At 38.8% G+C, this 59,453-nt stretch overlaps 1 protein-coding gene across 1 annotated transcript; it reads left to right on the plus strand.

The window, feature by feature from the left end:
• Positions 1-1,814: 1,814 nt before the first annotated feature.
• Positions 1,815-51,085, plus strand: LOC139737987 (polypeptide N-acetylgalactosaminyltransferase 1-like). The gene is made up of 9 exons (XM_071648653.1): positions 1,815-2,532; positions 29,683-29,860; positions 39,069-39,235; positions 39,978-40,185; positions 41,851-42,142; positions 43,110-43,427; positions 47,634-47,735; positions 49,614-49,742; positions 50,290-51,085. Exons 1-9 carry the CDS (start codon positions 1,815-1,817, stop codon positions 50,473-50,475), a joined length of 2,298 nt encoding a protein of 765 aa, XP_071504754.1. The 3' UTR covers positions 50,476-51,085.
• Positions 51,086-59,453: the final 8,368 nt, after the last annotated feature.

Consider the following 59,453-nt stretch of genomic DNA (forward strand, 5'->3'; position numbering starts at 1 on the left):
ATAACGAGTTAAGACCGCATCCATGATTTAGATGACTGCAAGCATGGTATTTACGTGTCTAGTGGTATCGTAATTATTCAACATGAACAGAAGTGAATGTCAACAAGTCTGGCATTCCATACTTACAGGGCGTTCCAGTACTTATGTGCCTAATCAAATGTTTATCATTCAGAAGTTTCATCGACTGGCATAATGAGCAGTGAGACAGAGTGGCATTGTTTGCTATTCTCTTAAAGGCTTTATTTACCATTTGCAGATGAAACGAAATCCCAGCTTTAGTGCTTCAAAATAGATCAGTATAATCAATGTTAAGTATTGTTAAATATACAAAATGGGAACAATAGTTATAATAGAACTGTTTCTAGACTAAGCCGTCTACAGTTAGGGTTTATTGAGAAAAATAGTGATATCTCCTTATATTTAAGGTATTATTGCATTATTGATTTTTAACATGGTATGATGTTATGTGATACAACTGACCTACACATATGCATCATTTAATTTCCTTTTATTTCATTTCCGACAAAAGTATACAATACAATATGACATTTGCATAAAAACAAAATAGATTACATTTTGACTTTTGCATATTCAAGTGTCAAATGTGATATCTCGAAAATTCTTAGATCACTGCTCCCAATGGTAAACAGTACCTTTAACGGTATATGCCACATATTCAACCGAAACACCCGGGATATTAAAAGAGTCACTCTTATTCCCGTGTTTACCCTGGCACCGTTTTGAGCAGCAGGTGATGCAGTCACATCAAACAGGGTCGATAAACGTGCAACAAATCTATACCCAAATACTGCGTAATCGTTTGCGGCGATCAATATTTCTTAAGCCAACATTCGTGTACTCATTATTATGAAGATTAAACGCATACTGCACCCCGCAACCCACCCCCTTTTTTGTGTGTCTTTTTATTGCAAGCACAATTGCATGGGATTCAGTGTGCGAGACGAATTCTTGAGGAAGCAAGAGTTCCATCCGCACTGCGCATGTCATACACACTGGCGGTGATTGGTGAAAAGCGAGGATGACGTCACATAAGTAGAGGAAAGCGGGGAGGGGGCAGACGGGAGAGGGAAACGCAAGTTACAACGCGTGTTTGGTAGCGGCATCTAAACTCAGTTCTCTCCACGAGATAAATTTTTGTCACAGTTTGGTTCACCTTTCTCACAAGACCTATCGCGGGCACGTGGCATTCGACCGCACTGTCATGTTTTTATCCTGCTTGTATGCTGGGACTATGAGTGATGGCGCGGTGCCAGTGGCTTGGCCTGTAAGCAAAGGGTTCGCGACAAGGGATGCGTTGCTTCACGTTTTACAAATGTGAAAGGCAATCTGGGGGCGATCTAAGGATAATCATTACAGTTGGATGATAAAGTGTGCGAAATCTATTCCCAAGCCACTAGAGTTTGTTCTCATCACAGACGTATGAGGGATCCGGTGATTCTTAGCACCTCCGGCGCTGTGTGGACGACATTGTGCCAAACACTTAGGATGACTCCACTGAGCAGAGAGATGTCGTCATGATCATGTGTATCGGTGTATTATAATGTGAGTTATCTTCCTTCGTGAACCATCTCCGAGAAGAACAGTACTATCATCAAGGAAGACTGGCCCGTGACGTCATTACCTAACCCGTGACGTCATCCGCTTCCCTGGTCAAAACATTCATAGAAGTGAACCTGCCAATTATTCCCTCCGTACTATTTTTGTGTGATTTCTTCTGAATCTCCAACAGGACTTTGTTCACTATGAGAATACTGTCGCCAAAACGAGTCCTGAAAACAGGCCTCTTCGTAACCATGGTGACGATGGTTGCCATAAGTCTCCGTGGACATGGAGAATGGCGGGAGGAAAGAGATGGGGCAGGAAAGGCAGGAGGAGCAGGAGGTAGGGAAGATAAGGGACCCAGAGATATAAACCAAATCATCCCAAATGAAGTTCAAGAACGTATAGGTGTCAGGCTAGAACCCAAAGTACTCGATTCTCCCGCAGACTCGTTAGCCAAGGCTGGCCGGAGGCGACAGAAGAAAGATGCTGCCGTGGTCGGGATGCAGCGAAAACTCGAGCAGCAGGAGAGTCTGTCGGACCTCTCTCTCAGTAGCCATCGGGACAAGAACGGCAGTGATGGTGCGGAGGAGGAGGGAGTGGACAGAGGAGGGGAGGTGGGTGGAGCTAGAATGGAGAACTTGATGAGGAAGAGTCTGGAGGAGGAGGCGGAGAGGAAGGTATCGACGAAGGTCGCCGATTCTCCGAGACTGGAGAACAATGTCAGGGATTTCGGGCAGGGTGTCGAGGGTGACGAATTTGACGATCTCGCCGACAAGAGGGAGATGGAGGCAAGGATGGAACAGAAGCGAGAGCGGATGAAGAAGAGAAGGAAAAACAGAAATGAAACGAAGGAAGTGGAACAAACTAAGAAGCAGGATGAGAAAAGAGTGGACAGACTTGACGTGCGGGATCCAGAGGCAGCTAGGGGCAGAGGAGGAGATGCTGAGCCTTTGCCACAGCAACAAGTAGGTAAGGAGAAACTTGCTCTAACTCCCGAAAAAAAAAAAAACCATGGCAGCGTGTTGGTATTACCTTATAGGGGGAAAGGGGTCGCCCAATTTTGACCAAGTGTATTCCTCTCTTGCATTGTGTAGAATAGTTTAGTAAAGTACCACATTGTAACTGTGTCGCCCATTTATATTTATCATGACGTTTCGATGGCTAAGCCATTGCTTCCCAGAAATTGATGTACCTTGTATGAACTCTACGGGAAATTACAAAGGGGAGGCAATGAGTTAACTACCCTAAGCCCAGACAGGGGAGAGAGGCGCAAACGTGCCTTATCAATCTATCGAGGGAACATTACGGTAAAATAGCTCGCAGTGGTTTGTGCAACATTTTTTTTTTGTACGGCTAATTTGATAGTTCGCACGTTTACTACAGACAAAAGCTCATCTTCAATTTTGTTCTCCTTGCAAGGTTTTCGTGTCCTTCTAGAGAATAAGCCCGAGAAGCTGTTAATCGTTTAGAGGTTAGGGGATGGAAAAATGTCTACAGGAGAGTGAATTAACTACAGGATTAATCGTGGGAAGTCACACTACCACCCTCGTATCAATAGTAGGCATGAGACACACGACAGAGCACGTACCCTAATATCCATCCTTTCGTTAGTCGGGCTGATAACTTCCTTAGGACATGATACTGTGTGATTGAAACTCCGTCTTGCCTGGATTTGAGAAAAGGGGAGAGGCTAATGCTATACGTAAAAAGGGAAAAGAAAGAAAAGTAAGGAAAAACAATTGAGGAAAACTATTAGGGCGGAAATATGTAGCGGTTAATTTGCACTTGAATAATCTCTTTACCCGTTATGCAATCATTTAATGTACATGTACATTACATTTAATGTAACTTGACATCATAAGCCCAGACGGGGGAGTGGGAAGCAACGTGCCTTATCAATCAATCTATCGAGGGAACATTGCGGTAGTATAGCTCGCAGTGGTTTGTGCAACATTTTTGTCCGGCTAATTTGATAGTTACCACGTTTGCTGCAGACAAAGGCTCATCCTCAATTTTGTTCTCCTTGTGAGGTTTTCGTGTCCTTCTGGAGAATAAGCCCGAGAAGCTGTTAATCGTTTAGAGGTAAGGGGATGGAAAAATGTCTACAGGAGAGTGAATTAACTACAGGATTAATCGTGGGAAGCCACACTACCACCCTCGTATCAATAGTAGGTATGAGACACACGACAGAGCACGTACCCTATAAGAGAATAAATATCCATCCTTTCGTTAGTCGGGCTGATAACTTCCTTAAGACATGATACTGTGTGATTGAAACTCCGACTCGCCCGGGTTTGAGGAAAAAATGGGGACTACTTGCTATACGTAAAAGGAAAAAGGAAGAAAAGTAAGGAAAAACAATTTAAGAAAACTTCTTGGGGGAAATATGTAGCAGTTAATTTACACTTGAATAATCCCCTTATTCGTAAAGCAATTATTTAATGTACGTTATCAGGGAATAACCCTGTGAACACAGTGTCCAACAGTGTGTTAACAATGTGTTCTCATAGTCGACTGTGTGAAAACGCTCGCATTTAACAGTGTGAAGATAATTCCACACTGTGGCGTGGTTTCTTACAGAGTGTTCATAAAGTATTGTTCTTTTTCACAGTGTAAATTGATGATTCATAAATGTGTTCACGTTGTTAACGCGCTCCAATTTAACAGTGTGAAGAGATTTCACACTGTGTTCACAGTTTGTTCACAGTGTGTTCACATGGTAATGTTCTGTGTCACACTGGTGAATTGATGATTCATAATATGTTCACAATGTTAAAATGCTTGAAATCAACAGTGTGAAGAGATTTCACACTGTGTTCACAATGAGTCCACACTGTGTTTCACACTGCTTTTCACACTGTGGGACACCGTGTTCTTTCCAGCAGGGATATTACAATTAAATCCATGTACTGGCCATCCAGCGCAGTGTTCCACAGTGTGTAGAATGTCATTGATTCTTGAACAAGAGATCGTGAAAGCCAAGCCTTCTCGGTAAACGCAAGACCTCGGAAAAGTGAAAAATAGTGAAAGAAATAGTGCAAGATAGTGAAGATGAAAGTGAATCTTGAACGCTTTGAAAGCTACCAGTATGCATTTTACCCATTCTGTCCCTCTTGACTCAGCAGTAAAACTTGCGTACCGGTGCCTGGCGAGGCGGGGGTACCGGTGAAGATAGGCCCCTGGAAATAAAACAAAAACACGATTTTACACTGATGAGGTCATCCTGCATATTACTGTACACATATCCTACACTTTTGCAACGTTTGAGTACCGTTACCAAAATGAGAAAAATCAGATGAGCCGTCATATGTATAGTAAGAGTTTTCGATTGGAAGTTAAGTTTGCAAAAACCCAAACCTTGACAGCAACACGTCACAAAGTTTCATTCATGGTGAAAATGCACCCATAAATTTAGACATTAGAAATCTTACATTAATGGGCTATCAGAGGGTGCCTTTCAAATACTTACTTCTAATAAACTTGGCTAGACAATTCAAGGACCTCATCTATCCGGTACGGCTATAGAAACACGCAGAAAGAGCGCATTCTTTTCTAAACATAATCTTTGCCATATATTCAAAAATTAAGAATGCTTACTGTAACTGTTCCACACAGGGGAATATTTTCTTGGGTGATAAGAACGTAATAACGGAGAAATGTGTGTTGTGTGTTTGTGATGTTTGTGATGTGTACGTGTGTATTATGTAGGGTTTTTGTGCGCGTGTGCGTGTGTCCAGCATTTTTGACTGTCGTAGTGATGATTTTACGGTAGAGTTCCTGTCATTCAAAAAGACTGATTTTTTTTTTTTTTTTTTTTTTTTTTTACGAAGAGTTGACTCCAGAAGCGAGATAGGTCTTGCCGAGTTCACGCTCTTCGAAACTTTCACTTGCCACCTACACTTCCATTAATTTATCACCTTCAGTGCCGTTGTAACAGCCGGATTAAATGACTTCTCGTTTCTCTGAAGTCTCTTTAAAAGGAAAACAATGTTATCCTCTAATCGATTCAGGAACCATGATTCACGCTGTAGCCAAGGCAGACGTCGTACAGTGCGCCTCTGTGTCCCCGGGCCTTCTTCAAAGGGAATTCTCTCCTCTACCAATCACCTTTCTGCTATTCCTATATGTAGCGAATTTTAGAAACGTGGTGGATAGAACTCGAACGCATTTCTGTTGACATTACCCCTTTAGGTGCTGGGAGCTTCAAATGAAAATATATTTTCTACCCGCTTTCGAGAGTTTCCTTTTTTTTACATGTTTTATTTTCCCCTCCGTTATTTGCGACTGAATATATTTCCCATAGCAGTACAACTAAAGGGGAACAATACATTTACCATTTTTCACTCTTAAAACGTTTGTGATGAAAGGGTCATAAGCCGTCCGATAAGGATGATCTAACAACACATTTTTGTGTATTTCCTTGCTGTTCTCCGAAAACTTCTCGAGATATTCCCTGTTTGTATACGCTGAATGCAGGAAACAGACTGACACCTCCTAGGCAGTTGTCATCTGCAGCGTAATATTCGGATTGTGAATAGATACATAGATACATGATTTAGGGATAGGAAGTATATCAACAATTAAGAAGATTAAAAAAATGTTTTGTACTCAAGCGCAGATACTTTGAAATACATTTATAAGAAAGTGAATCAGAAGAGAGAGACATACAGAGAGAGAATGGTCAGATAGAAAGATAGATGGATAGATAGATAGATAGATAGGTAGAAAGATAGATAGATAGATAGATAGATAGACAGACAGATAGACAGATAGATAGATAGACAGATACATGTAGATAGATAGATAGATAGATAGATAGATAGATAGATAGATAGATAGGCAGATAGATAGACAGATAGATAGATAGCTGGAAAGATAGATATATAGATAGAGAGATAGATAGACAGATAGATAGATATAGAGAGATATAAAGATATATATATATATATATATAGAGAGAGAGAGAGAGAGAGAGAGATATAGAGAAATTAGAGAGAGATGCAGAGGCAGAGATAAGACTATGAATTACACCGCATATTATCGACACTCAGACAAATACTTTTAAGAAGAGAAAAGGCCACGCCATTTCAAGGTAAATTGGGTAAAAAGGGAAGTATGAAATACAATGATGAAACTTTCATTGAAATCAGACGTAAAAATTATTTGATTTCATTTGTTCATATGTTTTCCTTAAAAGAATTAAGTGTGGTTGCTTACTGCTATGTGAAATACAGCACTACAGTAATCTACTGAAGATTTGCTTGAAGATCACTGGGAGGGTCACACGACATTTACTCCTGCGACAATTGCTTCGGTCTTATTTTCTCCAAGGACTTAAGGCTTAGTGTTAGAGGTGTGATAGGGTTTTAGGCTTAGTTTGATGTGAAGATTAGGATTATAGGGTCTAGGTTATGTTTGAGGATAGAATTTATGTTTGGCTTTATAGCGTGCAGATATTTCATGTTAGCAGTTGTCGCAGGAGCAAGTGTAATGTCATGGTACCCACTGGGAGACATTGTCACCTCATTTCGACCATGAGGAGTAACATTGTTTCGTGGAAACATCAAAAGAAGTAAATCTGGAATTCCCAAACCCTCTCATTTCATGTCCGATTTTGATTTAGAAGAAATTGTCATCATTGTGCATGTGTGTGCCTGCGCGCGTGTGTGTGCATTTGTGTGTGTGTGTGTGTGTGTGTGTGTGTGTGTGTGTGTGTGTGATTTTAACATTGAAATAATTTGTATATCTCAACTTCAGCATTGAGACACGTTTCACTTTAAGAGTTCCTCTAAATATGCGGAGGTACTTTAAGAGTCCCTCTAAAATATGCTAGGGTACTTTAAGAGTACAGCGGCGTGCAGATCGAGTACCCTTCTGCAGAGTATGTCTTCTAAATTTATCGCTCAGTCTGAAAGAGGTTCTCGACCTTCTCTCTTGATTCTGTTAATCTTACCTTCAATCGGCAAAGTCAATATCACTCTCGGCATAAAAGAGCCTTATCTTGACATTGACTTATTCTGAACAATCAATATAATCTGCTTAATCGGTGCTATCAATGGGAAGTCATTAATACCTGGAAAAATATTTTAGGCAGAATCATTTCAAAATAACTCACGACGTCGTCGTCGTTGTTGTTGTTTTTTGTTTTTTGCATTGCGCCATGACAAATGTAGGACAAAATCTAATCAGCTTTGATCACTAACGGTCGTTGCTATAATAAAAAAAAAAAAATGTGCTCAGATGCTTGCGTCAATATTATTGTATAGGCCTTATAGTTTGCAATATATATGATGATATTGCATATCTCTCTATTGGAAGGTTGCCAAAAATGGCAATGAACACAAACAAAGAAATAAGATAAAGAGGAAAATAACAATGGAATTCTTGCAATCCGAAATGTGCACATCTTTACAACATATGCGTATATACAAGAGAAACATATTTCCTTGAGTTCATGATCATCTGCCATGAAACATCGTCTCTTATATTTGTCAATTTACCGTTGTTGTTATCATCATTGGTATATCATTACAACAAAAATTTGTATTGCATTCATTATCATAATCATAATAATCATCATCATTGTAGTGACCATTTGTATTATCGTAACAATTGATATCACTACGGTTACAGGTGACATTGATAAGTTGACTTTTAATCACTCTCATGAACAAATAAACCTGTTTGAGGATGATAGATCTTCGACAGAAAAGGAAAGTGCATTTATGAACATGTAATCAATTAATGAAATGATAGACGCAAAATTTAGGGGAATTACTTTATAGTTACTTAATATGCATGGAAGAGAAACAGAAAGGAAATATCAATTAAGGATCACAATAATATGATTGATTACGTCATCTCTAAGAGTGAGAGAAGGGTTCTTTAAACGTACGTAGGTTTTATCAGAGCAGGGAAGTCGAACCTCCCTGATCAGAGCTATGAACCGTTTACAGGTAATCACGACTACCTGACATCCTCTCAAGAAGTCACCATTTGTGAAAGCCTTCTCAAAACAAGTAACTAGGTTTACATTATAGGTCTCCCAAACTTTGCCATGCGTTGGTATGAGTTTACAAAATCACAGAACTTATCATATTTGGTGTAGACTTGACCATTATACTTCATTAGAATGCGATCTTTATCCAAACGCCATTTATGATCTGTTCTGAGTTATGCTAACCATTGCAGGACAGCCATAAGTGGGGTGTATTAAATTCAAGTGCAAACACGGTAGCAGTTTCGGCAAATCTGCTTCACTGAACAAACGATTCCCTCAAAGTAGAAATCACACTTCAAACTTCAAACATTATATTTAAAAATTACTCTTCGAGTTTTGAATGATAGCATTGTATATTTGCTATGAGCTGGCTTGAAATATTAAAAAAAAAAGATCAAAGTACAAAAGCGGACAATCATATCCCCATGCGCAGTTTTGATTCCGACGATCGATTATATTTTGAGAGGGGAGAGAAAGGAAGGAGAAAGAGTGTGTGTGTGTTTGTGTGTGTGTGTGTGTGTGTGTGTGTCTGTCTGTCTGTCTGTCTGTCTGTGAGAGAGAGAGAGAGGGGGGGGGTGAGAAAAAGAAGATGGAAGGGGGAAGGAGAAGGAAAGTATATTTTAACTTTTATTCCGGCGAAGACCGATCCTCGGAACTTTTGAATGGGATCCGCTTGACGAGCTATTAATATGGGTGACGTATTTTAAAAGCGCTGGAGACCACGTTCACAGTAAAGCTTCATGGATTTGGGTATGTCGGGCCACGTATTGTGGATGCGAAAGGTGATACTTCCCAGTTTAATCTATTTGCATACTAGAATTTTGTCTCCCTAGGATTTCTGTTACCACATTAATCTTCATCCGTCACTTTTGAAATGTTACTTCCTTTCTTCTTTCGATCATTGTCAAATTAAAGGATATATGTGCTTATGTATTATTATCATCAATAGGAGAACAGAAATCTAGTGATTTATCATGTTGTCATGCTGTTATTTACAAAGCGCAGAATTTCTGGCACCCTGCCCTATGTCAAGTGATTTTTATTCAAGTGATTTTGATTTTTGAATCAAAACTATGATGCATTTCTGCAGTTCTGTGCTCCTACTGTTGATGATACTATTTGACTAACACATGGATTACGAACTACTTTACACACACACGCCCACACACGCCCACATACACACATATTCAATATATATTATATAATGTATAATATATATAATACATAATGTATGATATATAATATATGATATATGATATATGATATATATATATATATATATATATATATATATATATATATATATATATAATGATAAAAATTGTAAAAAGATAGGCATGCTTGTAGATAAAATTACGGATCAGCAAGTTGTCACTCTTTTGCTGTATCATTACATGATTCATTGAACAGGAACCTTGTAGGGCAATGTTAACCCTTACTCTGAGAAACAGGCGTTATCCCCTGATGCAGCCTGTTAATTTTATTCATTTTTCTGTCTATTACATTTCTCTTTCTAAGTCTTTGAGTAAGAGGCGTAGCAGATTATATGGCCGAGGCGCAAAGTACATTGTAAGGTCCAGACAGCTGTCAAACCCCAAACCATGTTTTTCGTCTCGCTGTCCACGAACACCGATTGAGGATGTGAAGACCAGTTGACGAGTAGGGGCGCTAATTTAGTGTCGATGCGTCACACAGGGCACATGTCACGTGATTAAGCACTCCCGACCCCCTGGATGCTCGGATTTGACTGGTCAATGAAAGGCCACTTTGTGTGCGGACATGAACCATTTCGTCAGTTGAACTCGAAAGAGATATAGATAGATAGATAGAGATACACTTAGATACGGGAAGGGGGGGGGGCAGATGGAAAAATAAAAAATGAAACAAATTAACAAACAAACAGGACAACACAAAACGTAACAAAACAAAACTAAACAAAAATAAACACATAAAAAAAAGAATGGCAACAAATATATCGCAAGGGGACATTTCATGAAGCGTTTTGTCAGATACTTTTTTGTGACCAACTATTCTAAACTACTGAACTCCTTGCATCTGTTTGTCTGACAGCGAATTGTCCGACAAATTTGTCGAACAAAACGCTTCATGAAATGCACCCCTAAATATGCATACAATTTGAGAGCAAAAAAAGAGCAAAAACAAACAAATGCAACAACAACAATTTGCACGACAAGCAATTGTAAGCTATTGTGTGTGTGTGTGTGTGTGTGTGTGACAGAGATATATGTATATATATATATATATATATATATATATATATATAGGTATATATATATATATATATATATATATAGATAGATAGATAGAGTCATACGTACATACCTACATACATACATACGTACATATAGAGGAATAACGTGTCCATGGAATTGCTATTATAGATTGTGTTTATGGGAGACATCTAGTGAAAGAGAAGAGAGAGGGAGAGAGAGATTAAAAAAAAAAACAAGGGTGGTTTTTCGTCTACTTATAACCCACCCTTTCCTCCCTCTGTTGCCATGGCAACTCATCACGTTTCATTCCTGTCTCGATTCGATGCGAGAGAAACGAATGAGGAGAGAGACAATGGAATCAACAAGACAGATAATTTCTGTCTTCCGTGGGCGCACTGCACTCTATTGCATTGATATTTGACAAGATTATGACCCCCTTTAGCAATATAGTTGGCTAAGTTCAGGAGCTAAAAACGACCATCAGCGACAGGGGAATGTTGTCGAAAAGCAATACTTAGTAGGGTGGGAGAGCCGCTCGCATGGGGGGAAAGGAAAGCCCCGTTTAAAAATAGGACAATCTCTTTCCATCCGTAGGCGGTGGGTTTCGTGCGTATTCTTCAAAGTCCTGCTCTTTTTGCGATGGCTTGCTTCGTGAAGCTTGGTGACGAAGAAATCACGTTCTGCTTTTATCCCTTCGACTGATTTCTTAATCGGATGATGTTCGAAGTAAGGACTTAACAGATTCTGAATGAGATTCGATGCAGCAAAATGCGATCCTTTTTTAAAATCGAGATAAACGTCTATCTCAGACTAGGCTTCTTCACTTCGTAAATGTAACTGTCTAACTGTAACAATAAAGAAGAATAGAAATTTATTAAACCAGTTGAACCATTTAATTCAATCAATCAATGTTTTGGTGTATATCAGGAAGATGAAACAATTTTTTAAAGATAATGATAAAAAAGTATTCTATTCACAAATTTTTATAAAAAAGAATCATGTCAGAGTATAATGAAATCAAGTAATTCTTAAATGTCACGAATAACCGTCCGGGGCAAATTTCACACCCAAGTAATTTGGGGAAAAGCTCAATGAAAAGCCTTGGGCAGCTTGGGAAAAAGAAATTAAAGTTCACTTCCGCTATTTATATACAGCAACAACAAAAAAGCAAATGTTAAACCTTCAATCCCATTATGTTCAATGTCATTAAATATATGGCTGTTACGTTTCATTTTAGAGGCCGTTATGAGAATTTTCAAGAAATATGGAAAATAATACATGAAACACGCAGAGAGATGTCGCCTATATGCCTGTACAGTCGTGCCTAAAGTTAGATAACTGATGGCGAAGTGACATAAACGATCAAGACATCCAACATGATTTATTTTTAGTGTTTTTATTTGATGAGATCCAAATCAGTGCTTGCAACGATATAAGCTTTAACCGCTTTCATGGTAGTTGCAAATGTCCACAGTAGGTGTTTACCTTCATCGCCTATTCTCTTTCCTTGCTTGCCTCTTGATAACGGAAATTGAAAATAGTGCGGATGTGACAACTGTTCGATAAAAGGAGGGTAATCAATTTAAGATGTGTTTTCATGACGGTCCTTAAATAGCAAATTCAACTTGGATTGTCAACACAAAAACATTCCAGAGAAATTTATAGTCCGGGTAGGAGCGTTGCATCTAAAAACAGGAGTATAATCTTCCCCTATATCAAACACCGTGAACTCACACATTAATGAGTGTGTTTTAAAGGTTATATCAAATCATGTCATCACGGCTTGTAAAACTACAGTCGTATTTAGCGCTCGAAAATTCAAACATTACTACAATTGTCATTTTGCAAGCTTGTGTATTTCAGAAATATATCAAATCTAGGTGGCGACAATATTGAGAACACACAGAAACGCACACAAATGGACGCAAACACAGACACATGAAATGACGAACAGTTATAAATTCAGATGTTTTAAAAGATGAACTATTCTGCTTTGTGTGTTTTTTTAAGTGTTCATATTGATGGGCTACGTCAGAAGGGCAATCGGCTAAACGATGGCGTATATATTTTTAGACGGCGACTAAAAAAATTAGAATCTGTTTGTCTGTGTCGCCAACGACGATGTCGAAGAGAGGAAAGGGCACAAATCGAGCACCTTGCCAAAATTCCACAGCCCCGGAAAGATGAGCATACTTTTCCCCCTCCCCCTCCTCCTTTAAAGAAACCGAAAATAAACGAGGTTCGGAATACTAGATTATCTGATGTACAACAACGTTGTTGGAACACGCGGCCGCGCGGGAATTGTGCCAAGTTCTCTCCTATCTATGCTTTCTTGAATTAAATATTTGCACTCCTAACACCTTAAAGAGTCACCGCCAGAGTGTATAGGTAGGCTGTCGATGGCATTCACGGACTTATTCATAGGTATATCGAAATGTTCCCCAGAGAGTAGAATATGTCAAAGGAAGTTCGGGTTTGACTACTGTAATAATCACAATAGATAAGACATCATAATATGATGATCATTAGATATTATTTTAGGCGGCACGTTTTGAGACACCACGTTATGGTGGCATTGGGAATGTACATACAATCATATATGTACATCATGGCCGGTACATCAAACAGTCTTTTTTTCAAAAAATCTGTGAATTCATGATTATATTTCCATTCTTGTATGTAATGTACATTTCGAGCTTATGGCTATAAAAGTATATAAAACAGATACAAACAGAAAATTCCGCAATTTCAACAAAACAAAGATAAGGCATATACCACCTAAAATAGACATTAGATTTGGCACCTCGATACCCCTCCACCAATGCTTGCTTGCCTCTTCTTCAACAATATTTCAACTGTTTTGTTGCGTGTGGTTTGTTTGTTCTTTTTTCTCAATCTACCCAAATCGCATGAGAGGCCAAAAACCGTGGATGATTATGACAATTGAAAACAGGATTCCCTATTAGAATATGACCTTTAAAAACCCGGATCACCTCTAATTAGTTGTTTCCATTTCACTGAAAAAGAAAAAAAAAGTTAAGCAGAACTTCCATCCAATCACAAGCCACAAAACAAGGCCTCCTGATGATTGGTACGATGGGCAGTATAGGGATCCAAGCGACCTATTTTAGGTGTATTCGCTCGCAGAGCAGAGATAAGACTCAGATTAACTCATTAATGTCATCCCCTCTTTTTTTGCTTTCAATTTCTTCATACGTTTGGAAGGGGAACCTATCTGTGTGGTAGGGGGTCGTTAGAGGCGCGTTAATCTTTTAACATGTCGATGCTATTTTGAAAAGTCACTCTTCATTTTTCTGTCCCTCATTACTTTATGGGTAAGCGGCAAAGCGAAAGTCGCTTAAAGTGAAATACATATATCTAAAAAAACACGTGTACCTATTCCTAAGAGATATAATAAGATAATAATAATACTAATAATAATAACAATAATAATAAAGATGATAAATAATGATGATAATGATGATGATAATAATAATAATAATAATGATAATAATAATAAAGAAACTAGTTATAGCAAAATATGGATGTAGCAAACAGCCTCGCAGAAAGGCTGATTAAAGCTTAGTGCCTGAAAAGTTTTTTAAAATTCTTACACAATTCTTTGAATAAAAATAAGTTTCTAGAGCTAGGGCTCCGCTAGAAGATATTAAAATTGAATTGAATGATTACTTCTCGAAAATTTTCAGTTTACCTGTGCAATGCATGCCATCCAGTTGTTTAAGATGCGTTCAGGAAAAAATAAAAATAAAAAGGAATGATAATTACAATTATCATGCGAAATGAATCCTTCAGGGGGGGCGTTTCATGAAGGAACTTGTCGGATAAAATGTCCGACAAGTCAATTATATCCGACAAGTTCAGAGAAATCAGCCAATCAGACTAAAGAATTTCTCAAAACTTGTCGGATAGAAGAGACTTGTCAGATATTTTATCCGACAAGTTCCTTCATGAAATGGTCCCCAGATATCGAAATTGATATCAAATAGTTTTTCTTTTCTTATATCAGCTGTGGGAAAACCACCAGAAAAAAAAAAAGAGAAGAACTTGAAAAGTTTTGGTAATGACATGGCAAAGATTCTGGAGAAGATATCGCAGAGCACGCAGGTCAGTAATGCTTTGATGAAGAAAGTATTGACGAACGAAGAAATATTTCCATTCAATGTTCGTTTTTATATCTAAAATGAAGATTATACTAAAGTGCCTAACATACGAACTACCTGTTCGAAATTTCTAGTCAACAAGGTTTTATGTCGAGGTTTTATGATACTCTCATTTAGTCCTATATTTTCAACATGGCCAATGTCAGACGGTAGCCTGTGAAATTGCCCAGCCAATCATTCACAACGGGAACAAACGCTTTGCATTATCAGAAGTGTCCATGATACGAGTAAAACAAGATGAATGGAAACTAGTGAAGCGAAGTGACAGGATTGTGACGGAAATTATACAAAACTTTTTGACATTGTCGCTACACAAGCACGAAATAATATCTTTTATCATATTTCATCTTCAACCCGTAGCCAAGATACATTCCTCGGTAAAGTCATCATTACGCCAGGGAATATACTTCCACATGATGTTAATGACATTGTGTGCCCCGGAAGTTATGACGTAACTTCCTTATGCAATGTAGAATTTGTTGCTGTAAGATGAAGTATCATATTTATGAATTCTCACTTCATTTGACATTATGTTAAACGGTTAAATACATCTGACAAACACGTGTAGATACTTGTGCAATCATATCCCTAGCAGTTGACGAAAACAATGCAATATGCTAGGCCAGTAGAGAGGATTTTTTTATCACATCATAGGCATACCCCGCTTCTCTTATTTGGTACCATTAAATCGCCTGGTCTAATCTTCTATCCGTTCCCCGTTTCTTTTTCACAGACACTGATTACTCGGGGCTTACAGCCAAACTAGCTTGCTTTCATGTACGTCCCGTCATACTTCTCTTTGTTCAACCCCATTTCAATTTCGACCAGAGTTGTCATTACGTATATTGCTGTGTTAGTACCATGTATATTGTTTGTTTTTGCACATTGTTGACTAGGTAAAAGAGTTTGTACTATTATTTCTGATGTAAAATTCATAAATGAGAAGTATGAAAATTAAAAAAAAAAAAGAACTAAGTAAAGGAAAATGAATGAGAACAAGATCATGCGTATTGTGGTATTGTATTTTCAATAAACCTTAATCATTGTAAAGGAATTCCCCCAGAGGTGGTTACCAACGGTGCATTGCTCAATCCGCTAATGTTAGCTCCATGCCTCACGGTCAATGTGGATATCCCCAGGAAAGTATCAATTAAAGACCGATTAGTAATCACACCTTAAGCTATACTCCACAACAACAACCTAGAGGGCTCATCGTCCAGTTTTAGTCTCGGTCACCGCCTTGCGGCAGCGTGTCATGCGGATTGATTTTGAAGGGATTTAAAGATGAAGTAATTGAGGACGCTTTATTTGGGGGTTGTGTATATCGATTCAGGGAAGTCTATCGGGAGATTCACTTTCAGCTCGTTATTGACCCTTGCCCTTACGATGAGTTGCGTTCAGCCTTTCCGATCGTGTCGTGATCGATTACATCGTAAAACCTGCTCGTTATCAATGAAATCAGATAGCAGCAAAAAAAAAAAAAAATATATATATATATATATATAGTTTAGCAGCAATAAGAAATTACTTGTGAAACATGAGCATCCGACGCCAAAAAGGGGGATAATGGCATATTATGTAATTTGCTAGATAACAAGATAATATCATATCAAAGAATTAATGAACACAATTATAAACGCTAGATTAGAATTGATATGATATCTAGAGCTAAATAAACTAGTAGGCCTACATACAGTGGATTGACAAAACGAAAATAAAGCTTTGCAGAAGTGCTGTCATTGGTTTGCACTCATAGAGATATTTCTTTTTTTAATTGATTAGAAGTCTTAAAAGATGAATAGTATCACAAAGTATTGAATAGTAACTCATCGAACCCGATGCATTCAATTTAAGGAACTCTTTCGGGATTTCATAAACAGTATGTCTTGTTCATACAACAAACTGGTTAAAACAGTGTCCTCCTCCACAAGTATGGATTATTTTTTTTTCTTTTCATTTCGGTTACTCTTCATGCATTTCAGCTTTACGTTAAATGAAGGTCACATATCTTTCCACACCGCATCCGAACCCTCACTCCTGCTGTCAGGACCTGGCTGGAAGATGCAGATCTTTTCTGCATAAAGAGAAGAGACTTATTAATCAGAAAAAAAAACAGGCAAGAAGAAGGATAAAAAAAACACATCTGTAATGGTCAATGAAACGGGTTATATAATCCTATAGAACAATCTGTGCTCTCTGTCTCATTCTCTTTCTCTCCCTCATTCATATCTTTCTCATTCTCATTTTCTTTCTTTCTTTCATTCTTTCACTATTTCTCTCTCTCATTCTGCACACGATCACTGACCGATCAACCACGCTGTTTAAAAGAAAATACCCAAGCCCATCTCAGACGTTGACAAGTCGTGCCATATTAAACTGTAGTAGCTTCATGGTCCTGCGGAAATGAAATTGGAACAGACGGGTTTAACTTCATTGATTCACCTAGGGCATTACGTACCTGGGTTAGTGATAAGCTTCTGAAATCCCCGGAGCACGCCCCACATTGCGTCCTGCCTAATCGCCTTCATTCTTCTGTTTGACCGGTGGGTGTAATATCTATCAATAGCATTTTAATTTAACTTGATAACATGCACGGCGATTTGTTTCCTATTGTAACTATTAAAAATAAAAAGATTTAATGATTGGATGCACGTCACGAGCGTGACACCCACGAGTCATACAGTCCACGAGTCACACTGTCCACGAGCCATACAACCCACGAGCTAGGCACTAAGTGAACAAGCTACGCGAACTCGACGTCCACGAAAATAGACCCACGAGCCATACGGTCCAAGAGCTAGACACGACAGACAAATAAGCCCGTTTTACACCTGCATTTCTTAAGCCCCCGTTCCACTATCACGATTTGGACCCCGATTTTTCCCGATCTAGCAGATCGGGAGAGAGCGGCAAAAGCGTACGGGGATCGGAGGCATCGTAGTAGCAGCATGTGGAGGTCGGGGTTGGAGCGGGCATTTTTTCAGATCGGGAAGAAATTTTGAACCGGTTCAAAATTTCTTCCCGATCTCCCCGATCAAAATTGACATATTTTTAATCGTACAGCAAGCGGGGAGAGCGTATAGTGACAGCGTAAACGCAGCGGGGAGAGCGTAGTGACGGCGTAAACACAGCGGGATGAGCGTAACGAGGTCTTTCTGAGCGTAGTAACATCGGCACAAGAACGGGAAGTAATTTTAGCTGTAATTTTCGAAGAAGAAGAGATGAAGGAAAAGAAGAGAGGAAAGCAGCGAAGCAGCTACCCAAAAGGCGAAGAAAGAAAGACTGCACGTGATGCTGAAAGAGGAGGAAGAGACAGAGCACAATATTGAAGAATATGAAATCATCTACAACTGGAGGAAGACGGACTATATAAAAGCAAGGACATCAAGAAAAAGCCTTGGAAAAATCAGCACGTCTTTGTTTATACCATGCATTGCTGCAAAAGAACCGTGAGTTGAGGAGCCTCTTCGAGGTCCACAGTATATTTCTTCGGTTCTGCATGCTAATAAGTTGACTGACTGCAGACCGACAGTCGAATCGGGGTACATCGGGGCACATCGGGAACTTTTCAGCTCTCTGAACGGGGTAACAGCGTGATAAGATCGTATAGATCGTTCAGAGCGTAGATACAGCGTGCATCGATCGGATAACATCGGCAACATCGCACTGACAGCGTAGCTACATCGTTCTTAAGCGTACCGGCAGCGGCAGAGATCGTAATGTCTCATTCCCGATCATCGTAGTAAGAGCGTAGCAAGAACTTGGTAGTCGTAACTGCAGCGTACTTAGAGCGTTCTAACATCGTACTGTGTTCAGATCGGCTCATGTTTTACCCGATCCTTCCCGATGTGAGAAAATTGTCAAATCGTAGCGAGAACGGCATAGTGGAACAGGGGCTTTAACCCCGTACTTTCTCTGACCCAGGACTATCGTTAGTCCCGTACCAATTTTTTCAGCTTTTTACTCTCGCCAATTAGTCCCGTACTACGCTCTTGTCCGGGGCTAAGGAGAAAATTGACCTTTTTACACTCGTATTTCTTAGTCCGGTACTTTCCAAACCACATGCATATTCATGATTACGCTGTGCACTGTACACGTATACGCACGCACCGGCAGCACTTGATTACCTCGTTTCTGATTGGTTAGTGGGGGTCGGACTTCGTCTCCGTCGCTTTAATAGCCCCGGATTATTTTTTTCGTTCTGTTTACATACACTCTCTTGCTTGGCACCGCAATTGCGGTGCTAACCCTGCTATTTTGCAGGGCCCGATAGTACGGAATTATCGGTGGGGCTAGCCCACTTTGGCAAAAACGAGTGTAAACAGAAAGTGGGCTAAGCCCCCCCCCCCCCCCCCCCTATAATAGCCCCACCGTTGGTACGGGACTAAGCAAAAATTTACAAGTGTAAAAAGCCCTATAGAGAGCTCACGATCTAGACAACATGAAAAAAACAGGCCCATTAGCTAGGCACAAACTAAAACATGCCCATGGGCTAGACACTGCATAAAAAAAGGCCCATCTACACGGGGCAAAAAGGCCCACAAGCTCGACATTTTATCACTGGGCCTACTTGCTTAGCTTAATCCCATTCGATTCAAGACCCAGTCACCCTTGATTTACTTACAAGGGCTGTTGCCTATCGAGGTGGTGATATCACTGGATGTCTAAACTACGCTCAGAAATGATCCAGTTCTGCTTTAATTGCCTTCCGAGTATTAGCCATGGGCGTTTTATTATGGGGTATTAAAGTACATCTTTGCTGATGCTTTCCTCACTAAGTGTGCCTGTTAAGGGGTCTAGGGCAATTACCCCCTGGGCAATTACCCCGGACCCTTCCCCTGGCCTTAATCCTAATCCTAATCCTGAACCTAATCCTAACCCTAACCCAAACTCCTAACCCTAAGCCTAACCCTAACCCTAATCTTAACTCTAACCTTACCACTAACTGGTATTTAGCAGGGGGATAATTGCCCTCTGAGGGTAATTGCCCGGATACGCCTGTTAAGTGTTATCATTAATCCTTCCATTTCTATCTTTAGCTTAGATCCCATAATTTTGTGTGTGCATACTCCTGTGTGTGGGAGTGTGTATGTGTGTATGTGTCCTTATTCTACATACCATGAGTCATGTTTTGACAATTTTGCCTCTTTATAAATAAGTTGGCAAACATGAGATCTTAATGTGACGCTGCATTAGAAAACAAACAAAAAAGGTCGCAAGGCTTAACCTTTAAGTAGCCCAGAAAATATGCGGTTTGATGGGTAACCTCGGCTAATTTGGTGTTGGAAGAATATTTTCTGGCAGTATTACACCTTTTCTTCCTCATATCCTAGCATACAATTAAAGATGATTATTGTGCTGGAATGCTTCTGTAGATACACTTTCCTTGTCTTACTTTGTGTGTTTTTTAATCCATTAGGTATGAGAAAGTGTTTGAGAAAACCAGCAAAAACTTTATTCTCGTCGGTAGCTAATTATAATCATACAAAATATAATTCTGAAAGAATCGAGTGTTAGGTTAATGTAACAATCCCGCCATGACGGGGACGTGCAACGTTTAATGATGTCTCTATGTTCCCCTTGACACGCAATAAAGGATCGCTCAACGCACTTCAGCGGGCCCTTACTTTGAAAGCCCTCCCCCTTCAAAACAACATTCCTACAATACATGTACTTGACTTGTGATGAGTCACTTACCGTATATCATAGCCAAGAATCACCTCTAACAGAATTGGACCTTTAAAGGGATGGTATAGTATTGGCTGAGATGAAAATTCAGCCTTTTATTTTTTGCAAGATGCTCAGAAACTACTTTATGAAATTTTAAAGAGCACACAGTTGTAAGAGGAATTCAAAGTTTATTCGATAAAAATCGGTTTTGAAAAGGCTGAGATATCCAGCAACAAAGCAAAATAAAACGATCCTAATAAAGGGCGGGTCCCACCTTTTATTGGGATTGCTTTGTTTTCGATATCTCAGCCGTTTCAAAACCAATTTTCATCAAATAAACTTTGAATTCCTCTTAGAATTATTATATTCTTTATATTTCGTAAAAGGTTTATTATTATCTCAAAAACTATCATAAAAAAAAACAACTTTGGAAACCTGTAGCCGCATCTCAGCCGAAACTGTACCATCCCTTTAACTGACACACACAATGCGCGCGCGCGCACACACACACAGACACACACACAGACACACACACACACACACACACACACACACACACACAACAATAACAACAACAACAACAACAACAACTTACGGGACATTATTTAGTGTTGAATTTGGAAACAAGTTCACAAGTAAGACAACCATAACATCACAATTCAAAACAATTCAAAACAAAACAATCAAACTTCAAAGAAGAAATGCGTGTTTCTTCCTTGCTTTTCGCTGGCACGGTGCCTGAAGTCAGACAGTTGCAAGGTGACGAGCAACAGGCGAGAAGCGAGGCAGCCCCCTCTCTTGAGCTTTCCTCGCAGAGTCACTCTGGGTATCCCTCACGTCTCTACCGTGTAAAGACTCTGGATTTCCGGTGCCCTGCATTAAAGGGATCGTATAGTTTTGGTTGAGACCTAATTTCAGGTTTCTAACATTTTTTTTGGTGAGATAATGAGAAACCTCTCATGAAATATGAAAAAGCATATAATTCCATGAGGAATTCAACGTTTATTTGATGAAAATTAGTTTTGAAATGGCTGAGATACCCAAAACAGAGCAATTCTAATAAAGTGTGGGACCCACCTTTTTTTTTTTACAGTCGCTTTGTTTTACTTTGTTTTTGGATGTTTCAGTAATTCCAAACCGATTTTCTTCAAATAAACTTTGAATTCCTCTTAAAACTTCGAATTCCTCTTATGTTCTGTATCATAAGTGTTTTCTTGGTATCCCGCAAAAAATTAAAAGCCCAATTCTCATCTCCACCAATACTGTACTATCCCTTTAACCTGTACTGCATAAACGGTGAGGAGGAGAAGGAGGAGAAGGAGGAGGAAGGGTGAGAGGGAAATCGGGATGAGGGAGGGAAGAGGCGGGGAGGGGCGAGGGTGCGGTTGGGTGCAAGGAGGATTTCCCTTTTCGATGAATGTCTTAACTACGTCTTTATGGATTGTAAATGTGCGACAGTGTTCTATATCAGTGCAGAGTGCCCAAACTGCATTAATATTGACAATAAGGACTCCGTGACGCCTAACAAATTGCATTCTGAACATTGCTGAAGAAATTGTGGGCTTTTGGGAAGTCGCATGTTAAGACTGTGATTTGTTTTCACATTTTTTTATAGGCATTTAATGATGATCGTCATTCAAACACTTCAGCTGAAATCAACTCCTACTGAAATAAATCATTTTTTTCCTAATGGAAACTTCGTTATGATGAAATAGAATGACAAGAATAATGCAATTTGAAGCAATACTGCAGTTTGAAGCGTTCATTTCTTCCGAGCTCCTTCAATGTTGTCCTACCTTTAGCATCAATTGATGGATAGAAACTAACAAAAGATTCACAGTAGCTTGTACCCCCAGGTAAATGGAATAATGACAAAATTACGCATAATACCATGTGATGATAACATTGATTCACATTTAGTGTCCACAAACCTAATAAATCATGAAACTCTTCACAATTAGTATTTAATTGTGGCATGGGACGTTGGATGACGCTTTTGATAGTTAAAAAGCGTTTGCAGTTTCATATTCACAAGGTATGTGTTTCTGAAGGTTTGTTAATCCAAAAACGAGATAAGATTCGTAATTCCGAAGGTTCGTTAGAACGTTAGCCTTTTCGTTTTCGGATTTAAAAACCTCACTGCATTTCCTGAGAAACGAACCTTTGGAATAACGAACCATCGGAACAACGCCGCAGATGTTCGAATTAACCAACATCTAGGTATACGGAATTCGTGTGTTTCGGGATAACTAACCTTCAGAATAACGAACCTTATTTCGTTTTCAGATTAACGAACCTTCGGAATAACAAACATCACCTGGCAAGGTGGTCTTTGGTTTGAGTGCAGTCTGCATGGTGCATTTAACTCTGGACGAAATGTTTTGCCTGCTTGACCAAGGAGTACCAATGAATACCTCAAAAACCTGTGGTAATGGCTTTTAACGATGAAAAGGATATAATAACACTTCATGATATGCCCAACGGTCTCATACGAACCCGGGGTTTTGTAGTCCTGGAACACTAAAGGATGCATCTGCATTGTATACTGCATTATGTAGCTGGACTAGTTTATCGAAGTTTCTACTACCAGTGGTGTTAACTGGTTTAAATCTAACGTTAATCAGTGTCTTCTCATATTATTATCGTAAATCTCTATAATCGAGCATCCGATTTCTGCCAAACCGGACGCGCAGAGCAACGCAGTTTTAGTGTGCAATATGGCGTTGATACCCCTACCACTTAAACAAACCCCTCATTTCCTGTATAGCGCCTTGTCCCTTAATATACAAGATTTTTTTCTCTCTCTCTCCCTGTGCAGCCTTGCTACCAGCCACTCAATATTATACCAATCTTGCCAAAATAGTTCCATCTTTCGTCACCTCCAGCCTGAGTCATAACATCATAATATTATATTTCGGTCTCCATCGATAATTAACGGGTTCTCCTCTCCCGAACTTCTTGTTGACTTCCTCCCCATGTTTTGTTGGTCTAATCTTCGCGTCCTTTCGCGTTCCTCACTGTTGCAACTGTCGAATAGAACTTCGCCTTGCATGAGCCTTCTCCTAATTTCTTTCCATCCTTCCATCTCTCCTTTTGTCGTCCGTTCACATGGAATCGTTCCAACTCTTCACTGTTTTGCCATCCTGCCCCATCCTCCCTTCTCTGCCCCCCCCCCCCCCCATCCCCGTATCTCCGGTTCCTGCCCACCCCTTTCCTGTCCCGTACCTCCCTCCCCTCCCCGAGCCCCGCCCACTTGTTCTCCGGTTTACCTTCATTTACCGAGGCTTGTCACGGAGCGTGGTTGCCTTAACATGACTTTGCAGGCGCGAAATAATGAGTGGATACAAGTCGGTGTCATCATCAGTTCATTCAAGTCTTCATAATTCCTTACTTCTTTCTTTTTTGCCTCTTCTTCGCTGACACACGCCACACATGCGCTGGGCTGGATCATTATTCATCTGCCAGAGGTAGTTTCCGTACATCCGGACCACCTCTTCGTGAACCTGCCTGCCAGTTATGTTTGTATGCTTGCTGGATTACTTGCTTGCTCGTGCTGTCGGCCGACGAGCCCCAGACGGGTTCTTAAAGGTTCATTCGCTCATTAAACGTTCGTTCAATGCTCATTGTCCTTTCTCATCCCTCGATGAGGTGTGAAAGGCGGAATTTCATCCAAATATTACAGATTGAGCTTAAACGTATCATTTACCATTTTTGTAGATGAAACAAAAACACCCAGCTGTAGTGCTTCAAAATAGTTCTAAAATGTGAGTTAGGGATAGAAACAACCACTGCAAAAATTTTTTTAAGTGTTATCGAATGTACAAAATCTGAACAATAGTTAACTAAAATGGTTAATTGAGAAAAATTATATTTTGGGTTTTATCGCGAAATTATGATAAGATGTTTTGTGATACAACTGACGTATACACATATGCATCAAATGTGATAACTCAAACATTTTTAAAAATCACTCCAGCCCCCAATGGTGAATAATACCTTTAAAGGTTCATTCGTTCATTCAACGTTCGTTCAGAGTTCATTGTCGTTACTCCTCCTCGATAAGATGTGAGGGACGTAGTTTCAGATTCAGCCTAGAATTCTTCTCTTCTAATCTTTAAAGGACAAGTCCACCTTCATATACATAATGATTGAGAGAATGCAGCAATAGAACACATCAGTGAAAGTTTGAGGAAAATTGGACAATCCGTTCAAAAGTTACGAATATTTTAAGTATCTGCGCAGTCACTGCTGGAAGAGAAGACAACTACAGTGTATGATGTCACATACGTACAACTATAATAAGGAAAATAAAAAGAGAATTTCACAAAACTTTACTTTTTTAATAAAGTGCACATTTCTTCGACTTGCTACTGACGCATGTTAAGGGCAATATTATTCCCCCAGCCTTCTGAAAGAGGGAAGTCGAGTGTTCTTTTGTAATGCGAGAAAAATGGAAATACGTTGAATTTTCTTTATTCTTTCTTTATATCGTTGTACTCATGTGACATCAGAAGTTATAGTAGTCTTCTCATCCAGCCGTGACTGAGCAGAAACGTTCCAAAATTCATAACTTTTGAACGGATTGTCCGATTTACCTCAAACTCTCACTGATGTGTTCTACTAATATTCCTGCATTCACTCAACCCACATGTCTATGAAGGTGAACTTGTCCTTTAAAAAGTGTGGAAAGTTTGTATCGGCTTGACATTACAATAAGAGTACAACACAATGAACTACAATACTGATATCTACACACAGAGAGAGAATAACAGGTAAATGACAGTAGAGTTCAGGGGCGGATCCAGGAATCCGTAAAGTGGAGGCGCCTTTAAAAATTAAAGGGGGTGCAAGCCCCTCCCCCCATTTTTTCTTTTTATTTCTTTTGTTTTAACAAAAGAAATAATACTTCATATTTCTGTCATGTCTTGTCGATCTTCGTCATAATCAACGGTTAAGGCAGTTATGATTCATATTCAGATACAATGAGAAATTAAAATTAGATCCAGGACATTCCTTGATAAACCATGTATGTATTAAATCAATCTGAAATTACTAACTTTTTTATATTTTTCGTTCCTCCATGCTGTTTGAGAACTCTACGATGTTTTTTTTTTTTCATGTGACAATTTCTTTCACTGAAGTTGGGGCGTACCCATCCTCTCAGAATGATTTTTGTACTGATATATGCTCTTTACCAGTGTTAGCAGTCTGTTTTGCTATAGGGATACGAAGAGTTTCATCTTAAAATGGGCTAAGCGCCATTTTAAAACAATTTGAATTAGATCCATCGTCAGATAAACCCTTCCAGTGATAACTTATGTTAACATAAGGAAATGTGCTTATTCTAATTCATCACTTTATCACTTAGCAGTTTCAGTTGCAAGTATCTGAACTTAACAAGAGTGGAGATGACTAGTTTTGAGATAAAACTTTTTTATATCATAACTATAATACCAGTTTTTTTCGCTTTAAAGGGATGGTATAATTTTGTTTTGTTTTGGTGTTTGTTTTGTTTTTGAGATGGGAGATTCCGATGTTAACTTTATGCGAGATGATTAGAAACCACTTATGATATATTAAAGAGCATACACTTCTAAGAGGAATTCAAAGTTTGTTTGATGAAAATTGATGAAAAAAAAGATGAAATTTTGAAACGGCTGAAGCATCCAAAACAAAGCCAAACAAAGTGGTCCTAATAAAAGGTGGGTCACATCTTTATTAGAGCCTCTTTGTTTTTGGATATCTCAACCATTATCTCAGCCATTTCAAAACCAATTTTCAGCAAATAAACTTTGAATTCCTCTTAGAATTGTATGCTCTTTCATGTTCATAAGAGGTTTCTCATTATCTCCCCCCAAACCATTGGAAACCTAAGGCCCAATCTCATCCAAAACTATATCATCCCTTTAAAGTTCAAGCGAGGTTTCAGTCTCGATCATGAGTCAGTGAGTCTGGGATACATGACAGCAATAATCAGAGAGCATGCTGCCTGGATGGTCATTATAGATGGGTGAGGATGGCGAACGCAGATGCTCAGGTGGTAGGAAAAAGCCATTCTATACGTATGGATGTCAATGTACAATTTCCTCATTTACCATGCGAAAGTATGCAACCCTGCATAATGCTGCTATGCTACATTATTATGTTACTTTTTTTTTTCAATGAAATGTATACTATACCATTGCTGATAAAATTTTGGAGAAATTCGGATATGATAGTATTTTTGCACGGAAATGCTATACTTTGCCAGATCGATCATCTGTACTTTTTGATAGCATTCTGTATCAGTGTATTCACGTTTTAAAGGTCCTGTTTACCCTTGGTAGCAGTGATTTAAAAAATGTTCAAGATATCACATTTGATGCATATGTGTAGGTCTGTTGTATCACAAAACATCCTACCATATAAAATTTTCACAATAAATCCTAAAATATAAGGAGATATCAGTATTTTTCTCAATAAACCATAACTGCAGACAGTTTAATCTGGAAGCATTCTCATTATTATAACTATTGTTCACATTTTGTGTATTTAACAATACTTAACATTGATTATACGGATTCAAATTTTTACAGTGGTTGTTTCTATCCCTAACTCACATTTTAGAGCTATCTTAAAGCACCAATTCTGGGGCTTTGTTTCATTTGCAAATGGTAAATTTTGCCTTTAAAAGAAATGAAGACCTGCTCGGGCATATATTACACTAAAGATCCAAACAAAGAATGTACACTCAGTGCAAGGGACATACGCAAGCTTAGTTTGACCAGGGAGGTGCTAGAGAAGGAGAGACAACTACTGCTCTCCTTTGAAGTCATGCGCGGCACCGCCGAGAAGTTATGCGTTCAACTACAGGTGTTACCCATTTGCTTTGACAAAAGAGAGCATCAATAATCGGGACTAGCGCTCTCACATCTAGAAATACTTGACCCAACTGCAATTCGCTCTCTCTTTCAATGTGATGGCAACAATGAATTTGTGTACCTTGAATTTGAGCAGCGAATCAAAATGCAGTGTAAAATTGACAATTTTAACAGCAAATAGTTTAAAAGCACGCTGGAACACGCTGTAGCGGAGTACTTCATTTGAAAGATAAAAATATCCCAGAATAAAAGATAGAAAACTATCATGCGGAAATGTGCGCATTATAGAAAAATATCAGGTTTTTAAGAGGGCCTAATTTTCATTTCATTTCGATTTGCGCATTACGAAGAAACTAGAAATACATGTTTATAATACTGAATTCATTCCTAAACTATTCTAAATCAATTCGAGTATTTCATTTAAAATTTTACGGTGAAATAAAGCTTGTAATTCAACGAAAGGTGAAATGCGTTCTTCGTCTCCGAACTTCGTCTTGCAACTATAGAGCGGTGCCGAGCATGATTTCAAAGCGTAGTGGAATGCTAGACATCCCATTGTAACGCCTTGAACCCAAACATGTGTATGCATGAATTATGAAGAGTTGCCACTCCATCTGTGTAACACCTCCCTGGTTTGACCTTTCAAGGATATGTCATGGAAGAGTTTAAAAAGTGCACTTTTGACAAAGTAATGGCGCATAAATTACACACAAAAATGAAAAAAAAAACATTCGCCACAATCATGATGCCTAATTAGGTAAATTCAATTCAAATCAATTCAATTCAGTTACTCTATTTCGATCCAACGAAGATTAATACATTCTTAGATATACATTTGACAAATTATATTTGTATAGCAATTGTAAGAAGTACAAGTGATAAAGTTTAATGCAAAATATGTACTAAAATATGATGAATAATGAGAAAAACAATGCATACTTTGCAAAGACGACAAAAAATAAATAAAGCGATGGAAAAAAATACGACCTACCGAAAAGCGGAGCTTGTAAGACGTGGAGCACTCGAAAAAGAATAAGCAAAAAAAAAAAAATGCATAGCCACTGTTTTTTTTTTAATCTGGATATCTATGTACAGTTTTATTTGAGATCATTATTGATACGTCATCGAATAATCATCCAACTCAACTGGGTGAAATATTATGTAACCTTATTCAAAGTATAAGATAAAGATGATCATAACGATGTTATCAATAATGACATTATGATTGTGTCTATATATGTCACCAAGCAATGCCGAGGGGTATGTATTCCTCCTACCGTATTCCAACGAACTACACACACACGGACACACAAACACACACACACACACACACATACACACACATACACGCACACACACACATAATTATAAACAAAGACGTGGTGTATGTCTACAGGAAATTTGAGCTGAGACGAGGCTCGATGATGTAGCAGTATTCATGTGTAAGCCTACCTTGACGGGACACGTGACTAACTGTATGCTCTTTAAGGTCCGGAGACAAAATTCGTGCCACGGATTCTTGGAAGATTATCATCTCATCACAAGTTATCGTGCACTAAGGATTTCAGGAAGGATTTAGGAATTCTTTGGAAACTTTCGTCTTCGCTTGTCTCATCTTTTTACCTTCGGGCGGCAGAAACCTCTTTATGTTTGAAGGAGTAGGCTACATCCTCCACATTCTGATGTGCAAAAGCGGCAATGCGAATGAAAAATTTCATTTCGTTAGTCACTTTTTTGTCAACTTTTATTCCACTTTTAAAGAATAATTTTCTAACATGATAAATCAATTCACTTCGTTTACTGAGCTTGTGTGATTGTAAACATTTAATCTCAATTGTAAGTCTGAACAGTAATCTCATTAATATCCAATAGTTATATCTTACAGCAATAACAGCAATCTCAACAGTAAGCCTATCAGTTTGAACCTTGTCAATCAGAGTGTCGGATGTATCGATCAATTCTATAGAGGTTATAATGATGTGTTGCGTTCATCTCCCCTTGTTCTGTACCTCTTTACCCTTGTGAATTTTGTCATTTGTTTTCCGGTTTGTTTGTTTGTTTGTCTTTTTGCCATGTTGTTCAACCATTGAAAAAAAAAATCCACATTTTTTTTTTTGCACTAAATAACTTCTCTACAAAAAGTTAGCTGAAATTTCTCCTCTCCGTTCTTACAGCTCTTCCGCGAAAACCAAGGCCGGAGGGCGAGCCTCCAGGGGCGAATGGGAAACCCGTTATACTAGAGCCACACCTACGGGCCAAAGCAGACGATCTGTTCAAACTCAACTCGTTCAATCTCATGGCTAGCGACATGATCGGCTTCAATCGATCACTCCCAGATGTTCGACCGAAACAGTAAGTGAAGTCAACATTAACTGATGTGTGTCAATATTGTCTGACACTGTCTTTTATATCATTAGATGCGCTTATTTACGGACGTGATCTTAACCTCGAAAGCAGAGAAGAGAACAAACTTCAGTTCCGTCAGTTCAAATTTGTACTGTGTGCAAAAAGTTTTGAGTGACTTCATCACCTGAATGTAAACGATAGGTAATTTGTGTTTACCAAGGCAAGTACACCATGCAAGTAAACTTTAAACCAAAAATATCTTCATTAAATATCTTGTGGTAGACAGCTGTGGTAATCTCAGACCAAAATACGGGTTATTTTTAGCGTGTGCAGAATTATGTAGTTTCTTTTAACAAGGAAAAGAATATTCCACTATTACTACATGTATTGTGTTTATTTGCCGTATATCTGGCCAGTATGTCATTTTTGGCATGTATGGGTATATAGCACTTTACAAAGTACGCTTTTAAAGCTTCCCTTCGTAGGTATTAATAGTTTGATTTTTGCCAGCTCTAAAAGAACTGTTTTGTATATATATTTTGCTAATGTAAATAACCTTATTTCATTTGTATAGCATCATTTATCATTGTCATGGAAAAATATAACTGGTCAAAATGGAATCGAATCAATTGGTGAAGTCCCAATAGACGTCGCACATGCCTGGTCCACTAGGTTCTCGTTGAAAATGAGTTAAGTTGATGTGACTTTAATCATTCTGGTATCGTCAGCCAGAATTGGAAATTGTGGTCATAGATTGATGCATTGACATGGTATATGAAGATGTCGTATTTTGAAATCAGTAGCAGTGAAATATGGCAAGTCAAGGTCGAATTAATTTTGATTATGTTTTGTTTGAAATTTTCACAACTATGTAATTTTATTTTGATTTGATTTGAGAAGCAAAATGAAATAATGCCAAGGAACGAATCTTCAGTAAACCAAAGAAAGAACAAAAACAGAAACAAAAACAACATAAAGCTCTGGACAGAGTAAACTATGATATTAGATATATAGCTTAGCCAAGAAGCGTCGACAGAGAGAGAGAGAGAGGGGGGGGGGGGAGAGAAACATAACAGAGAGACACTCAAGCACGTTTGGTCGAATGATAAACAGGATGATGAACTCATTATCACGTTTTCGCCTTGCTTGTGTGGGGTTTGTGCAGTGACAGACAGCTTGACATTGATTTGGGGTGGCTGCACCCTGGGATGCTGGGGTAAACGGAAACGCCTCTCTTCATTTAGCTCCTCTGTGGTTCAGGATTGATTAACATAGATATGGCTCGTCACTCCATTAAAGGCATTATTCACCATTTGCAGATGAAACAAAAACCCAGCTTTAGTGCTTCAAAATAGTTCTAAAATGTGAGTTAGGGGTAGAAACAACCAATGTAAAAATATTAATCAGTACAATCAATGTTAAGTATTGTTGAATATAAAGAATGTGAACAATAGTTATTATAAAATTATTTCTAGCATAAACAGTTCTGGTTTATTGAGAAGAATAGTGATATCTCCTTATATTTTAGGCTTTATTGCAAAATTGATTATGGTTGGATGTTTTGTAATATACTAGTAACTGTCCTAAAGATATGCATCAAATGTGATAACTCGAACATTTTTTAAGTCACTGTTCCCAATGGTTAACAACACTTTTAATACGTTATACAGTGGCAAAAATTTAAGCCGTGAAAAGTCTCATATATATATATATATATATATATATATATATTCTTTCAATTCAATATAATTATTAGATTTTATGTAACCACAAGAAGTTGAGGTAAAAAATGTACAAAAGTTTTGAACGGGATCATCGTGTTTGTATGTATTGGAAACTACAAGCCCATGTAAAAGACCAACTTGTTGAGAAGTGGGTCACTGCATTGGTTGGAAGTAAGACACTCACACACACACACACACACACACACACACACACACACACACACACACACAAATGTATGATAATGGGAGCACACAAACAATGGCATGATATGGCTTGGAAAGATAGCTGATATTCGTCCAAGTAAAACTAAAACTTAATGCTAGGAGGGACTCAAAATTCATCTTGTACCGTCTGGAATATTGCTTGCAATATATCGGAAAGTATTTCCAACATGTCCATGAAGGAAGCGTCACGTAGCATCGGGTAAGCCCTGCTATCGTGGTTCTTGTGCTCCGGCGAAGCTTTTGGGCTAATATTTCGCGTTTTTGTAGTTACCTAACTGAAATCATGTTACATCAGCGTTGTTTTTTTTTCCACACATTTTTTATACATTTGTGAACATATAAGAGCAAAAGTCGACAGTTCTGAATTTTGTTTTCACTTTAAACCAACTAAAACCGTGAACCTCACTACCTCTAGTTCTTATTAAAAAACGTGTTTTGGAAATTAACCATATATAGCTATATTCTGTTGTTTTTATCATTGTGTAACTTTATAACTTATCTCGAATCTTACGGTATCATTTTCTGGGAAAATGCATTTCGTGGCACCGAAACTGCATGTGAGTGTTATGGTTGAGCTTTTCACTGCCTTTGTAGGAGGTTTTTCTGTGTCTGCGTCTGTGTGTGTGTGTTTTTTTTTTTCGACAGCCATCACTTGATAGCGCAGTGACCTTTTATGACGGAAAAGTGCAACCAAGCAAGTTGCCAAAAGCAGACAAATTGCAGATGAAATGGATTCGAAGCGTATCATATCCAGGACTCATATCAGACAGGACGAATCCCCCTTTTGGGGGAGTAATTTGTTGTTGTTGCTGTTGTTGCAAAGTTGATACTGCTAGTCAAAGGAATCATGCGAAGGAAGTTGAGGGAGGGAAAAGGGGGGGGGGGGGGGGCAAAGGGGGGGGGGGTGCGGAGTATAGGGGAGGGAAGGAAAACCTAGGCAGCCAGAAATGAATCCATATATCCTGCGTAGCGAGACTGGGCAATCCCTTTAATAGCTGGTATGGGATCATCGGGCCATTCCCCTCCGAGTGGATTAAGGCAAGCTCCTGCTCCTGCTTCTCCCTGCAGAGCTCAGCCGAGATCGGAGAGGAAAGGAAAAGAAATGATGAAACAAAAACAAAGCAGAAGAAGAGGAAAAAGATTTTAAAAAAGCAGAACTAGATGAAAAAGATGAAGACGGTAGAAGATGAGGAGAACGAGAAGGAGAAGAAGAAATAATATAGGACAAGAAGAGGAAGAGGAGAAGAAGATGAAACTGCAAAAGTTGGAAAGGGATCACCGTGCCATTTCCTCTCTGAGTGTTAAGACAAACTCCTGCAGCTTGCAACAAATTTCAGCCGAGACTGGAGAGGAAGGACAAGAAAAGATGAAAAAACAAAAACAAAGCAGAAGAAGAAGATGATGAAGAAGGAAGAGGATGAGGAGAAGGAGAAGGGAAAGAAGAAATGGGAGGAGAAGAAAAGAAGAGTAGGAGGAAGAAGAAACTGCGAAAGGTGGAAAGGGATCATCGGGCCATTCCCATCCGAGTGGATTAAGGCAAGCTCCTGCTCATGCTTCTCCTTGCAGAGCTCAGCCGAGACCGGAGGGGGAAAACACAAGAAAAAAAAAGCAGAAGAAGACAAGTGAGAAGGAGGAGAAGGAGATGGAGAAAAAAGAAGGAGAAGGAGAAGAGGAAGAGGAAGAAGATGAAGAAACTGCGAAAGGTGGAAAGGACTGGTGAAGAAAGGACAAGAAGAGAAAAAAAGCAGAAGAAGAGGAAGAGGAGGAGAAGGCGGGAGATAGACAGGTGGAAATATTGAAAGAAGGAGGGAAGGAAGAATGAAGATAGATTACTTTTATTCTGTCAGAACTGTCTCGTCTTCTGTTCAATATATTACCGTTTTACTGCTTTACTGCTGTCCAGGTAAACCTGTTTAACCATGATAAGGGATTGGCTGGAATTCGGTCTTATCATAATGCAAGTTGAATTTTCCGACTCTTCACAAAATTGATCCGTTACTGAGAGACCTTCTCAATATCTTATTGCAGTATGTTTCGTGGAAATATTTTGCAAAGGACGCACTAGTAGTTCTTTTTTTATATCTTCATTATCGAATAAGACAATCGTTGATGGTTTTGTTTTTTCCTGCGTGATTATGTATATAATTACATATTTGCATTTATAGATGTAGGGCGTCACCGTGTTACCCGTATATGCAAAGTAGGAGATTATAAAAGGACGAAAAGTTAGTAGAAAGCTGATTTTGGCAGTACAACTTTATTGACAGTTTTCTGTCTTTCCTTTTTAAAATGTAAAATTGTTCTTGCACTGTAGTAGGGCAAGTACGATAATGTATTATTTCGATTTTGAGCTAAGCATTTCGAGAATTCATAAGTGTCAGAAATCGAAAAAAATCATATTGCAGGGATTTCATGGTGACACATCGCATGTACTTAATTACATTGCCAACCAAAGATGTCAAGAATCGAGCAGCATTTAAATCAGTCGATTGTATCGCTGATCTGTGTGTGACTATCAGAGATCAGTCACTGGTGGAGTGTGTAAGCACTGATTGGTATATATAGGACGATGGCGCCCTCTATTGAAATGATTTCATGGAGTCATGAAGCTGCTGCTAACGCTGCAATTGTCTCTTTCCGTCAACATAATTATGCTCGAAGACACTGAACGCTTTTCTTTTTCTTTCCATGAAACTCAGTGAAAACACGATTTGATACGAACTGCACAAACGAGCGGCGATTCCGGCATACTCGGTAATGACATCTCGTGGCAACGATGCATCGTTGCCACGAGATGTCATGGCAGGACTACTGATCAAGCCTCAATCTGCACACTATACATGTAGCTCAGTATTTTGATGATTGCTATCGTGCTAGTTCTTTTATCCTTGTGGAAAATGTCTTTGTTGTCACTTTTAATATGTGTGGCAGAAAGTGATTTTGAATTTAGGTCATACTATGACTTCAAAATCCTATACCAGCCTCTTTCCAGGGTCATAGTCGGTGTTCCTTTTGTCTTGGTTTGTTATGCCTCGCATTGTTAAAGGTTTGCGGATACCGTAGGTCTACAGACGTCATAGTTTGTCTAAAGTGCAAAATGTGGGAACATAATATATGACATTTTGGCACGATTCCTATTACCTTGGTCTCTAAGTGCTGAATGAAAGGTGTCTTTTCCCAAACATGTAACATTGTGCTTTCTTGGCCTCTTTAAAGCACAGTGCTACTCTGCGTTTCATTTGACGATAATATACGCAGAATAAAATCAAGCAAACGATGCGGTATAAGTTTCATTGAAATCGAACGTACAATAGAACGTTGTGGTGACTTAAATTTGACACGTTCTAAAGCGTTGATTAACATATGATGATGCACATTAAAGTTATTTCATAATCATGCGCCTTAAGGTTTTCATCTTACGAATATAGATATATCACGTTGACCGATTATGCAATTACAAATCTAACCCATCGAAATCGCCAATGCTGGCTGGGTCTAACTTTACTATGATTCGATGCGATATATTAAAAAAAAAAAAAATCATTCATTTCACTTCGGAACAGGGCCATACATTAAGTGGGGTGTACTCTAATCTAGTATTCCTAATATGCTCCCCACTATTTACTCTTATTATTGTTAAATTATCATCATGTCTTTATCATCATTTGAAGAGCTTGCTTCCAGAAGACGCTAAATCCACTGAAAAATGATGGATTTAGCGCCTTTTGGAAGCAAGCTCTTCATATATTGTCATCATCATCATATTCATCATCATCATCATCATCATCATCATAATCATCATCATCATCACTAACATCATAATCATTTCTTTTATTTCTACACATTCAACTTTCCTTGTTCAGCTTGATAACCGTAAAATTCAATGTGCTCACACAACTGTTTTTTTTTTTTTATTTCAACATCAAGGCAAAGTCTGTGACCACTTTTTTGCAATGAGACCTCGGGACAAATGGTACATGCAATCATTCAATAACACAGAAGTATCTCAATTTCAGAATCATAGAAGACAACCCTTTTACCCTTTAGAGATTTCACTGTGGAAAGTCGCAAGGAACACATCATCCATAGGAGGTGTTAATCGTCAAAATCCTGACCCATCTCAATAGCGTCTGAAACCCGCCGGAGAGTGACCACAACTCGTTAGTAAACCAGTAAATGGCGGGAAGCGATTGACGCCAGAAAAATAGAGCACAACCAAGGTTTTTTTATTAAGGATCTAATCCCCCATCAAGATGATACGAAGTAAAACAGAGGACAATTTTTGGACAGGTGCGTTTGTGAGTCACAAAGTTAAGAGGGTAAGACTTATGAGCAGCAAGGTCAGCATTTCTGCAAATTTCCCCTGAAAAGACCTTCGAGAATGAACAGACGTTACGCTAGCCTCACCCCTCATTCTTAGACCATTGTGTCTCGTATTAAGGTTATCAGCTCTCTCTTACTGGATGATGCCGGGGAGGGGGAAAAGAGAAGGACAGAGAGGGAGTGTGTGAGCGAGAGAGGGAGAGGCAGATGTTGTGTGTGTATGTGTGTGTGCGTGAGTGTGTGTGTGTGTGTGTGCGTGTGTGTGTGTGTGTGTGTGTGTGTGTGTTCGTGTTTGTAACAGGGTAATATTCCTGACGGAAAGGAAATATTACAGATCACTGTTAGTTAGCTTTTCGTTATATTCCAAGATGAGGTCTGATAACATCTTGTAACTGAATACAACTCGTGTGGTTTATTACTCATCCCCTCAAAGGGACTGTACAGTACTGGTTGAGGTGGGGATTCATGTTTTGAACATTCCTAAGTGAGATAATGAGAGACCTCCTATGAAATATGAAAGAGCATATACTTTTAAGAAGAATTCAACGTTTATTTGATGAAAATTGGTTTTCAAATGGCTGAGATATCAAAAAAAAAATGATAATAATAAAAGGCGACAGGCCACGCCTTTCATTAGGATCTCTTTGTTTCGCCTTGTTTTCAGATATCTCAGCCATTTGAAAACCGATTTTTCATCAAATAAACTTTTGATACCCCTTAGAATTGCATGCTCTTTGACATCTCATAGAGCGGTTTCTGAATATCTCGCAAGACGTTAAAATCTAAATCCTCACCTGAACCAGAAGTGTACACACCCTTTAACTTTAATCTTTTTCAACATTCTTATTGAACATTCTTATTGATTTTGATTTGGTTTGAAAAGAAAGGTCACATGTCAAAGCGTATTGGCAATATTCCGAAACGCACATTACATTGATTAAACACGTGAAACGCAAATAACTTGAAATATTTTAAATGTGTTCCCCCTCCCTCCCTCCCTCCCTCCCTCCCTCTCTTGATTTTGTTTTATTTTTTGTTTTTGTTTGGTAGAGGAACGAATTGGTTTTTTTGTGCGACAGAGCGGCTTGACCATTAGTTGAGCTGTCATTTAATAAAGAAAAAGTGAAATTATCACAGGGGGCTACTTTCTTGCTGCTTTTAGTCCCCTTCCGGAGTTTCCAAAATAGTTCCAAGAGATTCCAGGAATTTTCTGTTTATTTTTTCGGCTTACTTTTCATTCCCTCTTTTTTGTCTCGTTTTATCATATTTTCTTGTTAATCCTTTTGTTTCCTCCCGTACATTTCTTCTTCTTCTTCCTTCTCATGATCGTCTTCTTTCTCCTAAACTTTGAACTCTTCTTTTTCATCATCACCATCATCATCTTCTTTTTCTTCACCTTTTGTATTTGTGTTATAAATACCTTTAATGTTATCATTCATTGATCATTGCAACCTCGTTCTTACAAAGGCTACATCTCAGAAAATGTGATCAATGTCGATGTGACGGCCAATTTCACCCAAATTTGCACTGTGCCGAAATGAAATAACCTCCGTTGAGCAAACAAGTTGATTTCGAGTTTGCAAGTTAGTGAAACAAGATTTCCGTGGGGACAATAGGGTGGTTGTATTGAATGGTCTCCATAAATACTGGTCCGTGATTAGTCACAATGCAATCACATGACTAATGCAGCGAGGACCGAAATTGTTATAATATTGCCAGCAATGACGTCACATCAGGAAATAGAATTCCAGAATATGATTGGCTGCCGACGGGAGAAAATGAAATTATCTGTATTTATGTAAATACTATTATACAACAAATATCGCCTTGTCTGTCGCTTTAGTGCAACACTTGCCAGTCCCTTGGAAGTTAGATTTTCAGCTCGAGACAACATTTTCCCTCGGACATGTTGGAGAAAATATTCTCCTGGGGAAAGCACAATAACTTGCATGGGTACATCAAGTGTTGTACACCTCTAAAAAGGCGTTAGTCGTATGTAATTGCACACACGTTCTATTACATAGTTTATTTGTTATCATTAGGGTTACCGCTTAACATCGATTTTCTCGGAAATGAACAATACCCTGTTTCGGAGAAGTAACTGAGTTTGTTGAGTATATCAAATTGCCTTTGCTTCGTTCAGACATTTCTACACACCGACAGCTGAACTAGGTAGATGTTTGACAGTGTTATGTTTTCTTAACACTCCAAAATAGTTTTGGGTGCGTATAGAATAAATGGAATAAAGAATTCAATAATTTCAATGTGCTGGAGTCAGGTGTACAATATTCAGAGCAAGACACCTTGCTTAAAATAGCTACACTTATCAGTTTCCGGGTCAGTCCTCAAGTGTCGCTTGTAGAGAGATCAAACAATATCAAACGTGGGAATATGCATGGCTTACCTCAAACAAAGCGCGTTTCAGACGTTCAGGCCCTCTGGTGTTGGTATAGTGATAATGGTAATCTCTTACAGTACCGTACGATTATAATGGTCATGTCCATGTACTCCACAACATAATAAAGCGCAATGGTTATTCAACCAACCTGTGGAATCAGTGTTTAGAAAGTAATTTGAGACGATTTGTGCTAAGCATTCCTTCAAAGAGATAAAAAGGAAACCTATGAAAAGCAAGTGAGCGTCGTCCTGCATGGTCATTACTGCACCTATATACTTTTGTTTGAACTTGGATTGTACCCTGCATAGTATTACTTAAACCGTATAGTTGTCTTTTATTCAGCCTTTGTCTGCCTAATAAGTGTGAGTATTAGAACATTCTTCCTTCATCAAACTGGTTTGTTTTTCCTTCAAAGCTCAATGTCATGAAATATGAAAAATCCATGTTAGTGATCTTGATCTATAGCAGTTGGCAAGTGCACCTGTAACATTGTTACCAAGGTAACGGAAACACATGTTGTCTCTTGCCTTCTTGTCTTCGACAGATGTCTTTCCAAGAAGTACCCAGCTCATCTTCCGACAACATCTGTCATCATCATATTTCACAACGAAGCGTGGAGCGCCCTCTTACGAACAGTACACAGCGTCATCAACAGATCACCTCCCCATGCCCTCGCGGAGGTTATACTCGTTGACGACGCCAGCACAAGAGGTGAGTTCTGACTGAAATAGGATATACTGCAGAAACTTTCTTGGGTATCCAAGAAAAGTAAAGAGAAGGTGAAAAGAGAGTATGGAAATAACGAGAGGGGGGGGGGGGAGTGCATGTGTTTATGGATGTGTCTATAAATGACAGAGGGGGAAGAGGGAAGGAGAAAAAAAAAAGAATGTTCTTCTTGGAGGGTTTACTAGTATTGCATTTCTTTGGGAATGCATAGACTTGTTAATAACCGTGCATTCTTTTCATTATTCACCAAAGTTCATAGAATTGGGAATACATGAACTTGATAACCACGCATCACTTTTATCATCATTCAGGTGACCATGACAGTAACAATTTTTACTCCGTCATGCATCAATTAAAAAAGTCTATGATTGTGATCACACCCTGACGCGCACAATGTAAAAGAAACAAGGGTGTGTGGGGGAGGGGGGGGGGACAAAATATCTTGCTAAAAGACAATCCTTTATCTTGATTTCGCATAAGCTTTAGTTGAAAATTTTTGGACGACACTTGATCTTGAATGACAATCTTTAATGCACGGAGAGTAATGCTCTGTGATATGAAAATTATCTAAACATAGACATTTCGCTTCAGAAGTCAAATCTATCTCACTGACTGATATTGTTTATATTACTTTGTAATCCTTGCAATCATAAATGTAGATTTTTGTTCCATATTTAGTGAAAAATCATGTTTGTTTTTGTTTTTTTCTATTCCCACATCGTCACAGATCATCTCGGTCACCAGCTTGACGAGTACGTGGCAACCTTATCCGTCCCCGTGCGCGTGGAGCGCATGGGTGTCCGGTCTGGCCTCATACAAGCGCGCATGCGCGGCGCCCGCGTGGCCAAAGGTCAAGTGTTGACCTTTTTGGATTCTCATTGTGAGGTCACGGATGGATGGCTGGAACCACTCTTGGCAAGAATAGCTGAAGACAGGTAACTTTGAAAAGTCTTCTTGAAGCATTTCGTCAAGCGTTTTGTCAGATATTTTTTTTTGGGATAAATTTTATCTTAGCCAATCAGATGCAAAGATTTTAGTATCATATAACAGCTTATCGGGAAAAACAAAACAAACGAATGATGAAAATGCCCCCCTGGATTCGGCAGTTGCTGCTGAAGACACTATCAGCTACTTTTTTTTTGCGTAACCGTCTTATAAAAAAGTATTTCCAATATTCATCTACAGGTGGAATCGATGATTGATTGATTGATCGATTGATTAATTGATTAATTGATTGATTGATTGATTGATTTCTAGTTCTGCCCTTCCCTTTTCATACAGTAAATGTAACAAAAAGTCAATTAAAAAAGGTTATAGAGTGCAACGTTGTTTGAATCTAACAGTTGGAACAGGTAAGTGATTATCATAAATTAAAATGTACGACATCATTCCATGATAACACATAATGAAGATGAGCGGGTGTCATCTTATGCAGGTGCAAACTTAAGAATTACCTGTACCTGACAAATTAAGACAAACTACATAACTCTTAAGTAAAAGACAAAAACTCTTAAATATAACAGAAATACAGGAGACAGTCATTATAAGCAAATGTTTTGCGAGGATTATGGCCTCAGAAATTTTAAGACGTTATTCATTGCTTATGTCAGATCATCCCTGATGGCTAAATTGCAGAAAGAGAAAAAGAGTGTTGAGAGAGAGAGAGAGAGAGAGAGAGAGAGAGAGGGGTGGGGGGGGGGGGGGAGGGGGCAGAGAGAAACTTCGGTCCAAATTTTGCTGCCTATGGGATGACCCGTGAGGGGGTTGAAAGGAATCTTCTTTGGTCTCCCCTAGATAAAGATCTCTTTGCACATAATTTATTAGACGTGAAAGTCTTGATTTAAAAGTGATGTACAGTTTTTGATTGAGTTCAGCGCTCTTATCAGCCACACTTTTGTCATGCCCGTTGCAAATCAATGAAATGATGTATCTATTGCGATTCTTGCGAGTCTTTACTATAAGATCTCGACCAAATGACGTGTTTTCCGTACTGCGCTGTATCAAATCTTCTTTGTGTGAGTTGCATTGCAAATAGAAAAAAAATACACACCTGATAGCAATCATTGTAGGTACCCATTCATGCCGATTTGAATTTTGTGGGTTAATAAGACATTCTCAGCCTCGATATCGATACACCTCCTACATTGAGGTATGAGTTTTCTCAATTTGTCTGCCCTCTGTCCAAATGGAATTTGGAAGATTCGCAACTGCTGATCTATAAACAAGCATGTCGAAGAAGAGGAACCAGCGGGAATCGAATTTTTAACTGAAACTGAAACTTGAAACTGCTTTCATTTAATATGCCTTGTCCGCATTGGACTAATTAGCTTATCAATGTCGGAATTTTCGAGCTGGGGTATTTGTTCCAAGCTCATCGTATCATTGCCGGCAACCAGCTTGACCAGGGACAGCCTGGTGGTAGTGTATCTGCCTGGAAAGCAGTAGATGACAGGCTCGATATTTTCACCCCTCTGCTTAATATACATCACTTACTTACACTTCCAACATTCTTTAGCGTGATGACGTAGACGGAACATAGGCAATAGTGAAAATGAATTATTTCAGCTGACGGATCATCGGGTCAATATTCTTATCTTCAGAAGCAACGTGGTCACTCCGGTCGTTGACGTCATCAACGACGAGACGCTAGCTTACGAGGGCGACGGGGAAATCCCCTTCGTCGGCGTATTCGACTGGAGGCTGACGTTCACGTGGCAGGCGGTCCAGAAGCGCGACCTCGCCCTCATCAAAGGCGATCCGACATTGCCCATCCCTTCCCCTACTATGGCCGGTGGGCTGTTCGCCATCGACAAGGGGTACTTCGTGGAAACGGGCATGTACGATCCTGGTTACGAGATTTGGGGAGCCGAGAACCTCGAAATATCCTTCAAAGTACGTGTGTTTGTAGTTGTAGTTGTAGTTGTAGTTGCAGTTGTTGTTGTTGTTTTTTTGTTGTTGGTTTTCCCTATTTCTTTTTTTTAATGAGCTTCCAGCTTCACTGTCTATAGTGTAAAAGGGTAGGTCATGTGGTTGGGTCTTTACCAAAGCAAGTGGATACCATTATAAATACACACTATCTCACACCACACATTATTCTTCCTCTGTGCTCCTTTCTTTTCTAAATCAAACTTAATCATTATTGCCTACTTATTAACTCTCATTCTCCCAAATTTCCCTTACGAAGTCCATATCACACTTATTCCTGCACTTGCATTGTTTTACCACAGGTAGCGAAGTCACATGAGATTTTTGTTAACATTGATATTGTTTCCACGCGGTGCAATAATGATCAAACGGAAGCATCTCCTTACGTTCCTCTGCGCTCTAGCATGCCTGTTAAATTAATTTTCGTGTTAATGTAGAAAATGATGAAGATTTACTACTTCTCTTCGTGTCATCCTCATTCTCTTGATATGAGGAAAATGTTCATATAAAAGATATAATTACCATCCCTCGTCTTGCAGTTATGACTAAATATGTGACAAAAAAGAAGGTCCTAATAAAAGGTGGAACTCGATTTTTTTATTTGGACCACTTTGATTTACTTTGCTTTTGGATATTTCAGCCATTTCGCAACCGATTTTCATCAAACAAACTTTGAATTCATCTTAGAATTGTATGTTCTTTGATATTTCATAAGAATTAGTGGTTTCTAATTATCTCGCAGAAAGTCAAAATCTGAATCTCACATCTCAACCAAAACTACATTATCCCTTCAAGTGGGACATACGTGGGACATACGACTATACGAGCTCCATCTTCACTTCTGGATAATGGCTTGCAGATAGAACAGTCTACCATTGATACTGTGTACCTTTTTTACGTTGTGTTGCTTTGTCCATTCACCTTCCCACTCCAGACATGGATGTGCGGTGGTCGTCTAGAAATCATCGGCTGTTCCCACGTAGGCCACATCTTTCGACGCAAGGCCCCTTACAACAATGATCACCACCACGATTTTCTCAGTCACAACAACAAACGACTGGCGGAAGTCTGGTTGGACGAGTACAAGGAGTTTTTCTACTTCGTGTCTCCGCATGTGCTAGCGGCCGACGAAGGAAACATCACCGATCGACTCGAACTCAGGCGCAGACTTGGTTGCAGGTCGTTTAAATGGTATTTGGAAAATGTTTATCCAGAGACGTCGTGGCCATTAAAGGGACGGAAATTCGGCGAGGTAAGAACCAATATTATAAGAAGGTCACGCACTCAAACCACAATCAGGGTAAATTCATGTTCAGGACTCCCTATGTCAATATCAGCTGTGGTTTCCTTGCTAACTTTCCATCGTCCGATTACGTGAATCTTGGTCTTGGAGGGAGTTTCTTGTACCCCTTTTGTGGACACATATACCTTTAAACTACCTTCATTTATGGAATGAGTACAAGCTGTTTTTCATGGTTTTGCAGTAATTTGTACTCCCTGGTGATCATTGATGCCGTGTATACTTTGGTAACATAAAACTATAATGTATGCATCACCTATGTATTACATATTAGATGCAAATTACAGTGGTAATCAGTGGGTTTGTGGTGGAGTCATAGAACAGATTGTTTATTACCCACGAGGAAGTGTCTGACGAATGATGATCCAAGGCGAAATTAGGTGGAAGGCGGCTGAGAATAATTTGGCATTTATAGCCACTCCAATCCGACGCCACGAAGTCATTTCGTTTCTATTATCACTGACCCAACTTTTAGGGAAAAAAAAAGAGAAAAAGATTGATAGAGAAGAGGGGGGGGGGGGTAAATAGAGGGAGATGGAAAAGGGCTGGAAGATAATGGGGAAGAAAGAGAAAAATGAGGGAGAGAAAAAAAAACAGATGAAGCTTGTGTGAGTGGGAGATGGGGGATAGAGAGGGTTTGTGTGGATGTGTGTGTATGTATTTGTGTGTGTGTGTGTGTGTGTGTGTGTGCGTGTGTGCGTGTGTGTGTGTGCGCGAGTGTGATGGTGTAGGAGGGAAGGAGAGATGGAGAGAGAGTATTACGTGTATTTTCGTGTGTGTGAAAGAGATGTAGAGATAGAGACATAATATTATGACGATAGTGTTAGATTGATGGAGAGAAATAGAGGCATATAGATGAAGATAGAGGTAGAGTAATGGAGAGAGATAAAGACATGTAAAGAAAGGGTAGATGGAGGGAGAGAGATAGAGACATATGAAGATAGAGGTAGATGGATAGAGAGAGATAGAGACATATGAAGATAGAGGCAGATGGGTGGAGAGAGATAGAGACATATGAAATAGAGATAGACGGATGGAGAGAGATAGAGACATGTGAAGATAGAGGTAGATAGATGGAAAGAGACAAAGACATGAAGATAGAGGTAGATGGATGAAGAGAGATAGAGACATACGAAAATTGAGGTAGATGGATGGAGAGAGATAGAGACATATTATGAAGATAGATGTAGATGGATGGAGAGATAGACACATGAAGATAGAGGCAGATGGATGGAGAGAGATAGAGACATATGAATTAGAGGTAGATGGATGGAGAGAGATAGAAATATATGAAGATAGAGGCAGGTGATGAAGAGAGATAGAGACATATGAAGATAGAGGTAGATGAATAGCGAGAGATAGAGGAGCAAGCCTCTCATCTCCATCTCATCTTCAGACGCCCTTCTTCGATATATTATGGGCAATTTATATTGGAAGACACGTCGGAGCAATCTGTTGTCTCCCGAATAGTTTTATCGCCTCATACAAGTCATGCTGGCCGGTCGTATATTACAGTATTTAACGGTGCAGACGTCTTCAAACATAGAATGAGAAATAATGCTGGAAGGCATGCCATTCCTTTGTATCTAGTGTTAAAGGAGGCTTCAAGATTACACTGTATTTGAAGACTTTTTCAGTTTAACACCCATACAAATTGGTTATACTGGGTACAGAGTTTCGGAATTGATGAATTGGAATGTTTGCAAAATTGATAACAAATCAAAATGAACGAGGATGATGACACAGCAGCTTCACATAAGAATGCATAATTGGGTGCTCAAGGTAGCAGCACAAAAGAAGAAAGCAGTCATAAGTTCTACCAAGGTGGATTTGTTAAGCAGGTGGCATTGTAATGAATTACATTGCTTCATTACTAGAATGTTTGAGCCTTTAATGTCATCATCATTGTTCAGTGAATTATGTTGTGGGTTGTGATTATTTATGTACTGTACATTGTGTTTATTGTATAAATCGTCTGGACTTGCTTTTCGCATTGCCAGAACTGTAGTGATTTGCACACATTATGTTCAGCAATAATCATGAAAATCGTCTCCTGACATCTCATCAAATCGTCCTTTCCCAGACTGAGATGATATTACTGATATAAGAGAGATTATATTCTACATGTTTACGTAAAGTTATAATGGTCTCATAATTCCACAAGTTAAAACTCAAGCCGGAAAAAAAAATCGTTTTCACACTATGCATCATGTATTTGGAATCAGCTCCCCGCTGAAGTCCGAAACGCCACCTCTCTTCAAGCGTTCGTAAGAGCATACATATCTCACTTGGGGTAGAATTCGGGTATTTTTGATATTCCTGTTTAATGTTAAGGTATTTTTTTTCTCAAATAATATGAGTTTGTGTATTATTATCGTCAAGGATTAACTTTGCATTTCTTCATTAGCTCACCTGAGCCAAAGGCTCAAGTGAGCTATTGCGATCGCCCTTCGTCCGGCGTCCGTCGTGCGTCGTGCGTCGTGCGTCGTGCGTCGTCCGTCGTCCGTCGTCCGTCGTCCGTCGTCCGTCGTGCGTCGTCCGTCGTGCGTCGTGCGTAAACTTTTTACATTTTCATCTTCTTCTTGAAAACCCCAAGACCGATTTTCATCAAACTTGGCAGGTAGCATCCCTAGGGGGTTAGGAACTCAATTTGTTAAAATGGGCACCATGCCCCACCCAGGGGGCCCCCAGGGGGGCCCAAACCCCCCAAAATTAAGGAATCTGTAAAAATCTTCTTCTCTAGAACCAGAAGTGATAGAGCTAAGTTAATAATATGAGTTAGTACATTGATGACTGTAGTTTCAAGTTTGTTCATGGCAGAATCAGGGGTGCCCCCCTTGGGACCCAGGGGAGGGGGGTGGGGAAGGGTTCTAATGGGGCCTAAATTGTACATTTTCATCTTCTTCTTGAGAACTCCATGACCCATTTTCACCAAACTTGGCAGGTAGCATCCCTAGGGGGTTAGGAACTCCATTTGTTAAAATGGGCACCATGACCCACCCAGGGGGCCCCCAGGGGGCCCAAACCCCCCAAAATTAAGGAATCCGCAAAAATCTTGTTCTCTAGAACCAGAAGTGATAGAGCTAGGTTAATACTATGAGTTAGCACATTGATGACTGTAGTTTCAAGTTTGTTCATGGCAGAATCAGGGGTGCCCCCCTTTGGACCCAGGGGGGGGGGGGGGGTGGGGGTGAGGAGGGGTCCTAATGGGGCCTAAATTGTACATTTTTATCTTCTTCTTGAGAACCCCATGACCCATTTTCACCAAACTTGGCAGGTAGCATCCCTAGGGGGTTAGGATCTCAATTTGTTAAAATGGGCACCATGCCCCGCCCAGGGGGCCCCCAGGGGGCCCAAACCCCCCAAATGAAGGAATCTTTAAAAATCTTCTCTAGAATCAGAAGTTATAGAGCTGAGATAATACTATGAGTGAGTACAGTAATGACTGTAGTTTCAAGTTTGTTCATAGGAGATCCAGGGGTGCCCCTCTTGGGGGTGGGGGGGGGGGGTGGTTGGAAGGGTCCAAATGGAGGCCTGAATTGTACATTTTCATCTTCTTCCTGAAAACCTCATGATGGATTTTTGTCAAACTTGGCAGGTAGCATCCCTAGGTGGTCAGGATCTCAATTTATCAAACTGGGCACCATGCCCCACCCAGAGGGCCCCAGGGGGCCCCAATTCCCCCAAATTAAGGAATCTTGAAAAAATTGGGCCCTTATTGTACATTTTCATCTTCCACTTGAGAATGCCTCGTCAAATTTTGGTAGAGCTGTGAATAATTTAGATTAGTGACTGCGTGAAAGGTGAACTTGCGATACTCAGGTGAGCGCTAGACCCGCGGGTCTCTTGTTTATATAGAGTATTGATATTGTGTTGATGTTATGATGTATAAAAGGAATGTCCTTGATTTGTTATTTTGTGTTTGTTGAACTGTTATATTTTGTCATTCTGTTGCAGGGCCCCCTAGGATAACAGTGTTTAAACCACTGATGGGGCTACCCTGGGTAAAGAAAACTGAATAAATAATAAATAAATAAATCAAGAATAAACACATGATAGAGTAATAAAAATAGGGTTTATTAAGGTTTACAGTCTGTATTCATACCCGTTAAGTGTGTTTTAGTGGTTGTCAAACTTTCATAATCTTCATTCAAATAGATACGACATGTCGAAACAGGATGGTGCTTGGACACTGGAGGGCAAACCAAGGACCCCTTTCCTGTCATAGCTCACCCGTGCCACGGCGAGGGAGTCAGTCAGGTATTAAAATAAGGCTGCATGGACGCTTCCGAAGAGTATACATCAAACATTTTCGTGTATGCTCTATTTGTGTATCTTACTATGACTGTGTGCGTGTGTATGTGTGTGTGTGTGTGTGGGGGGGGGGGGTCTTGTCATTATTTTAAGGTCTTCTGTGAGATTACTATTGTATGTTTTAAGACAAAAACAGCAGCACATTCTCACATTCAAAATAAATAGACAGACAAACGAAAGTACATGCAAAAAGAAAGACACACACCAAAAAAACTGAAAATTAGCAAATCATCAATGGGACTTATTCTTGCCTCCTGGTGGATTGGTGTACGATTTGATGTTAGTATGACGTCACATCATTTAAACCCCTCAGGTCCACCATCCATGTTATTCTGTGCAAACAAGGGCCTAATGGTTACTACAGTGTTAACTAATTTTCCTTAATGGAATTTATATACTGAAGTTACACAAATTATATTTGAGTCCACATCCAACGCAGTCGTTTTACTTTCGACGATCATTTGACATCAATCCAACACACCCTACATTCGGTGGGTGGGGTTTGATTAGAATGCAAATCTATCACAAACTTATAATTGGAGCTTAATCGATTGTGTCCCATAACGGCTCAAAATGTAAAACGCGGGTAGTGGTGATCCGAATCTCATGCAGGCTATAGGTATAATTACCTTTGCCATAATGCTGTATGCGCCCAATCTCCGAGGCGGACGCCATTCTGAATCCGTGAGGAATTATAATCTGAGTAAACAGCATTGTATTTGACCAGGAGTATTTGATATCGCAGGCTAATGGCTACTAGAATGCATGGGATCATTATTGATCAAAGGCTTGACATATTACTTAGTTCTGTGGTCACTGGTCGATGCCGATAGCTCATATATATAGCTAGCCTGTACGGTACAAAAACCACACAGGTATGGTGTTAATTGAATTTGCCTGGAGGATAACACGATATAGATGTCTCATGTAGCCAACAGCATAATGACATTCGAGTAAGTGGTAAACCGACATATTGCAGGAATATAATTGGAAACGTAAATTTGTATGGGAAAAAATATAGGTTGATAAGGAAAGACGCTATGAACATTACATTGAATAAACCAACGTATACCAAAGCACTATCATACTGTTAAAGTGATTTGTCTACTCAGCTCTAGTTGCCTGGATACACTGTAAAAACATTGGTGTTAGATTTAACACCACGGGTGTTAAATCTAACACCGATCAAACTTCAATAAAGGACCACACCCACAGGTGTTAAAAATGCACTGTGATGGTGTTGAAAAGTGTTCACCTGACACTTCGTGGTGTTAATTTGACACTGTACCTGGTGTTATTTTGACACTGTACTGGTGTTAATTCAAAAATGACACCACATGGTGTTGATTTGATATTTGTTGGTGTTAATATCAATGGTTTAACACCCGTCCAGCTTCAATAAGAGACCACACCAGCTGGTGTTACTTTGGTGTAAATTTATTTTCACGGAGGTGTTTATTTAACACCATAAAACGAGCACCGAAAATTTAACACCAGCTCGGTGTTCACTATTTAACACCGGACTTTTTGCAGTGTACATTTAGGGGGGGGGGGGAATGTCACCTTTGCCATTTGTATGTATATTATTTTATCATCTGCGTCAAAAATCTAGTGCATGTTAGATCATCATTACAGTAAAAGAATAGATTGGGTAATAAATTTTCATTTGTTTTATCATTTTATGTGTAAAATATAATTTATCATCTTCCTCAGAAATCTAGTGTGTAAAATCATCATAACAATAAACTGTAGATCAGCTCTTCACGCTCATTATATCTTCTGTTTTGTTTTGTCATTTTTTTTTTTTTTTTTTTTTGGTATTAGGTCTGGATGTACACATCTGACGGAGAAATCAAGCACGACACAAACTGTTTGGATTTCGATGGCTCCAAAATCCAGGTGTACGGCTGTCATCAAATGAAAGGCAACCAAGAGTGGTTTTACGATGAAAAAGTTAGTAAAGTGTAGTTTCGATTTGTTTGTTTGTTTGTTTGTTTGTTTTTTGTTTTCCAGGTGACCCAACACAGTTGATCCGAAAAAAACCCAACATATTGAATGAAAATGATGGATATCCGAATATGAAAGTGTAAAGAAAGACCCCATGAATGATACATTCTAGCATCCATATAGACAGGCAAATCTACACTTTCTGAAAATAGTGCATGGTGTATACGACAAATACAAGACATGCAAATGTATCTTTTGCATGCTTTATACAACTCTTAAGACTTTTGAAAATTTTCCACGAAGACGATCAAACGGATATGACATTTGAAATTAAAGTTCCATCAGTATGACCTCTAACTTGAATGATCTTTTACAAAGGGATTGAAAAAAATGTTTCCCCAAATTTCTAACTTATTATCATTCTGAATACGAACTTTCTGAGCAGAAATCTATTATTTGATAAGGTAATTTTGAAAGTACATGTAACTCACTAGTGTTCCTACGACTTAATTCTGAACCACCCCCACCCTCCTCACTCTCTCTCCCATCACAGTCGCAAGAGCTTAGAAAAGATGCCGGGAAGTGTCTCGACCTCCAAGTCTACGGCGGCAACTTCACTCTCAGTGTGCAAGATTGTGACGGCAACTTCAGTCAGAAGTGGCAGCTAAACATGCGGGAATGGGAGCTGAACAAAGCGGGCTTACATAAAGATAAACTCAACCAAAATGTGCCGTTTTGAAAAACACAAACAAAACAAAACAAAACAAATCTATCGTGCCACCTTGAACAATAAAGGAAAATGTGGGAGTAATAGAAACGTGAAGATCTTCTTTGTTTACTGTCAAAGACGCTAAACGCGATCGTTCTTTACGAGGTGCTGCATAAAATTGTGCTAGAGAGGTACTCGGCTTCATGTTAAAATCACGGAGCATGTTCAAATCGACCTTTATTGGACAAAAAGAGTGATTAGTCTAAAGTATACTCAGCGTTGAAATTGTCAAAACAATTCGATTTTAAAAAAATGAGCAAGTCGTGGAAATTTACAAGGTTTACACACTGCACGAAACAATGATATCGGCCATCATAAAAGATATGGAGATGACGATGTCTTCTCATTTCAACTGCTTCATTGGTCGATTAATTTTTAGTCTTAAAGCAAGTATCACAGATAAATTCTTTGTATTGATACTGTATAATTATTCATTGACAATTTTAGAGCCGGTCGCTTCGAGACTATTGAAGCTGTGATGATGTTTTGTGAACACATGCACAGTCTAAGAATTTGCAAGTTTTCTATGTTATGCGTGCCTTTGAATCAACTTCCATAATCTTGGAGGTTTATATTTCGATAACATGTTCTTTCAAATTAACTTGGATATTTATTACACAACACTCCAAGTCATGGTTGTAGCAAACAATATAGGGCTCCGTTATTGTCGGTTTAGATATATTTCTTCGGTACATGGTTTCTTGCCGATTATATGTAGAATGACGTTTCGGTCTTATTTGGAATGTGTTTTGGCTAGTAAAGCCATCAATTGCAATTGTCTCATTATTTTCTGAAACATACCCAAAGAAGAAGCCGGAAATGGTAAAAGAAAATGAAGGAGTTCAGATACTTTTTAATCATACAAAACTTTTCACTGCTAATTCTTGGAAATGTATGTTTTTTCACGTTGTTGATAATAATATTGAAGAGTTAAAGCTAGCCATTTTTGCATTTGTATATGTTCTAAGCAGGGAGGTGTGAGAGAACCTCCCTGTTCTAAGGGTCGCGCTTCCCTCGGATCATAAGGTCATAAGTCGTTGGTGCATTATGGGATATTTTTATCGCGTGACAAGTAGAATCCCGTATTGGTGCGATAGTCTACGAGAAACCGCAGCCCAATAGAATGTGAATCAACCCACATCTATGGGTCTTGTATACTTCACTTCAATAAGAGGTTTGCAGTTATTGTGGCTATTATTGCGATTACAACACTGTAGCCAGGAAGCAACCAATCAGCTCTCAGCACTAATATGTTGTTGCTATGGTAACTGCGATTGTTGCAACTTCCAACAATTGCTACTTATCTTTAAACTTATCTTTTTGAAATGAGATATTTTGTAAATGTGCACCTGTTTCCCATCTGTTGGAAAAGCTCAAGCATTTGAAATATTCATCTTGTTTGGAATGCGGGATTGAAGGGTGGGAATGTGTGTGGTTATGTGAGTGCTTTTAACTCTTTTAAATCATGTAGGAATATGCTTAGTCGCAACACACGAACGCGACTTCATGCATGATCCTATCCTACGGATTTTATTTTTTTTCTACTACTTCTACTATGACTATTATTTTGTCTAATTTTTCTTTTTTCCTTGGGGAATGGGGAGTATTATGTTTATCTATGGGCTAATCATTAGTCACTGACCGAACGATGAATTTGCAATGACAAATCATCTCATTAATGAATATTTCATTAAAAAAGACCAATACGAAGTTTTGAAATATATCTAATTGGGTCATGGATGTCTTGACCCACCCAAATATATTTCTAAACATTGCATTTCTTTAGTAATATATTCCTTATGAATGAGATGATTTGTCATTGCAAATCCACCTTTCTATCATGTAGAAATGATTAGCCAATAGATAAACATAATACTCCACACATGCATATGTGCTGATGGTGTTTGCGTTGAGTATTTGCGTCGGTACTTGTGATATTATGATTATGAAAGTGTGTGTTTCTTGTTTAATTGCCCTAGGATAAGTTATTTCTTAATATTTCTCTTATCTTTTATTAAAATTTCACTTCCATCTGTGAAATTTAGCTGCATGGACATCAGGCAAATATTGCGCCGTAAACATAGGCGTAAATTGACAAAATGTTGACGGAATCTCTTTACTTAACAGCAGCCAGTGACAAACTGGGGAAAAAAGAAGAGTGCAGCGCAGTAGATCAGATAAGCTTAATTTGCCAAAGATTTTGAACCCAGAGCAGCAGCTATAAACAGTGCGACAAGAGAGTTATACTCCGATACGGAACACGGCGATACGCTGACCAGCCTCGAGTTTCAATAGCACGAGTATTTCAACGTTTATCAGCTGTATATGGTATTGTAAATAGTTACCTTCCTTATTTGACTGTTTTAAAAATCACCACATGTGAAGGCCTCCATCGAAACAGGTACATACAGATATTATCATTTGATGGACTGATTCTGACAAAGATGACGACAAGATTATTTTGTTGCCATAATAATATCACTGTCACTGTGAGCTGTATAACGTACTGAGCCCATACATGTAGGTGTTTTTCGGTTCACTATCATGACGCTGAATTTATTTCAACGTAAATCATAAATATGTGAAATCTAAATGAAACTTCTTTATACATTCCTGTGCATCATTCTGAATAAATGTTTCCTGGAGAATCAAATCACATTCTGTTGGAGGCAGTAATTGTGAAAAGTAGAGCACGTTGATTCGGGTTTGAATTTCATGTTTTGATATACATGTATGAAATGTATACAAGTTAATGTATAAACAGACAAGGTTGAAAATGATAAGTATGGGAGATGAAAATGCAAAGAAAAAGTCGTCCAAAGGGCTTTGCCAGTTTTTTCAATTTACTAGGTTATTGGATAACCTGGCAAAGGAAATTCTAATCCTGATGGATCTTCACTCATCGTTAGCCTCTTCACATTTATTCAAAAAGCTCCCAGCAGAACACCATAATCGTTTAGACATTCAACGACATAATAAAAAATATATAATATCAATACACAAACATACACACGCATATCATATATACACAATGTACGTACATACAGAGAGAGAGAGAGAGAGAGAGAGAGAGAGAGAGAGAGAGATAATGTGTTATATATTTCAGAAAGTTGGAAAAGAATGCCTGGTACAGTAATGTTGAATATGAGAGAAAGAGAGACTGCAAAAAACAACAACAACAACAACATCGATAGAAGAGATAGAAAACTGACGGATACTAGTAATAGACTCAGTTCCAATTAACCACTACCACTGTTGGGAGGAGCACTCATGTCTACGGTGGTCATCTTGAGCTCAAGTTGATTAATGATTAAAGGGGACCTCCGGATGATTTTCAGACTTTTACATTTGAACAACTGTAAATTAGTCAAACTGAGTACAGAGTTTCAGAATTTATAGTGATTGGGATAAGTAATGAGAATGTTTTCAAAATTTATTATGAATTGCAATGAACAAGGATGATGACATGACAGCCTCACCATAAGAATGCATGAGTTGGGGCTCAAGGAAGCAGAACAAAAGAAGAAGGTATGCATGGATTTTTCGCAGGTGAACTTGTTGAGCAAGCGGTATTGTAATGGAATTACACTGCTACATTTCTGAAATATATGAGGCTCTGATGTCATCATCACTGTTCAGTGTAATTTGTTTAAGATTTTCAATTTATTGGTTTCTCTGCTCAAGGACCACAATAAATTCCATGGATCTATACATGGAGCTGTTGACTTATGTACTACATGATGTGAAATTATGCCCCTTTAAAGAATGAAGCGCTGCCCAGGAATCATTGATTATTAGGTCATCAAAATTTTGTTAATGTTTTTATTTTTCTTTCCCGCCTGGTTGTTCACCTCGTGGTTTCATGACATTTGCTCTTACAGTTGCTCTCTTGAAATATCTGCACATCATTACAGCCGAACATAAATTCTATACCCACAAGCATAACCCTAATCCTAACCCTAATACTCACATCAAACTAAACCTAAAATCCGATCACAACCCTTACCCTAACTTTAAGTCCTTGGAGAAAATAAGACCGGAGTAATTGTCGCAGGAGAAAATATCGTGTCACCTCACTTCATGTACAAGCACACACGCACACACCCATATATATTATACATAATATATGTTATATATATATATATATATATATATATATATATATATATACGTATATACACGTATATGTATATATATATATATATATATATATATATATATATATATATATATATATATATAAATATGCAAACACACAGACTACGATCATTTTGCATTGTGATTTAACAGACACAAAACGTTCCAAATGTGATCTACCCTGGAACTCTAATGGGCAATTGTGGAAATTCAAAATGGATACAAGCTTTATAAATTAACACGGAAAGGACTCAAGCGAAGGATACGAGTTTATGGTATATGTTTCATGAATGTAAAATCATACTAAAGGCAAGAGATACGTATTAAATTCTATTTTATTCAACTACTAATTTCCATCGAATAAATGACAATACATAATACAAAGCATACAAGTAACACGGCCGGCGCCACGTTATCAAAAGTGGGGGGGGGGGGGAACACTTCCTGGTTTCAGAGCTAACAAGCAAAGCAAAAGAAAATGAAAATGGAAAAAAAAAGGCTTTCTCGGGCACGTTTTTCAGCTGACAAGCAAAAAAAAAAGTTTTTTTTCATTCTATTTCTTTTATGGTGACACTTCCTGGGTGAAAAAAAAAAAAAGTAGGAGGAAGGGGGGACCAAAGTGGTGACACCCTATGTATTCCTATGTACGGGCACGAATAAGGGGGTGGGGGGGGGGGGCGAGCCGCCCCCCCCCCCCCCCTCGTTCTCCCGGCCCTGATAATTAAAGGAGGTAAAGAAGTACAAGTTATCAACACTAACAATACTACATACTTTGCGTGAATGACATTAAAATAAAACGATGGAAAAGAGTAATCCACTAAAAAGCAGAGCCTGTAGATGTGGGTTACTACATTAACAAGATTCAAATAGCATTTTTTATCCGAAATTTATCAAAGTTGAGCGGTAACAGCTGCAGCATTTGTTAGCTATTATGATAAAATCACATTGGCAGTTTTACTTAAATAGTACCAAAGAACAATGTAAAATAAGATGTTAGTATTGCGGCAAAGACCATTATATCTATGGCGGTGCGTACCAGGATGGTGACAAGAAACAATACAAACATACACACAAGAAAACAAAAATGTACACACAATTAAAAGATGCAATATTTTGGTAAGTACGATGAACTCAACGACATAAAGATACAAAACAACGAAGAACAAGGAGAAGGGGGAAGGAGTATAGAAGAAAGAACAGAGGTCTGTGAAGACACAATTCCATCGTCAGGACAAGAGAAAATAAGAAAATCATGATAAGCAATATGGTTTTCTCAATTTATTTATAAATGTAATGAACTTGGGAGATTCTTTTAAACTCTTATGTCAGCTATTCCAGAATCTCGGTCCTGTATATATTGGGTACGTACAATTTTCATTAAAAGTAGGTAGGATTGGATCGTCGCGTGGGATAATTGTCTGATTGACTATTTCGATGGAATAAATAGTGAAATATTTGTACAGGCTAAATAATTGCAATTATGATCAAACATGAACTGTCCAAGTAGAAATGAATACAAATCCAAATTTTATGTAACGGAGGAAATTGTGTTCTATAAATTAGAAAGTCAACAAAGAAGGCAGGAAAAGTATAATACGTACATACATACACACATATCATATACTAACCAGTACATATATATATATATATATATATATATATATATATATATATATATATATATATATATATATACTTTTTTGTGTGTGCGAACTATTATGTTCTACATACACATGAAAGAAACTTGATAGGAAAACAACAGAGACAGAGTTTGGGACTGAGACTAATCGTCATGTATATTTCATGGAATTATATTTATGTATTTAGGCTAGCAAGCGCATCCTCCCACAAACTCACTCACGCACACACACACACACACACACACACACACACAAACACACACACATATACACACTGAACAGTTATGAGAGACCAAAAAAAAAAATCATAATATAACCCACAATCGAATTAAATGCATCACACCCCAAAACCGCATGACTTGTCGAGTCAAATCGGATGCATGCACCAGTTTGCGTGATATAACTGGCAGCCAAAGAAAGGGACAAACCAAATTCCGACTTGTGGGAATGTTGTCATTCGCAATGTCACATGAAGAGGCTGTGCTTATGTCGTCTCAAATTCAGGACTTTCATGAAAAATAAAGAGAAAATACAGAATCGGAGGAAGCCCAAGTTCCGCTCAAGAGGAACCGCATGGACGCCAATCGATGCGTAAATCGAACCGTTTCGACAAACTGCCATGTCTCAATTACAACAGCGTCGTTGGACAGTGGGAGAAACGTCAGACGAAGAAAAGTAGAATCAGAGATGTAAATGAAAACCGCTACCTTTTTGTGCGAGCGGGGTGTTTGGCGTTTTCTCTATAGAATATGTTGCGCTAAACAATATTGATCTGCTGTGAAATGCTACTTGAAATTCACAACCACAGTTGATAACAACAAACAACAAGCTGTTAATTATATATCTTAGGGAAAAACAACAATACCTCTTTTTTTTTTAAAGGAAGAAGCAAACATTATTGAAATCATTGGAAAGGGGAAACGACAACGATAACTTGAAAGGGGTTTTCTCTTTGGCAAGAAGATGCATCGTTCCGCGAAGTAGCTACTTCTTTTGGTTTTTTCTCCTTATGCTGATTGGATGATTCTTTTTTAGGCAAACTGTAACTGAATCGTATCAAGGAAAAGATGTCGGAATTGGAGGGAACTGCTAACAAGCCTATCTTGTAGAATACAGTCTCTTCGTGAGTAGTAAGTAGTATAGTAATAGTCAAGCGAAGCGATAAGACAAATTGCGTGAGAAACAGAGGGAACATAAAAACGAATCATACGCACAGAATCGCACATATATATACATAGAAACAAAGCAGCTCTCTTACCATGTTGCTTACATACGCGTTGAAAAAACAATACATAAAAAAGATACATATGTATAAAGAATACATATGTATACATACAGACTGATATTATACAGAAATCAACCAGTGAAAATCGTCAGTACTTAACATGTTATTATTATTATCTTTTTTTGGTGAAAGCTAGGCAAGGCGTGAAAAGAGTTATTATTATTATGAAGGGACCGGGTATAGGGTGTTCTTTTTTCCACTTCTTCTTCTTCTTCTTCTTCTTCTTCTTCTTCTTCTTCTTCTTCTTCTTCTTCTTCTTCAGGAAGCGCGGTGCCCTTTTTCTCGCTGAGATTTTTTTTTACCTCTAATTTCAAATCTCATAAATCCTAATAAACCAGTTCTTAAATAAATCTTTGGAGGTTGTCAAGGTGAACATCAGGCTGCATCACTCAAATTGATGTCAAGGGGGGATGCTGCACGATGTTACCATGGCAACATCTTTTGTACGCCTCTCATCTGATGCAGTTAAAGCGATAGTCTTGAATATTATTATCATGGAAGAGTGCAGATATCAACTGTCGCATATCGAATCAGGAAAATGACGTAGCGTCTTATCAGAATTATTCCGGCAAACACTCGCTAACCTCTTTAACCGCTCTTTTAACCGCATCATCTCAGCAAAGATCGCACCAAGACTTCACTCCCTGCATACGTTATACGTACATCTATGGAGAGCTATATTGTGCGCCGCTTTGTTTACGTACGCAGCTTGGACAAAGCAGCTTATAACTTCTTTTGTCTGCGTGTGTCTTGGTACATGAGACCTTTCTTTACAGTGTCCGGACGTGATAAAACAAGACCTCATGATTTATGAAAGCGCAGTGTTTTACGACCAACTATATCAGAATATATAGGGTTGAATTGCGAGGTAGAGAACAGGACAGGAGGGAAATGAGGGAGCTGGGTAGAGAGGGTTAGGAGGAGGAGCAAAACAGGAGAAGTGTAATAGGAGGGAAGATTAAGGAGAAAGCTGAAGGCCAGAAAGACTTGGATAAACACCTGAGAGCAGGTAAATGTGAAAGATGAGGAGGGGAAAAACAAGACGTAGGAAAGAGAAGGAAGAGAATGAAGAAAAGTGATGGAAATGGAAAGGCAGGAGAAAATGGGGGAGAACCTCCATCCCCCACCTCAAAAATACTTGACAATCACTAGAAAAACAACAAAGAATATTTGGGCGAAATATCAGAAGAAAAAAATATTAAAAAATAGAAAAAGGCATAGATCTCAGATGAAAATATTACATCGTGCGAAGAGGGGTAAGATGTAAAAAAAAGGGCATGCATTTGAGGTTAAGACTTATTATAGATTGTATCATACTGGCAAGACGATGTCACAAAACAATCGGAAGATGAACTAGGAGTGAGGAATATAATAATGTTTGGGTGAGAAGAAAATAAAATGGAGGAGGATTCAGAGACGGAAAGAGAGGGGGTAAAAAGAGGCAATTTGAAGATGGAGAGTGTCCTTACATGAGAAGTGAGTGAGAGTAGACAAGATAAGTCGACTGACTCCCATTGGGATTTCTGCAAAGATGAACCACTAACACGACCCTCGTATCATTTGAGTGGTAAAATACATAAAAAAACGTCCGTTCTAGCATGAATACAATGGAAAGAGAGCTCGTGCATCTCCGAGAAGGGCATTAACTCTGCTCATGATGGTAAAAAAAACCTGTTTTCTGGACATACCTGGATTTAATTATGTTTATCCCTACGAATTGCTGAATTTAAGACCATAACTTGCGTAAGACTGCAGTACATAGTTGTCATCTCCTATTTGAAACCCCCCCCCCCACACACATACACAATAAAAACAAAAATAAATGGGCAATATTAAAACTGATAATGAATGCTACGAGAAAGGTGATCAAACTGAACTACAAGTTT

This window comes from Diadema antillarum, unplaced genomic scaffold, assembly GCF_040938485.1.
Source record: "Diadema antillarum isolate AM-2024a unplaced genomic scaffold, OU_Dant_1.0 seq00000718_RagTag, whole genome shotgun sequence".
In the NCBI taxonomy this organism is placed as follows: domain Eukaryota; kingdom Metazoa; phylum Echinodermata; class Echinoidea; order Diadematoida; family Diadematidae; genus Diadema; species Diadema antillarum.

Bases quoted from the DNA above. Each gene is read 5' to 3' on its own strand.
- LOC139737987 (XM_071648653.1), top strand. From the start codon at position 1,815: ATGGTGACGATGGTTGCCATAAGTCTCCGTGGACATGGAGAATGGCGG. The intron at 43,428-47,633 runs GTAAGAACCAAT...TCATTCAAATAG, and splicing joins AGGGACGGAAATTCGGCGAG to ATACGACATGTCGAAACAGG. The intron at 49,743-50,289 runs GTTAGTAAAGTG...CTCCCATCACAG, and splicing joins AGTGGTTTTACGATGAAAAA to TCGCAAGAGCTTAGAAAAGA.